A 51,764-nucleotide genomic window follows, 5' to 3' on the forward strand; every position below is an offset into this window, starting at 1 on the left:
AAGTCCCTTGGTTCAATTTAGGTTTCTTCTATGTGGACATAAGTGCATGTTTATTCTGGCGCTCTTTTGTCGGTAAGCATATCTGTTATGGTATTGTTGTTGTGCCGCTCCGGTAGTGTTTGTGAATTTGTAGTTTTGAGGGGTGGGTGGGGGACTGAGAAAAGGTTCAAGGCTTTGAGCTGGTAAAATAGCAATTAATAAGTTGGAACAATTGAGCTGTTGTGAATAATGAATCAATCCCTTAGGCCTTAATTAATTGGGACTTCCTCTCAGTGATCTTAACTAACAAAAAAGAATGTCAATAGAAGTTTGATACAACAACAACGTTAATATACTAAATCAAACACTGTAGAAGAAATAATCTTGAGACAAATGGTGAAATCACCTCTATTTAATGCAAATTATTACTTTCTTTCTGGATCTATGAAAATTGTTATGATGGGTGAGACATACCATGTCATAATTGTGAGTAGGGGTGTTTGCGGGTTGGTTTGAATCGGTTGTTGATAAAATCAAAATCAAATCAATTTAATTAATTTTAAAATTATTAAAATCAAATCAAATCAATTAAAATATACATTCATAGGTTTGGTTGTTATCGGTTTCGGTTTGATTTAGTTCGGTTATTTGGTTATTAATCATACACAAAAAGAAAAGACAATAATTCATTCAAAAAAATTGTCTTTGTGCCATTTTGAATCTAATAATTTTTATATTTAAACTTTAATTATGTTTAACGTCCTGCTTAAATTGTTAGTTAATCCAATGTACTAAACAACATAAATTTACTGAATAATGCATAAGCTAATGATATGGTTGTACAATTAAAGGACATATCATACCTTGTTATTTTAAATTAGTGTGCTGCATTTTTTACATAAAAAAATGTTCATAAAAAATAATATATTATGTATATATAATTATAAAAATATATGTATATAATTTATCGGTTTGATTCAGTTATTTCTTTGGTTGTTTTGAACAAAACTAAAACCAAACCAAATATTATCAATTTTAAAAAATGTAAAACCAAATCAAACCAAATCAATAAAAAAATGATTTATTTGATTGGTTTGATTTGGTTTTTCGATTTGGATCATTTTTTACCCTAACCGTGAACACCCCTAATTGTGAGGGAGTTTTTTAATAGATAAAAATATATTTGTGGCCCATACCTTTATAACTTTCCTTTTTCTCTCCTCACACCTCCACCTCCATTTTTCATTTATTGTTTGTTTGGTTTGACTTATTTTAAGCAGCTTTTATGCTGAAAATAATTTATAAGGTAAAAAAAAATAAGTTGGGGTAGCCCAACTTATTTTTTTGCTTATAAGCTGAAAGCATTAGATAAGTTGAGTCAAATAGACTTAATTATTTTTTGGGCTTATTTTAAGCATAAAATGGTTTTAAATTGACCAGTCAAACACTCAAAGAAACTAAAAACAACTTATAAGCAACTTATAAACCAATCCAAACGGACTCTTAATCCTACACAGAGTACATTATTTTTTAAAATTTATTTAAATATACTTTATTGCACAATATAACACAGCAAGATCAAGGCACACTGCGCAAAAGTAATGTCTGAAAATTGGTATTCCCTTCTTATTTTTCTCACTTTAACATTCCTTCTCCAATTCTACTCTTATGTTACTTCATGTTTTTAAATCAAAAATTAAATAAATTAATGTTAATTCAAATTGCTATGTATTTAAAAAAAGTTAAATTAAAACATCTGTTCTTAACATTATAAAAATTCAATTATACTATTTTTAGGATAAACATTAACAATCATTTAAAATTCTTTGTCAATTAACAAACTTAAAATATAATTGATCATTTTCTCCATTTTATTGTAACAATTAATTCTTCTTAAAAGTATAAAAAGGATCTGTAAAGTTGTAAAAAATTTTCTTAAGAAGTAAATTATTAAAACGCCTACATATATACATACCCTCTCCGTCATGAATTTATATAATTTTTTTTTTGTTCTCGAAACTCAAGCTATAAAATATCTTTTTCATAAATAAATTCTCTCACTAAATTATAATTTTTCTCATGTTAATACAGTTATAAATATATATATATATATATTTATAGCTTGAATTTAAAAAAATAAAAAAATATCATATAAATTGACGGAGAGTGTAAATGCTTGTGGATTTTGGGTTTTATGAAAATAGTGTCAAAACTTGTGTAATTATTCTTCAGGCATGGCTTCGAAGCTCGTTCTGAACCGACTGAGATCTCTCTGTAGAGTCTCTCAACTCAGCGACGTTCGTTTTGATAAACTAACAGACCGGAATTCCATCTTCTCCACGTTACAAAATCATGTAAAATGGCGATCTTATTCGGAAGCTTCTCAGCCAACGCCGATAAATCATCCTCCATCCCTTAATACTTCTAATACAACTTCAAGTTCTCTCAATGAATTTGAACTTGCTAAATTCTCCGCCATTGCCGAAACCTGGTATTTAATTATTTTTTTTCAAATGTTCCGCAATTATTTTTCTTCTATTCTTTTCGCACTGTATTGGAATGAATTGGCTCAAATGGAGTGGAAATGTATATTGAGAATTCATATAACCACCCGAAACTAGTTTGAAATTGAGGTTTAATTACTATCTAGTGTTTTTGTCTTGTCTTGGATTTGAACACGAGAGCTCTCACTTTATTGACCACTAATCCACATACTTGGGTTTCTCGCATATTTTTTAATATTTGCATTTAAATTTTAAAATATTGAGTGTAGTGTTGAGGATTAGTCAAATAGACTCTTGATAAGCAAAAAGTGTCACATATTGGGATTGGAATTGCAATTTTGTATCTTTTTTCATTCAATTTGCTTTCCACTTTGATATACTGAATTCAATTTTGCGCGTGTGCTAAATCAGGTGGGATGCAGAAGGACCCTTCAAGCCATTACATCTGATGAACCCTACAAGACTTGCTTTTATTAGGTCTACTCTTTGTCGGCATTTCAGGTAATTTTCACCAATTGAATAATATTGGGCTTGTTATGTCTGAAATGATTAGATTGCATACAAAGATTTTTCTCCTTTTTCAATTAGTACGTGTCGGCGTTTTCTATTTTAGGACCAATGTTTGATACGTATATAATAATGTTGAAGTTGGAGGGGTTATGTTGCTTGTGTTAAAGAAGGATTTAGCTAGATTTGTTGTTCATCTTCTTCTTTTCGCAAACTATACTTATCTTTGCTTTTGTATGAATGGAGGGATTTTATGCTTTATATGATCATTCTTTTGGCCTTTTGCTGGTCTGAGATTAAAGGGGTTGTAAGGAAAGGAATTAATAGTACCTAATGGCTTACGGAGAAAAAAAAAGGGAAAGCATATGTAATATTAAAAGGAGATAGGAATAGCACTATTGGATAGAGAAGGTAATTTGATAAGCCATATGAGAGTATAACTGGGAAATCTAACATATGTTATATTTATGTTTTCCTTAAATTTCTGTGCTTTCCCAATTTAAATTTCCTTTTGCCCTTCCAATGGTCTTTTCGTTTTTCATGGAGAAACACTTTCGAGGAGAATTTTTGGATCTTTCCAAATTGGTGTCGTGGCTAACACTCACTTTCTTCACAAGGCAGGGTTAAGGTGTGTGTACACACCACCCTCCTCAACCCTACTTGTGGGATTACACTGGGTATGTTGTTGTTGTTGTTGTTGCTAATACTCACTGTTCAGTTCACTGGTGGAGGGGCCAAGATTTAGTGTTTATCCTAGCCTCCAATTCTATAATATAAAGCAGTTTCCATGGCTTAACTATATATGAAAAATGAACTCTATAGCTTAACTATTCTTACTAAAATATCACAGTATATATTAGCAACCTTCTTTTGATATTGGGGGTAATTAGTGAGATGTCCCTTGAGGTTTATGTTATTCATGCTGAGTTCCTTTATGGTTCATTGTTGCAATGGCCTCCCTTATTTGCAATTCGTGTGTAACCAACCTCTCCACTGACTACTGCCTGTCAAATAGCATGATTAACAAAGGTGATGCCTATTTTTCCATTTTACCTCTGATGTATTTCCTGACTCGTGCTATTTTCTAGAAAAAAACAGTACAATTTTTTTATCTTAAAATTAAAAAAGAGGACGAATTTATGGCTACCTTTGGGTCTACTTGGAAACTCACTGAAGTGCATCAGATTTATACAATAAGCATTTAATAATTTGGATCGAGTGTATCAAGTTCCTAGTCTTGTGTGCTCAAACTCAGAGTGGATTACCCTAATTTAAGATGGTTCATTGTTATTCATGAAGTGCAATAAGTACATCTTAACCATGATCAAAAAAATAATTACATCTTAACACTGCTGTAGTTCCACATTTTCTTACTCTTTTTTTTTTTATAACCAAGAAATCCCCAAAGGCTAGCGGTGCATGGTTCAGAATTTGGTGAATAATCGACTCACACCTAGACCCATGACATGTGTCTAAACCACACCTCACTTGTTGCTCTTATCACTTGACCAAAGCCCTAGGGTCTCCATCTTTTTTTAACTCTTCTTGTATCTATGGAGGCTAAACCTTTTTCATTGTATCAGGAAAGATCCAAATTGCACTAGACCTTTTGAAGGACTGAAGTTTGTTGACGTTGGTTGTGGAGGCGGAATTTTATCTGAGGTATACATTTGTCAAGCTTAATACTCATTGGAGTTCACTTTTACCTTTGCATATGGCTGATCACTTTTCTTCTGTGATTCCCATTATTAGCCTACTATTTTCATGAGTACTGTTATTAGCCTGGTTGAGACTTAGACAATGGCTATGTCGCTCAATGAAGTGAATGTTTATTTAAGCATGCTGCAAAATATACACACATATCTCATTTTTACTCTTAATTCAGCCTTTGGCTCGAATGGGAGCTACTGTCACGGGAGTTGACGCTGTAGACAAAAATATTAAGATTGCTCGCCTTCATGCGGTATGTTTTACTTAAATGTTTCCATGATGCACCATTAAGCTGCTGTTTTTAGTCTTGTCTGGTTAATGTACAGTTTCTTTAAGGATCTTTCCATACCTGAGATATCATGAGTATGATATAAAAATTTACAAGTCTATATTGATTCTGAGTTTTTTGTATTTTCTTACCTTGTGTGACAATCTATTTTGCTCGGTCAATTTATAGTTCATCTGAAGGCCACAAAGATTGGGATGGAAGAAAGGGTTTTAAATTTAGAAAGGCTTTGAGCTGATCACCTGAATGTTTGTTGCCAAATGACAACTAGTGCAAGAAAAAATCCATCATAAAATATTGTTTTCGAAAACATCAGGATATGGACTGTCATCTGATGTTTATTCATCTGGGTCAAATCCTACTTAGAGGTCCTGTAGAGATAAAAAAAAACTGTTGAAGAAACAAGATCTTTCTTCTGATCCTTCTAGGCAATCGGTAGTTAATAAATGGTTAAAGCTTAGGCATTATTGGGTGGAGATGAACCAATAAATTTGGTTTTATTGCGACCAATCCCTCGTGCTTCCAGGATAAAAATCCTGTTGTAAGTTTGACCAGCAGATAAAGTTCATTACTACACATTAGAGGGTCCACAGATTGGCAACTTACCCCTGCAGTAAAGTTAGCACTAGACATTCCGATCGAGATGTGTAGATCCTATCATGTTTTAAAGATAATGGCACAGCTCTTTTTGCCTCTTACACTAATGGCACAGTTCTTTTTGCCTCTTACACTGTATGAGTCCCTTCCTTCTTGCATAAAATGGGAACAAACTAGATAATTCCTTTATATATTTGTTTCCCTGCACTCATATATACTCTGATGTTCTGGAGCTTTACCTACAAAAGTTGCACTAAGGCGTTTCCATGATTGATGTGTTTATACCAAAAGGGTACAAAGGTTCGATCATATTCAAAAGATTGTATTTAAGATGCAGAAATACCAAATTTTAGTCCATGTGGTTATGTTGTATTGGTATTCGATATAATATATGTAGGATATTGACTCTTGGTATTTGTAGTGAACCAATATGATTGAGTTCCTGTATAATATTTGTGGTTTTCCTTTCAACGTCCAAGCAAAACTCTTGGCACTGTGGTAAAATCTTTCAACGATCACTGCGGGTCTTTATGCAACAAACAGAAGTTTTTGAAATTAAATACCAAAGCATATTCTCTAAAATCCTGTTGATGAAGCAGTAATTGAAGCAATTTCGTAGGACTAATTTACTTCCATTTATATACAATGGTAAGATTAGCAAATATTGACTCAACAATATGTTTGTTGTTTGTTAATCTATAAATACTATCTTAAATTCTACTATAGTTTCATGGCGTGTGAAACTATTCATGGTTTCTGGTATTAAATTCTGATAAAATTGATGTTGCATTATTTTGAAGTTGTATGTTCTTATGCTTCTTCCAGTACCTTTTGGTCAATTCAGCCATGTAGAGAATCATGTAGATAATTTACGATATTGTTTTTGAATGTTTTAGTTTTTCCTAGGCCGAACACATAGATAGGCCCTTGAACTTGGTTGGTTTTTCCTCTTAGGCACCTCAACTGTGCTGCCTTCCTATTGAACTCCTGAACCATACATAATTTTTACCTTTTAAACATTAATTCCGACATTCAATAAAACGTTTTATCACGTTTGAAGAGCGCGTGAAAAGTATTTAAAGGAGCTGATGTGGAATCCATTTTGGGATGTAAGGGGCTGATGTGGAATCCATTAAATTTGTTATCACATTTGAAGAGCACGTGAAAAGGAAGACCGTTACATCCCAAAATTGATTCTACATCAACTCCTTTAAATCCTTTTCACGCGCTCTTCAAATGTGATAAGACGTTTTATGCAATGTCGGCAATGAATGTTTAAAAGGTACAAATTATGTATGGTTCAGGGGTTCAATAGGAAGACAACATAGTTGAGCTGTCTGAGAGGAAAAACCAACCAAGTTCAAGGGCCTATCTATGTGTTCAGCCTTTTTCCTATAATCCTTTTTCTCTTCATGTCATACCAATACAGGTATGACGGTCAAACTGGTCCCATGCTATATAGTGGATGCTTATGACTGCTAATATTTCTTTCAGGATTTGGATCCACAGACTTCTTCAATTGAATATCAGTGCACAACAGCTGGTACATGCCATACTTGGTTGATGAGAATTTAAGTCCAACTATTGGTGACTTTCATCTGCATGTTGATTTTTTATCACAGTATACAATGTCGAGCATTATCTAAAAAGGATCATCCATAGCTAGTTTAGCTGCCAGAATTTTGTTGGTGCATTCTTTAGTAAGGAATAGGAAAACGAGTCCATATTATGAACCATGCCAATGAACAAGTGCTGCTTTTATCATGCTTGACTTATCAATGGAAATGAGTTTTTGTCATCTTAACGAAGACTCACTTTCTTGCCTAAATTGTTGAAGTGAAGGCTGACTAAATTGTTGTATGTTTTTGTCTTCACCATTTGCAAATTTTGTAGTAGCCAATTTAAGCTGCACTAGTATAAATTAGTGCCATTTAGCTGTGTGAACCATAACAGAGACTCCTAAGGTAGTTCATGGTCAATAATCATTATTGGTTGAGTAGGACCAGAACAAAATACTTGGAGTGCAAGTTTTGTGATATGACACATGAAGTTGGCGTAGAAGTGATGCTTGATACACATGCCATCCCCAAGAGCCGAACCTTCAAGTATCTTGGATCTTTACTCCAAGAAAATGGGTGGGGTGGGTGGTGGTGGTCGATGACTGATGTTATTGGTGTGGGGTTGATGAAAAGGCTCACCACCGAAGTCTTGTGTGATAAAAATGTATCACCAACACTTAAGTGTAAGTTCTACAGAGTGGTGGTTAGGACGACTATGTTGTATGGGGTGGAGTGTTGGCTAATTAAGAACTTCCATGTTTAGAAAATGAGAGTTGCTGAAATGAGGATACTGACATGGATGTGTGATTATATTAGGGGAGTAGGAGAGATAAAATTAGGAATAAAGATATCTGGGACAAGATGGGAGTAGACTCTATGATGGACAAGAAAAAGGAAGTGGGACTAAGATGGTTCGGGCATGTGAAAAGGTGATGCACAAACACTAGTGAGGAGGTTGGCAACAATGGGGTTATGGAGAGGTAGAGGTAGGCCAAAGAAGTATCGGGGAGAGATGATTAGACATGACATGACACATTTACAGTTTATCGAGAACGTGATCTGAAATAAGAGGATATGGAGGTCACGAATTATGGTAGAGTGTTAGTAGATAGTTGAGCTTTGTCTTGCTTTTAAGAGGGACAAGCTTGGTGGTAGTTTGCAGCGCCATACTTGTTTTCTCCTCTTATACCCTTATTATCAACATTCTTCTCATAGTTTCTTGTCCCTCGATTTCTGTTACCACCTATTGTTTCTTGTGCTTTGATTATCACATTGTTTTTGTTGTTATTGTTCCTTTTTTTTCTTCCTTTAGTTCTGTATTCTCTTTCGCAAACTGCTTTGATATGCTTTACCAGAACCGAGGGTCTATTGAAAACAACTTATCTACCTCCATGAGGTAGGGGTATGATCTTGGTACGCTCTACCCTCCCCAGACCCTACCTCCCACCTGTGAGATTATATTGAGTATGCTATTGTTGTTGTTGAATTTCATCCTCCAATAGATGAATGAGGAGCAGAATTGATGTCATATGCTTGTTTATTGGATTTTTCTTAATCACTATAGTGTCTAGGTCAGCTTTCGTGCACTTCAACTAATTCCACGAGACCTGCTACTCCCATCAGTACAACTATCAGTTAACTCTGTCCACCAGGGTTTGGATAGATCGAAAGAAACCACCTAGTGTTTTTGCCTTCACTGGATTTGACCTGAGACCTCAGGATTCTTAACCCATTTCATTGATCATTAGTCACATCCATGGGTGCATATCCTTGATTACTGTATTATCTCATGTCTACGCTTTACTCTTCATGAATGCTTTCTTAAGTGTAAGGTAAAAAAGTGCTAAACAGATCAAGGAAGAACATAAATTAGTAAGAACTCATAAAGCAGTAGAACAACTTCAATTGAAAACATATTGAATTTTCAATCATTGGCACGGTATTTGGACTTATTCAGTGTGTGAGCTTAGTTAAGGAAAAGATGTGTGATATGACTATTTTTTGTGGTGAACTTAATTGCTTCTGTGCCCGTGCTTTAAATTCCAACTTTTTCTTTGTAGTTATGTTTGCTTTCCTGGAGAAAAATAACAATATCCATCTAATTTTATAGTAGAAAAAGGAATTGACTTTGCCTAATTAAGTTCCAGACCAGCTACTTAAAATGTTCAAGGAAGTCGTGAATAAAGCTCAAATGTTGTAGTTATATGGTGATTACTCTATGTCACAAGGACAGGGAGTTATTAATGATTTGATGCTTGTTTATGTTGCTAGTTTTTAACTATGTTGTATAACAACCTCAGCTATTGACATATCTGTTGAAATTGAAGAAATAAGATTTTGCTTTTTTTATTTAAAAATCCCATTTATAGTTGAATCTCAAAGATTATTCTTTAAGTATGACCCTATTGAATGTTATGTTGACAGAAAGCCTGGTTGAAGAACAGAGACAATTTGATGCTGTGCTTGCGCTAGAGGTATGCCTTAATAAGTAGTTGACTAACTTTGTTCTAAGATTTATCAACTTCTACAGTACAATCCAACTCCTTAGTAAGTAATTGGCTAAACTTTGTTCTAAGATTTATTAGCATCTACAGTACAATCCAACTGTTATAGTATATTGTACTTCCATCATCTGCACCTTTTGCTTTGAAAGCTTTCACTATTTATTTAGAGTTTACATAGTCCATTGTGTAAAAGTCTTGGTCTTTTAAGAAGTTCTACTCTTTTAGAGCTTTGTTGCACTTTGCTCAACAACAACAACAACACACCCAGTGAAATCCCACAAGTGGGGTTTGGGGAGGGTAGGATGTACGCAGACCTTACCACTACCTCATGGAGGTAGAGAGGCTGTTTCCGAAAGACCCTTGGCTTTGTTGCACTTTGCTCAAATCTTATAATTGGCACCCAAAGGTGTGGCCTAGCGGTCAATGGAGTGGGTGAAAACCTTGGAGAGCAGGGGTTAAAATTCCAATAAAGACAATAATGTAGGTGATTTCTTTTTATTTGCTGAAGCCTTTGTGGGCAGAGTTATCTGGTTTCTACACTGGTGAATGGTAGCAGCTAGCAGATACCCGGTGGAATAGCCACCCTTAAAGAAGTCTAATAATTGGAGGCTTTTAAAGCTCACACAGGTCTGTCCCGCAGGCATACTGACACAGATGGAAGGATGTATGTGATTTGATACTCATGCTATAGTTGAGTATTAGTAGTTGAGATCGATATAACAGGCCTGTGATAAATATTTATATAGACGCTTCAAGCCCGAGTTATAGGAGCAACCATCGTAAGAAGGAAAAGCCAACCAGGAAGCGACACAATCCAGATTTTAAAAAGAATATTTGTATTCACATCAACATATACAACTAAAAGGAAATCTAGTATACATTTATTTTTTGGGTGTGGTGGGGATATAGGGACTAGTTTAAATTGCTTGCAACTCCTTGATTTTTGTTCTTTATTAAAATCTGTTCGCATGATCGTTATTCTGCATTTCTATAGTTTGGTTGGTTATATTGATTTTTATTTAAGCTGATGAACAATCTTATACTGGAGTACTATAGATATAACCTCTTAATGATTGAACGTGAATCATATGCGACAAAGCAATGGATGTAATGTAATATCTGCGACAAATTTTGAATGCTGGTTCTTAAAAATCCGTCTATGTTATCTGTTATTCTACATTTTTACAGTTGAGTTGGTTCTGTTGTTTCTTATTTAAGTAGATGAACATGCATATACTAAAGCAGTTTAGAAGTAACCTCTTAAATACTTGGGTATGATTAATATGTACAACTAATGGATGTTATGTACATGAGCAAGGAATTCGGATTGGTGAAGTGAAAATGTAACAAGTGGTGCATTATTGAAGGATTTTAACTTCCCCTCTTTCGAGGACCCAACTCTGATCTGATCTTTTCTAGTATATGTATATCTAATTCTGCCTACTTTTGTAGGTGATTGAGCATGTAGCTGATCCTGCTGGATTCTGCAAATCGCTATCCGCATTGACCATTCCTGGTGGTGCTACAGTGATATCAACAATTAATCGTTCAATGAGAGCATATGCAACAGCAATTGTTGTAGCAGAGTATCTCCTACATTGGGTATATATATTTAGTAGATTCTACTAAATTCTATTGGTAATTTTTGGTCGATGTCTGCACTTATGTGGGTTTATTTTCTTGCAAACTTAAATGGCCTCATATATATGTATATATGATATTTGTGCATTTGCTAGTTCACTTTGAATATATTGAGGAAGGTGCATGAAAGGTTTTTCTGGATAGTTCGATGTATTATTATTCTCTTGCCTCAAATTGAACTTCCAATTTATGTTGAGCATTTTAGTGTTCTTGATTTATCACGAGTGTAAATGTCAAAAATTTTGCGTAGCATGTTATGTCCTGGATTTAAGATGATAGTATTGCAATTACGTTTGGGGACTGGTTTGCTCTATTTGCTAGCATTCATCTCACTGATATATACTATCATTATCTGTGCATGACAGTAGCCATGTTAAACGACAATTTTCTCCTGATTATATGTAAGAAAGGGAATATGGTGTTCCTGTCAGCCATGCTTCTTATGTCTGTGTGTGTCTGCTTCTTGCATTTCTTTTTGGAGAGTTGAGAAGAAGCTAATGGTTGCACAAACTGCAAATTGCGGGCTTATCTAAACATGTTCTAACGTTATAGCTGGACTTTACAGCTTCCGAAAGGTACACATCAATGGTCAAGCTTTCTAACCCCAGAAGAACTAGTCCTCATTCTTCGGCGTGCTTCTATAACTGTAAGTGGATTACATGCGTTTCTGTTTTTCAGCTCTATCATTATCAAGCCAATATCTATCTGTTTTCGCCATTTGAAATGGTAATCTTTCTGCATTTCATAGGTGCAAGAGATGGCTGGATTTGTGTACAACCCTTTGACGGGTCGTTGGTCCTTGTCTGATGACATCAGTGTTAATTTCATCGCTTTTGGAACAAAACTAGTCAATAAGGACAAAACTCTAGATTAAGTTGCAATAAAGATAACAATTTTATTCTGCTGTTATCTCTTAAACCAATCTGTAATTGTATGTAATTCTCTTTTTCAATTTTGTTGGAGGGTGAATGCAATTTCCCATATGTTCTGACATTTTCATTTTTTTCTCTTCATGGGTAAATGAAAATATAATTGAAAAATTATTATTATTGCCAGCTGAGTCTCTAGTTTTGAATATGAAAAGTGAGTTTTAACTCGAGCGAGTATTGTTGGGAAAACTTGAAATTACTGACAAGAATGAATATTGGTAGTTCGAACTTTCCAAATCTGTTCACAATCAAACATATATATTAAAACTATAGATATATTCTCGAAATTTGGCTTTAACAAGTCAAAATTCAAACACGCACGTCGAATTCAAGCATATATATCGATACTTACATATATTCTTGAAGTTTGGCCTTAGCGAATTAAAATTCAAACACGTACATCGAAAGTTTTGCGTTGTCAAAACTAAACTTGCGACCTGTAGGTTAAAAGTAGGTTTGTTCAAAATCGATAATATAAATTGAAAAAAAGTTATTGATTTATTAATAATGAATTATTGATTTTTCAGTTAATGATTTTGGCTTATCGAATTTTAATGGTTTGATTTTTTTCTTAAGGGTTAACCAATAACCCCATAGTATTAATAAATTATATTCCATTCAATATATAAAGTCGTTGTGAGATTTCACTGGGTTGTTGTTGTTGTCAATATATAAAGTCGTTCTTGACTTAGAATTTAGTCTCACATTTTTATTTCTGGTTGTTTCAAACTCTCGGTTATTCTACAATGTGTCAGTGTTTGTTTTTGAGCAAGATGCAATCTTTCAACGTATGTGTATGATTCATTTGGTTTGTCACCCTATTTATAAGTGATCTTCAATGATTTTTTTTTGTGTTAAATCAATAACATTCACCAACTAATTAATTAATAACCGATAAATCAATATCTTAATAATTCTATAATAATTTAACATATCTACAAATTAATCATTAATAAATCAAATTGATAAACTACCAACCAGGTTCATTTGCACAAATAAATAGTAGTAGAAAGTTTGATTTAAATTAGTAAATTGAGACACGACTTTCAAAATGGATATGTGTGCACTAGCGCCAAATTACACCGAATTGCTCTACGAAAATTAAAACGCCAAGTAATGGATATAACTTAACTTGTTGGAGCTACATCAAGCACTACACGTGCTTAGAAAATGAACTTCCACATAACAAGATTTCCAATTTTTTTGTTCATAATATAAAGGGATACATAGAATGTGCATTTGCAGGATCACAAATAACTGAATCGAGAGAATTTAGTAGTAATAACAATAATAATGGAGTGCGGAAAATCTTCAGCTGTTGCTCGAAATCGGTTATCGGTAATAACAGCTCATCTCGCCGCCGATTCCTCCTCCTCCCCCTCCCCAGTTCTGGAAACTTCCACTGTATCCGCATCGTCCGCTGCCGTGTCGCCACCGCCTAATCTGAAAGGCGCCTTGAAAATTATCGATGAGAGGACCGGTAAGAAGTACCAGGTTCCGGTTACCGAGGAAGGCACTATTAAAGCCACCGATTTTAAGAAAGTAAGTAAGCCTCTATTTTTTCCGAATTTTACAGCTTGTTGGATGCTGATTACCTATTGTCAAGTTTTTCGGTTATGATGACTCTGCTCTAAAGCAGAGTTCTATTCTGGCAATTCAATGTTTTAGAAAATTCATGAAATTATGTCTATTTTTTCGTAATACATCGCTATCATATTTTATTTTATTTTGAACCGAACTTGGGACTGGTTATGCGAAGCTCACATAAGTGAGAGTTATTGAAAACAACAAAGTGGTTTCAAATCTTACAAAAACAATATTGCTAAGTGTTGGAACAATGAAAAATTAAGCCACAGAACCAGTGATTGCCGAGTTACTAATGATAAGAAAAATAAGTCAAAATCTGTTGGAACTTGATGATGAGAACTTTACACATTTCACAAAAGATCACATCTAAATCAATAGTCAAGGATGAATACTAATCTGGATCCATTATATTGTGGAGATAATTTGTTGAAGATCTTCTCTGGCTTGATAACTAGTTGTAAGACCACAACGTTTATATTCTGACATCTCTTCTAAAGAGGCATAATTGAAGAGTTGCTTCCTTAGAAGAGGCACCTTTTCACCTATAAGGCCCATCAATTATAACTGAAAAATAAAAATGATTTATGCATAAATAAATAACATGAAAAACATATTCATAACTAAATCCATCAATGATCATAAAATTAGCAAAACTAACAACATAAATCAAGTATGGATGCATGGCATGTAAATTGATCAAGTCAGGTTGATTTTCAACTGGTCCTACTTTATAACTTAAATAGTTCAAAATTACTTTCTTGTACTTTGTGCAAACTACATTAGGAAGTCAATATTTTTATTTTCGGAGTTCTCATTAAACGTATAAATTCATAATACTTAAGACTGTACCGAGAATAAACTTAAACATGTGTGTCCCTACAATTTTAAGACAAGGAATTTCACTACCAATGTGTGTGGTTGTTCACTTATTCTGTGAAAAAATTTCTTGTGATACGAGGATCATGTGTCTCCTCTATCATCCTTATGTTTTATTGGAAGTATCTTACATCTGATATAATTGTTAATTTGTTATGTAGATTACTACTGGATACAATGATAAGGGTCTCAAGCTTTATGATCCGGGCTATCTCAACACAGCACCCGTTCGTTCATCCATATGTTACATAGATGGTGATGCGGGGATTCTCAGGTATCGAGGTTACCCAATTGAAGAGTTGGCCGAGCGAAGTTCCTTCTTAGAAGTGGCTTATCTTTTGAGTAAGTGTTAATAATAAAATTTACACAATCAGATTCTTAAGCCTCACTTCTAATGCATAATCAGATTTCTTGAACTCCTTTTCGTTAATTTCAGTAGTGTTGATAATAAAATATACAGAAATCAGATTCTTAAGCCTCACTTCTAATGCATAATCAGATTTCTTGAACTCCTTTTTGTAAATTTCAGTCATTGTTCTTGTTATCTTTAGAAGTGTTTGTTGCTCCAAGGTTCTGCTTCATAAGCTGGTTTATGTTGCTCCACGGTTTTGCTTCATAAGCTGGTTTATATTTTTATCAATTGCGTTACTTGAATTATGCAGTGTACGGTAATTTACCATCTGAGAACCAATTAGCAGACTGGGACTTTGCAGTTTCACAACATTCAGCAGTTCCTCAAGGAGTTTTGGTACGATCATATCTTAATCTTCCAAGAAAGCTTTAATTTGTGTGCTAGGATATTGATTTTGTCTTTCTCTCAAACGCTATCCATTATCTTAGAAAGACAGGTGACAACCTCTTTGTTTTACATTTCTTACTTATTTTAAAAGTGTTGCCTCTTGGAGCATGAAACTCCTGAAAAACCAAGGGCATATACCTATTAGGCATGTTTGTCTATTCGCCCCATCCCGTAGCTTGCTGGTCTCTGGAATTGCTGTTCCAGACGAGTCAAGTGGCTAATATAGATTTCTTGAGACTTTTGTCCGTCTGAACTTAGCTTTAGGTAGCTTGCTTATTTTTCTATGCATGAACCTGCAATGTGAGCATTCAGTGCCTTCACATGTATAAAAGGAGAGCCCAGAGTGTTGGGACTTGGGAGAGGAAAAACTTAGTTCCACCAAATTGCCCTAAGAAGATCATACTTCATCAGATACTATATTACACTTCTGAGATATATTTTTGCCAGATGTTCAGATCTGGTGATATAAGACCACAGTCTCATGTATTTCCTAGAGATTGCATAATCATTTCGATATAAATGCTTTTGAGTGTAGAGTAGCTGTGATAATGGTGTGATCTTGTTTTGCAGGATATCATACAGTCGATGCCTCATGATGCTCACCCGATGGGTGTTCTTATTAGTGCTATGAGCACTCTTTCTATCTTTCATCCTGATGCCAATCCAGCTCTTAGGGTAAGCAAAATTTTGAAGTTCCCCACTTTTTTACCCTCTTTTCCCTCTCTGTTGTGATGATACTGTATTACAATTTACACTGACACATTCTGCATATATCTGGGGGCAATATATTTGCTTGAGCGAAATCTTTTTTTTGCATTACATGTATTCATTGCATTGGATGTTCTTGTTAGTGCTATGAGTGCTCTTTCTATATTTCATCCTGATGCCAATCCAGGTCTTAGGGTAAGCAAAACTTTTGAAGTTCCCAGCTTTTGTACCCTCCTTTTCCGCTTTATTGTGATGTTTTATTTCACCGGCACATTCTCCATATACGTGAATCTGCAGGCAATATATTGCTTTTGCAAAATCTGTTTTTGCTTTACATATGTTCATTGCATTGGATGTTCCTTTAGTTCATTTTGATTTGTTAGGATAACTTTTATTGTTTTTTGTTCGAATGTTTAGGTAAAAAGAAGATGAAGCCATATCCTGTAAACCAAAGCTCATATTCCATATGGTAGTTTACGTTGCTCCTTCTTGACTCCACTTGACCGTCCTTTCTTAATGAAGGTTGCTCCTTCTTGACTCCACTTGACCGTCCTTTCTTAATGATTTTGATTTGTTAGGATAACTTTTATTGGTTTTTGTTCGAATGTTTAGGTAAAAAGAAGATGAAGCCATATCCTGTAAACCAAAGCTCATATTCCATATGGTAGTTTACGTTGCTCCTTCTTGACTCCACTTGACCGTCCTTTCTTAATGAAGGTTGCTCCTTCTTGACTCCACTTGACCGTCCTTTCTTAATGAAGGTTTTACTGTTCGGTAAAGACAGTAAAAGTTTCCTTTTGACAAAGTTGATCTCTTTAGTGATCTCTTTTGGTCCTTCCTCTTGTTTGGCCGACACCTAAGCTTCTTTATAAGTAAGAGACTAGAACATAGTTTTTTTTTCTGTCCAACTCTTATCTGTAGCTTTAATTGCCTCTGCCCCCTTCTTAGGGGTCCATCTTATGGAACAAAGGGTGGAGCGGACAGGGTGTTGAGATTTCTTTTTAATCCTGAATTTGTCGTTGAAGGGCTTTGATTCTCATTTATGGTGGAGGAAGACAAATTGAATTAGTGCTACAAATACTGGGACATCACTCAACTAAGGGGGCGATGGAGAACAAGTTGACTCTTGTTCAGCACTTTGCTCTAATTTTGCCGCACGAGTTGGGACTTTTCTTGAAGTAGAGTCTATAGATAAATACGGTTTAGCGCTTCGTCTTGCTTGGCGACAATTGATAGCTAGACATCAGTCATTGGAATTACAATTGCTTTCTTACAACTGGGACTGTGCATCCTCTATATGACAGTTTGCCACAAATTCAGCTTCGCAACCCAGAGGATGGTTTGCCAAAGTTGGTCTAAGCAGTAAATTGGATCATAGTAGCACAACTTTTCCCGATAAACATGAGCTTTGGGGGTACTCCGTGGCCTATACGCCCTCAAATTCAGGAACAAGTCCTACTCCGCTAACAATTTTACATGCTTTGTTAAGTAAGAAGCATCAGAATATTGTAATTGCAACAAGTTGATTTTGATAAATTTAGAAAGCCATTGAAATCACAACAAGCACATTTACCTAGTGTTGCCTTACTCTACTGTTATGACTAGGGAACCGGACTTTCATCCCTACCAAATAGAAGAATAAGAGTGTGTTAAGCAAATGATGTAAAGCTCTAAAAGATCCCTAATTTTTGAGATATCAACTAACTAAGGTTCGGCCTTTTTTATGTAGGAGTGGGAAGTCTAATACAGACAAATATAAGAATAAAAAATATTATCTTACCTGATTCATCATTCTAAACATAACAAAGCCCTATCCCGTTTAGAAATAGTAAATCCTATTGAGGACACAATTTTATCCTAGCAAAAATGAATACATGACACACTTTATTCGAATTAGGCTCTACTAACATGTGAAGGATCCTAACAATATATCTAGTGAAATTTTAAAAGTGGGAATCCAACAAAACATAAGACAATATGTTGTTGGCATGTGACAACATGTGGAAGTAGTAGGTGGATGAGCTACTTGTAGGCAACTTGCAAGTAGGTGGATAGGCAGGTGGATAAGTTTCTTATAAAGCATTTTGCAAGTAGATGGATAAATACTTGTTTTGTAAGCAGGTGGGTAAACTACTTACAGACATTTGTAGGCATTTTTTAAGTAGATAGATAAGCAACTTGTGGGGAGATGGTAGTCAAACTTAACTAGGAAGATTTATGGTGAACTTTGACCGATAATATGTATAAGTGATAATTTTGTGGAGGTGGAGGTAAATGGTGATTTCTTGCACGTGTCATCGGGCATCAATGACTGTACAATGTTTGAAGGTGTTGACGGCGAGTTTGCATATTCTTTCTCCATCCATGAGTCAACTCTATGTTTGGTGTGGGGTTTAGGAAGGTTGATAGCAGGCTTTGTTGTTTTTTCTCTTGCTCTTTGAATAATTTTTGAAAAATTTCTCTTGCTTCGACAGGAAATCTACCATGATGTTATCTTTTTCCTTGCGGTGTTTTACTTGGAATTTGTAAGGAGAGAACCATTGCGCCCATCAAAGAATATGTGGATTCGGTGTGATTTTTGAATTTATCTGGATAGTTTTTAAGAAAGCTTTCATATCCATTTCGATCAGAATTCTGAATTCTGTGTGAATCAGGAAGAGGTCAAACTTCTTAAGTCCATTCTTTACAGCAAAATCTCCTTGAACGTGGAATGATAGTATTGTTTTGCACATTTGGACTTCCTGCTGGCATATTCACATATTTTCCATCGGTCATCTCCTTCTTCGAAAAGGACATACTCCAATAGTCATTGTTGGCATTAGTCTGCAATGCAATATTCATTTTGTATAAAGGAATATGGAGTGTCTTTGACTTCTTGCTTTTTTTGAGTTTTTGAATTGCATCATCCTAATCCTTTCCCCAAACTGGAGCATTCTTTTTGAGCATCTTCGTAGGTGGAGAAATATATGTAGAGACATCAGGAATGAAATTTCTAACATAATTAATCACGTCGAGAAATTGCTTGAGTTGTTTAACTGTGAAGTTAGTATCAGGAAAGTTGACCAACTCTTGGCAGATGTGTGGCCCTGGATTCTATGCTTTATGAACACAATGCATCTCCAGAAAGTCAGTTTCATCTTTAACAAGAATCATCTTTTTTGTCAAGAGCACATTACCATATTTCTTCACTAAGTAACGGAATTGGTGAAGAAGGTTGAAGTGCTCCTTTAAAGTATGTCTGGAACAGTAATATGCCATCAATATAAATCAGTGATGTGTGGAGAATGTGTTGAAAAATCCTGATCATGTCTTCTCAGAAGAGAGAGGGTGCAGGTTTGAGCCCAAACGCCATAACTTTTCATTAGTAATGGTGATTAGGTATGTAAAGACACGTTTTGGCTCTTTCTTCTAGGTGTATACCCAATTTTCAAAAGCCTGATTCAAGATTAAATTTGAAAAGGAAGTTGTTTTGGCTAGGTGTGAGAATAAGGTCAAACTTATTCGGGATGGGAAGTTTATCATCTAGAGGGAAATGATTAAGGGGTTGGTAATTGATGACTAATTGGAGTTTGTTCTTGTTTTTCCCGCTCGTTTATTAACATAAAAAGCTTCACAAGCCTATTGGGAATTAGATGGCTCAATTAGTCCAACATTCCTTTCTGGCAACGGTGAAGATGCTTTGAGTCCATGCCTGAGTGGCTTGCCCACGTTCATGCCTGAGTGGCTTGTCTTCGTGGGCTTGATTATTTCATTCTTCTTGAATGGGAGTTTGATGAAGAATTCCTCATTTTTTCATAAAAACGTTATTTTTTTTCATGAACTCGTTGGGAGGTTCTGCACATGATTACTCTATCAACTGATGTTCAACTTTATTGACCTGTTCTTCTTCAGTGATTGGGAATAGCCTTGTGATTGTGTTGTGTGGTTTGAACTTGTCTCTGAAGGCTATACCTTGTGTTTTTACCATAAGTCGATTCTTTAGCTATTTGTAAATATCAAACTCAATTATGAGGTTTGTTCCATGGGCATTGAAACCCCAATTTGAGGTACATGTTATTTATTGTTTTTTGGTTTGGGAGATTTCATTTTTGGATAGAGGGTGAGGCTGACCAATTTTGGGGTTGATAAATTTGGGATGCTAGTGGCCCAAGGAGAGGCCTCTTAATTGGGTTTGATATTTACAAACAACTCAAGGATCGACTTAGGGTAAAAACACAAGGTATAGTCTTCAGAGACAAGTTCAAGCTATATACCACAATCACAAGGCTATTCTCATTGAACACCAGCTAATAGAAGAGGCATGCGCAAAATCTCACAAAGAGTTTATGAAAAAACACAACAAACCTTTATGGCTAAATGAGGAATTCTTCGTCGAATTTCCATTCAAACTCCCATTCAAGATGAATGAAAATATCAACCCCACGAAGGCGAGTCACTTAGGCATGAACCTAGAGCTGAAGTGCCTAGAGCATTTTCAACTTGTCAAGAACGAATGTGAAGAACTTTAGAGTTTGGACTAATCGAACCATCTAACACCCAATGGGCTTGTGAAGAATTTTATGTTAACAAACAAGAGGTGAACTCTAATTAGTCATCAATTTTCAATCCCTTAACTATTTCCCAATAGATGTAAATTTTCCACTCTGAATAAGCTGACCTTATTCTTTCACCTAGCCAAAGTCACTTTTCAAATTTAATTTTGAATCAGGGTTTTGATAATTAGGTACACACCTAGAAGAAAGAGCTAAAATGGGTTTTTGCATACCTAAGCACCTTTACCTTTACCGATGGAAAGTCATGGTAGATTTCTTCTCAAGGCAAGAGGAATTTTCCAAAAGATTATCAACAGTGAAGACAAGAAACAAATGAAGCATGCTATCAATTTTTTTTAGACCGCACACCAGACGTGGAGCTGACGGGCGGATAGAGGAAGGATACACAAGACTGCCATCAACATCTTCAAACACTATGCAGTCTAATGATGCCTGATGACATGTGCTAGAAATTACCATTTACCTCCACCTCCACAAAATCTTCCTTGTCAAGTTTGCACACCCATCCTACAAGCTGCTTATTCACCTACTTACAAAATGCATACAAGTAGTTTATCCACCTGCTTGTAGAACAACAAGAAGTAGCTTATCCACCTGCTTGCAACATGCTTACAAAGAGTTTATCTACCTGCTTGCAAGTTGCGTACAAGCTCCTCACCCACCTACTTGCACATGTTGTGACATGCCAATAACATATTTAGTTTTACGTGTTTTTTATTTTGTTAGGCTCCTTCACATGTTAGTGGGACTCTGTTTGAATAAAGTGTGTCATGTATTTCATTTTTATTAGGATAGAATTGTGCACTCGGATAGGGCTTTACTATTTTTAGAATGGTGGGATAGGTAGGATAATGTTTTTTATTTTTAGGTTTGTTTGTATTAAGCTTCCTACTTCTATAAAAAGGAGGTCAAGCCATAGTTAGTAAATATCTTAGAAATTAGGGATCTTTTATCTTAGAGCTTGTATATCTTTTAGTGTGATGAATAAAATGATCTTTGCCTGAACACAAAGAAGGGATGGAAAGTCTGGTCCCATAGTCGGAGTAGTGGGGTAAAGAACCACTACTAGGACTCGTGTCGGAGGAGTTTTGAGCGTGAGCTAACACTCATACAGCGGCAAGGACCTGGTTCACGGTTGAAAGCAGCAATTCTTCCATTCGATATCCTTTTCCTTCTGCGGCGGAATGCCGATTCCCCAGCTCCTGAATAGGTGCTGCAAATCTTAATGTATTGAACGACTATATTGAGGAGTAAGGAAAGGGCTTCCATGACAATGAGGTCATTCTTGCATGGGCTTGGGCAATTTTTTCCTTTTTCTCGGGCCGACTTCATACATTCTTTTACTTACAGAAATTTCCCAGTCCACGCCCAATCAGAGTAGTCAGTGTCATTAGAAGGAAGAACCGCCATAAAAAGCTCTCGGGGTTGGAGGTCTAATTAGGGGTGTTCATGGTTCGGTTTGGGTCGGTTATTGATTAAAACCATAACCAAACCAATTTAATTGGTTATTAAATGTCTAAAACCATAACCAAACCAAGTAAAATAATAACCACGAGTTTGGTTATTGTCGGTTTGGTTCGGTTTGATTCGGTTATTCGGTTATTCGGTTTATGACTAGCCGAGATAATTCAAATATTCTCTCTCTACATTCTTCAAATTCTTATCAAGCTCTTTTTTCCTCACGACCCACAGAGGTTCAAAACAGAAAAGGAAACAACTTAAACATTCAGGAAAAAAAGAAAACAACTTAAAATCAATTTAAAATTTGAAAAACTCCTTACAAACCTTCTCAAAATTTGACAATCTTATACTTGTGGTTGAGGAGTTGAGGTTGCTCTTGAGCCTTCACTGTTAGTCTATGACTGTGAGTCTGTGACTTTGTGAGAAACCAACGTGAGAGGAACAAAAATGTAAAAGGAAAACAGATACTAGGGTTTTAAAGTTTTAACTTTTACTTTATGTTGTTGTCTGCTGCTCAAGTGCTTAGTGCTTATTAGAAATTTAGGATTTAGAATTGGGCTTGAGAGTTGGGCTAATGGGCTTGGATTGTTGGACTTGGACCGCTGTTTAGTGTTTATTAGAATTTATAATTGGGCTTGAGAGTTGAGTTTGGATTGTTGGGCCTTAAAAATAAGTATATTAATATTAAATTAATAATTAAAAGGTATAAAATATCTTTAATTATTTATGAAAAACTAATATTATACATATAAATAAATATAAATTTTAAGTATATAATTATCGGTTTGGTTCGGTTATTTATTCGGTTATTTTTTTCTATAACCATAACCAAACCAAATATTATCGGTTATTCAAATTTAAAACCAAACCAAACCAAACCAAACTTAATGTCGGTTTTTTTATTCGATTTGGTTAAATTTTCGGTTTGGTTTTGGTTTTAACCAAAACTGTGAACAGCCCTAGGTCTAATAGTAGTCACATTAGTTTGCTTCTTGTGATTTCAATGGTGTTGTCTCGTGCCCCTCTTCCTCTGCTACTCTAAACATGTGTGTTTATGTTGATGCAGGGCCAAGATATATACAATTCAAAACAAGTGAGGGATAAACAAATAGTTCGCATCCTTGGAAAGGTTATTTCTATTTGCTTTTTCCTTAACTTTGTCTTGGTTGCTTAAATCATGAACTCATGTTCCTTTAAAATGTGTACGACCTTGGCTGCTGTTTACATTATTGCACTTATCCATCCTGTTAACTTGATTTTGGCAGGCACCTGTAATTGCTGCAGCTGCTTACTTGGGGATGGCTGGAAGGCCACCTGTTCTTCCATCCAACAACCTTTCTTATGCAGAGAACTTCTTGTACATGCTAGATTCATTGTACGTTCTATTTCTTAACTTTGCTCTATCCAATATCAAGCTCCAGCTGGAAAGAAAATTTAAGTGATGCCTAAATTGGATAAAAGCAATTAGTGTTCCTTCTTTACCCAGTGAGACAGAATGACTGTAGTGGTCCGTGGCATTCTTGTTTATTAATGATGTAAGATCTAAGCTGGCAAGTTAACAATTTGTTCTATGAACATGCAGAGGTAATAGGTCTTACAAACCCAACCCTCGACTTGCTCGTGTAGTGGACGTTCTCTTCATTTTACATGCGGAGCATGAAATGAATTGCTCAACAGCAGCTGCTCGTCATCTTGCATCAAGGTAGGCATTTTCGCTCTATCAAAAAGCTTAAGCATTTAGCCTACTGATAACCTCCAATGTTTCTGCAGCGGTGTTGATGTGTACACAGCTATAGCTGGAGCGGTTGGTGCTTTGTATGGCCCCCTTCATGGGGGTGCAAATGAGGTACAACTTTGATGTACTAAAATGATGAATTTCCTTTACATGAGCTTTCAAATATAACGAGCATTCTCCGTCACCAAGCACTTGCTGGTTCTAGGACCATACCATGCTGTTTTTAAATGGTTTATAGGCCGTGCTCAGGATGCTCAGCGAGATTGCAAGTATTGACAATATTCCTGAGTTCATTGAGGGCGTGAAAAACAGGTGCATCATTTTCTGGTAGCAATCATAAAGAAAATTGTCTTATTCATATTTAACCATTTCTACTTCTTTTTGCTTTTCCTTTCCTCTAGGAAGCGTAAGATGTCTGGTTTTGGGCACCGTGTCTACAAAAATTATGATCCTAGAGCAAAAGTGATTAAGAAGCTAGCAGAAGAAGTATTTTCTATTGTTGGCCAGGATCCTTTAATTGAGGTGAGCTTTACTCGTCTTCGTGTGGATATCATGCTTTCAAAAGTTCAATCCACTATTTCATACTCCCTCTGTCCCAATTTATATGACACCTTTCGGATTTCAAAATTCACACAAGTCTATCTTTGGCCGTAATTTTTTTATTTATCTTCTAAATGTTTTAAATTATAAATTATTGGTACTTAGTACTATTTATGTAGTTTTGATTTCTGATTTCTGTTATTATTTATTACTTTCTATGCTTTGATTACTCTATTTTATCTGTGACGCTTTCATTATTTATTTATTCGTTATTTGTTATTTGTATTTATTTGTTATCTATTCGTTATTTGTTTGTTGTTTTTCTCATAAAGCTTTTAATTTTCTATTCTTATCTAACATTTTTTTATGCGTTTATGCTTTTACTGAGCCGAGGGTCTCCAGGAAACAACCGTCCTACCTTGATAGGAGTAAGGTCTGCGTACATTCTATCCTCCCCAGACCTCATGTTGTGGGATTTCACTGGGTGGTTGTTGTTGTTGTTGTTGTTGTACTATTTATGTAGTTTTGAAATATTTAAATTTTATTTCAAAAAACATGAAGATTTCATGTCCAAATTCATGGTCAAACTTAAATTGTTTGACTCTCGAAATCCGAACTATCCCATATAAATTGGGATTGGGACAGAGGGGGAGTACATCTTATACATAGATTCTCCAATATTATCTTCAGGTTGCTGTTGCTCTGGAAAAAGCCGCTCTCTCAGATGCGTACTTTGTAGAAAGGAAGTTGTACCCGAATGTCGATTTCTACTCTGGTTTAATCTACAGGTAAGCGTACTTCACATGAATCTTTATATAACTAAGTCTAGACTGTAATAAATTGTTGTGTAACAGGGCAATAGAATTTCCCACGGAGTTCTTTCCGGTTTTATTTGCAATCCCTCGCATGGCTGGCTACTTAGCACATTGGCGCGAGTCCCTGGACGATCCTGATACCAAGATAATGAGACCAGCACAGGTTAACTTAACTTGGTCCCTTTTGCCTGTATAATTGATCCAGTTAATTCTGTTTTGATGATGTTAATTCGCTTTGATCAGGTGTATACTGGTATATGGTTGCGTCCTTATACACCCCTCAAAGATCGACCACCTTCAACCGAGACAGATGAGTTCGGTCAGGTATCAGTCTCCAACGCCACCAGGCGAAGGTTAGCTGGTTCAGGTGACTAGAGTTGTTCATACTTTTAGACGTTACATAAGAATAATTTTGTAGAAAAATAAAATTTCAAGCTCTTGTTTAGCTTTGTCCATTATAGTATTAAGTCAAATATAGAATACATTACAGGGATGATAAGATGGCCTTTATTTTTATCAACGTTTAGAAAGTTATAATGACGCAAATAGTTAGGTGAAATGAGATTGTTAATTTCTAGGGCTTCTAATGTAATTGTACCAGCGATAAAAAAAATTCAACTTGTATATGTATTTATATGTAACGTATTGTTATTGGATAAATAATGTTCATATTATAATGTATAATTATGTATTAGAGATATGTATATATTTATATATATTGTTTATATAATATTTACATATTATACTCTATTTGTACACACTCATAAACACACACATTCATTCCATGGTGATGAAACAAGTGGTTCTAGTCACCCACACGGGTAAATTTCCAACGATATATTTCAGCCCTTTCCAACTGGAACACAGAGGGTTGAATGGCTATTTTGATAATAAATGATAATTGAGTTATTTTGGATAAAAAAATTTGAATTTATAAAATTTTGTTTAATTGTTATGCCTTACATTAAAGGCTCGAAAGTCAAAGTTCGAAATTTTTTCCAAACCAGTTAATCTGATATTGAACAAACAGATTCAATTCAATCCGAGTTTTTTTGGATTGAATCTTTAGTTTTCTCGATCTGAAAATTTAAAAATTCAAATCAAAATTTTCATATCCGATCAGCCTAAATGCTTACCCCTATCCATAAGTAGTGTAGCATTTCCCTTCCCTTTTTCCTCTCCGGCTCTTGCTACGTAATTAAAAAAAATAATTGTTCTCTTATTCAATATCGTGAGCTTTTATTCTTCCAAGATAGTTGCCAAAGACATATATGTGTATAAATATAATATATCATTGTTTCAAATTTAACCAATCGATATATCGTTGAAGAATAAGGTCGGAAACAAACTAGGAATGTTTTTGGAAAGTGCGTCAAGTAATTTGGGAAGTGCGCGTGTGTGTATATATATATATGTATAGTAATTTAATTCAACGAGCTAGTTTATTAAAGTTGATGTGTATAAGTAAAAAAGATTTGGCTTGGTTTCAAGCTGTAGAATCAATGCTGAATCACTATTTGGTAGGGCTACTAGGGTTTGGGTCTCTCTTTAGGCGGGGCATCAAGTACATGTCTCTTTACCGATTAACTAATTTTTAAACACTGGAGTAGATCCTAAAGAAATACCACTTCCTCATGAATTTATCTTGAATCGAGATGCAATAAATTAATCTACGCAATGGGTGTTTATAAATATGAACAAATATTTCCAAAAAATGTTGTCTGTATTTTATCATGTGATCATGTGCTTAATTGTAACAAGATCATAATTCAAGTATTTAAGTAAAATTTATTAACAAATTTAACGAATTTTTGATGTATTCAACCTACTCCATTTATTTCACCTGTCAACAATAAAGTTTGCACTCTTTAAAAAATAATAAATATACTTTTTATTATGATACTCATATTAGTTGATAAATAGCTTTAATGAATTTAAAAAATAATTTAAAATGAGTAATTAATGTCACGAATAAATAGAAAAAATAAATTAATTTTCTCTTAATACATTAAAATGGACAGATTAAAGTGAAAATTTAATATAATGTGCAAAAATAAAAGTGAAAAGGGGATGTGTGCCCGTTGCACCAGATCATTAGGGGAAGCGCCCTTTTACATCTGTATAGTTTTCCCTTTAGTTATATACAGTTTTTAGTTTTGTTTGTTGAATGTGCGAACTAATTCTCATCTCGAAAGTTGAAAAGAAAAATTATTTATATATAAAGTATGTAACTTTTTTAATGGTATGAGACTTTTTAAAAAATCGTACGAGCTTGACTCAAAGTAGATAATATCACAACATGTAAGAATGTCGTACATGCTATTTTGGCCAAATAATTGGTATCAAAAAGCCAATAATTTGGTGAAACGAGTGTGGATTACGTAAAGGTGTGGCTGTAAAGTATTTGCTCATCGTCTATTGGGTCAGTGCAGTTACATAACAAAGTAGCAATGGACTTTCTTGACCATAAATACTCAGATAATAATGTGACTGGCATATAATTAAATAACTTCAAATTAGCACATAAATGGTGATGTATTCGAAGAGAGATTGTTGAATGTGCGAACTAATTCTCGCATCGAAAACTAAAACGAAAAAGCCATAAATACTCGGAGGATGATGTAAGTAGCACATGATCAATCTCCAAATTAGCCCATATATGATGATGGAGGGAAATCATTACATCGAAAACTGGAGACAAAAAAAGAGCCTATCTTAATGGTTTGAGGCCCTTTGCAGAAATCGTGTGAGTTTAACCCAAAGCAGACAATATCATACTAGTGCACCACATAAGGGTATCTTGCAGGCTATTTGGCCCAACACTGCTTTCAACTAAGGCCACGAGAAGACTAGACCGAAATATAAAAATCCAGTGGTTTGTTTACCAAAACGAATACTGAACACCCACCCTAGCAACAAATCCAAGAACACTATCTGCGGAATCATTGATTTAGAATAATGTAAAGTATGATATACCAAGCACGCCAAACGTTTTATGAAAATTACAGAGTTGCGCTTTCAGGCGTTTCATGAAAATTACAGTATTGCGCTTTCATGTAGCAGAAAACACACTACTCAAATTTTCTTTCAACAGCCAACTTTGATATATAAAATGCCAGCCTAAGATCTATCCCACCGGCTTGTAAATTTCGATCTTGAGGACGAAGCCATAGGAGAGGAACCACGCCTAGCTGCGGTGTCAGGCTCATATCCTCTACCTCTTTCTTGAGAAGAAACTAAACCACCTGGTTTCTTAATAGAAGAAACTTGGCTGGGAGGCTCATATCCTCTACCTCTTTCTTGAAAAGAAACTAAACCACCTGGTTTCTTAATAGAAGAAACTTGGCTGGGAATAATTGGAAAAGAAAAAAAGAGAAGAAGATTAGAGAAGAATAAATTGGATTATGGTCTAGTATAAACAACAAGTATGACTTTACCTATGATTTCTTTGCACAGTCTTATTCTTCATAGCAACCAAATTCTTCACTTCTCGACTGTAAGAAACAGCAGAAGAGAGAGTGATCTACATGAATATAGAGGCTATTTCAAAGAAACAAATAAAATAGCACAAATAACACAAAATAATACACAGATAGCAGCTGAAGGTAGAGACAGTTGAGGACAGGTTTAAGAACACAAGCGCAAACACTGGGAAAGACCATCCAGTATAGAGTGGGGAAGAGAGAACTTGCATGAATAAAATAACGTTGAAGCCATGTAATTGTTCTATTGGACGCTAAACTTACCTGTTGACAAACTCTATTTTTGCCTTCTTCATCAAGGGACTCCTTGTGTTGCCAAAATTGCTACCAAGTCCACTACCTACAAGTTACCTCTTTATTCAGGAACAAATAGAGAAGTAACCTTATCACTGTAAGGTGTTCCTTATGACAAAATACCATGCATTCTAAATTAACATAACATATTAGTTAGAAAATAGATAAAGTATCTACAGAAAACATGAAGCCTACCGTAAAAGCTTCTTTTATTGCTAGAAGGCGGAACCTTTGTGCAGACTCGAACTTGTCGGCTTTGCCGTTCTACACACAAATAACAAAGATTCAATCTCGATAGTTCGACTACATGCCAATAAAATGGTAACTCACAACATATCTCCATTAAATGAGAATTAAACAAGCTTCAAAAACTAGATAACGTTAAGCATGATCACAATGTCCCAACAACATACCCAATGTAATCCACAGGTGGGGTCTGGGGAAGGTAGTGTAAGCAGACCTTATCCCTACCTTGGAAGGTAGAGAGGTTCTAATAGAGCCTCAGCTCAAGAAAAAATATAAGTACAACCTATCACCATAAAAGACCAAACTCAAATTTCTGAGCAGGATTTGTTTGGAACTCCCTAGCTGATACTGCATTCTGTAATACACTCTTGCAAGTCCCAACATATAGTCCTTTAAGAGGTAATTGGAAAATTTCCTATTGTTGTTAAAGGCAGCAGCCTAACTAGTCTAGATCAGCATCTGAATCTATGACAGCTTATTATGGCCTCAACTAAAACTAGAGGATGGTACCACTTACTGGGAATACAAATTAAAGAACAAAGAAACAGAAGGAAAGCACATACTGGCATTTTCATTTTGGTACAATTCCTTGATTCTTTCGAATGACCTTTGTTGAGTTTCCTCCACTTCCTTTGACTTTGCCTGCAAGTAAATTGATATACCCTTTTGTAATGTTGAATGATTTGATAACCACAATAAGAGGAAGATATTATCCAATACTAAACATATATCATAATAAGGGAGTAAAAAGTATAGAATGGGAGAACAAAATATGATATGATAAATCACCTCATATAACTGTTTCCATTTAAATGTTACTTTCCTTTGCTTCATTCTCTCGACCACCTGATTGATGCTCTTGTCACCAAATTCAATCTGGTAAAACCTCTTCCAAAGTCTATCAGTCACTTGACTGAGATCTCTTCCCTGAAAGAAGAATTTGAGTATTAAAAATGGACTTTATATGTAACACTGCAAGAGGATAACCTAATCATGGAGTTCCTTACTTCTGTCGAATTCTCCACATGTATTAATTGTTCAAGAGAACAGTGAGGCAAAACGCGCTCCAGTAGATGAATGTCTGTTTCACCAACATCCCCAAGGTATCTAACATTATCTACAGCTGTCTGAACACATAAATCTACCAGTGAAGGAACCTTACACCTCATTCTTACACGTCTTTTATGTCTCGTTACGTGCTCCAATCTATTCTGGCCAGCTCACACCTTCATATGAAAAAGTTAATCAGCGGAAGAAAGAAAATCCAGAACGTAAATCCAAACTTAGAAGCATTTAGTAGATTCAATACTAAACCAGATAAACAACAGCTTCCTGCTGTCTATCAGCAAACCTTCTATATCTTTCCTGTTGAATTCCAAGAAAATACTTCTTGCATAGATACAGTTGAGTTTCTTGTTTTCACATTATCATTTTTGAACATTTACAATTGATGCCTATGTATGTCCTATCATATCACCATATATCATATATTATACTCAAAGTGGGGAGCTTCTACCTTCAACGTTGGATTACCATTTTTTCCCTCCACTAAATCAAAATCTGATAAAATAATAAATATTTTAATTACTTAATGGTAGAATTTGGAGTCCAACATGTAACCACCCAACCCGCTAGTGATATAGTCCACTTTGGGCCTAGGCCCGCACGGCTTTAAAACACGTCACTAGGGTGTAGGATTTGCTTACTTATATATCCAACATCTCTCTTGTGTTTTGCCGATGTAGGACTTATTATCCTAAGCCGAGGTGTCACACATCAGCTCCACTTGAATTCTTTATAAGTTATGGCATTACAAATTTCCTTACCTTTAGATGAAGTCCAAAAGTCATTTGATTTAACTTTTATTTCCTTGCTTTTCTCCTTTCATTCATTCCATCCATTCACCATATTTAAAGCCCACAACTCTCCATATTAAATAAAAAATGAAACTGCCCATTTGTTTTTCCTGAGCAAATCCCAAATGGCAACAATTTAATTAAAGCATTAATAACTTATTTAAAGCATATAACTTAATTTGTCAAGCAACAATGAATATAAAAGGTGACTCGGTTAAGGACAGTACAATAAATAATACTGAATTTTTAATTGAAGTGATGTATGCTCTTCTGATAGTATATTAGGATGTTCAAAGGCCTTACTCCATAACTATCCAAAAATGCCATATCCTCTAAATTATTTGTTCCTTATACACCTACAGAAAAATTCCAAGAATGCAGGGTTTAATTTCTTGTGATTTTTGTTTTAATTTAAAACAAATCTCAGTCATAATCATATAATGAGTTTAGGTGTCTTTTGGTGATTAGTCTTTCCATTTGCAACGAAGAGGAAGAATTTAAGTAAAGGGAAGAGAAAGGTATGTCATTCGTGTAGAAGTAGTATAGCAATTGTGTTCTGATCAAGTGCGAGTCGTAAGAAATGAATTTTATTTATTTTAAATTGTCTTAAAGAAAGGTTTGATCTTTTATTTTCTTTGACTTCAAATGAAAATTGATTTACAAATTTCTAATAAAAATAACAAAAAGATACTTTCCTATTGACTTAAGAGGCCGTTAGAAATAGCTCGATTAGGTTTGTACCCAGGGGCGGACTCACGTATAGAGTATCGGGTGCTCAAGCACCCATTGACCCCGACGAAAACATGGTATATGTATATAGGAAATATTGGAAAATTGATATAATCTATTGGCGAGCACCCATAAACCAAAAGGTCTAATGGGTGCTTTGGTTTTGAAGCTGAAGTTTGAGTGGTCCGATGCCCTCTAGTGAGGGTTCGAATCTTAGTGATTGCAGCATTTTTTTACATTTTTACTCTTCTTTTTATACTTTTTCCATGCTATTTGCTTGTTTTTTCTTTATTGTTTTTCCACTTTTCTATTTTTAGTGTTTTATTTACTAACTATACTACAAAAATATTACTAAGCTCCTAGAAAGAAACACTTTTTTTGTCTAACAACTTTATGTTAAAGGAAGTGAGCATCCATGACCTTCAAATCCTGGATCATTGTACCAAATGCAACTATCAGTTTCCTCTTCTTTTCATCACTCTCCTATCATGTGCAATGCTTCAATTCAGTGTCAGACTACATTTTATTTTAAGGCTTGTACATCTATCTAATTATGATCAATAGTCTAGAATGTCTGTCACTTTCAACACAATTTTCACTTCCAATTTATTTTTATTGTGGTATGGTATATAACCATTAGAGTTGCAATAGTGACAGTGGTGTCATAAACATGAACATTGAATTGTTTTTGTTTTATTAGTCAGATTTCATATTGGCTTATTTCAAGCTCAATTCTCAAGTTGTTAAACAAAGTACCACATTCATGAAATCTCTACTTTACTTATGTTGTGATAACATATTTCAATAATCTTATGTGAATTATGCTAAGTCTTATACTAAATCACTAGAAATACACGTGCTAGGCACGTGTCTGAGAACTAGTTGCTTAATACATAATTCCATACAAGTCCAAACTTCAGCAACTATCAATAATGTAATAACACTTCGAAAAGCTCCGACTGTACAGTCGTATTGCTTTAAGAAAATATAAGTAGTGAATAAAATTTCAGAAATTTATAATTCATGGATTATGCATAACATTGATTAGGTCAACAAAAGCCGGACAGAAAATTATAAATCAAATTACAATTAAAAATCAAATCCATTGGATCGTTGAATTTCACAAAACTGTAGGCATTGGCAATGAAAAAAAAACGGGAATTAAACATAAGAAATTCACAGATATGAAATTATGGACCGGATGATCGAAATTATAACCGGAAACAGAAACAAAAGGAGAATTGAACCTCACCGGCACGTGATCGGAGCTGGAATCCGCCCGACGGACTCCTATAATCGAATATCTGAAAAAAATAATCTGAACTTAACGGAGAAGGAAGAAAGGAACTTTGAACTCCGATACAATTTACAATCTGCTAGGCATCGAAGGATTCATCGAAACACAGAAGAAAAAAAAAATTGATCGACTGATGGAAGGAGACAAAGACGGCGAACAGAGGTTTGCTATATCCCCAAAAAATAGTATCGAAAGTGTTTCAGCGCGTGCTTGTACGCGCAGTGGAAGGCAGGTAAACAACTGGGCCTTCAAAATTTGGATTAGAATCTAAAGGCCCAATTCAGAAAGTAGTCTCCTTTTGGGCTTTGAAAAGAAAGAAGGGATAATTAGAAGGAAAAATTACCTATATACGTTACTTTATTTACCATATCTTCAAATATTTTCTACCATTCAAAATATTTCAAAAATCCCTTCTTTTACAACCAAAGTTGATTTTTCCAGATACATAATTGCTACTCTCTTTTATCCAAATTAATGTATTTGTATACCACAGGATGTATCCGGATGGACTATTTTTTGGAATTAATGTATCCGAATTAATTTTTCCGGATACATAATTGCTACTTTCTTTATCCGAATTAATGTATCCGGATACCACATGATGTATTCAGATGGACTATTTTTTGAATTAATGTATCAGAATTTATGTATCTGGATGGGACAAATTTTAAGAGATTTTTGTAAATTGGTAAAGGGCAGGGATAAAATGCAATTTTCTCCTTACAATATGTAATTTATATAAGATATACTAATTACAATAGATGGTCATTCGGTCCATTTAATTATTAAAAAAATGGCCATTCGGTGTATATTCATGTATACTCAGTGTATATTTCATGTATAGAATATATCATAATGTATATTCAGTGTATAACTCATATATAAGTAATCTATATTGTATAGTTAGTGTATACTTTCTATGACTTTTGCAAGCTATATTGTATAGTTATTGTATATTTTTTATGATTTTTAGCTATTTTTTATGTAAATAAAATATGACTATATTTGTTATAAACTAATTAACTTATTGCATATATTTGAACTTGTCCCAACAAGAAAGGATAGTTTTAAATATATACAAGTAATTAGTTTACGATAAATATAGCCATATTTTTATTTATATAAAAATTAGTCAAAAGTTATAGAAAGTATTCACTGACTATATTATGATACACTCAAAAGTTGAATATAACTTACTTATACGTGAGCTATACACTGACTATACGTTATAATACATTCAAAAATCTGAATATAACTTAACTATATGTGGAGTATATACTGACTATTTATCAAACTAATTTTTTTTGAATATTTATTAGGCTAATTAAAGAAGAAGGAAAAGAATGAGAAATAGTAAAAGGGAAGATTGATTATGAAGGAGGAGGTGATTCTGGAAGCAAAATCGATTTTATTGCAAGTAATTTTACTTCTTTTTATTTAACTCCCCACCAACTCAAAATCTCCTCTAAACAATTTCAAATTTTTAGATATGAAATCATCTTGATGTTTAGAGTCTTTTGATATATAATTCGCTAAAAATGATCATGTTTGTGGTACATCAAAATTTTAAATCAAGCTTTTGAAACTTTAATGGTTGATTGATCAGGTAAGAAGAAGGAAGGAAAACTAAAAGAAACAAAGAGAAAAAGGAAGGAGGAGGAGGAGGAATAGGAAGAAGAAGCATTAATGGCTAAAGTGAAAGGAAGAATAAGAAGGGTATATGGTTGAATGGTCAGTTTGGCCATTTCTTCTACATAATATAGCAGAGAGGCTCTTTTGTATAATTAACCCAAGAACGAAAAGGAAAAAATAGACCAAATGTCCATTGGATCAAAATTTCTTACTCAAAATAACCAAATTATTATTAACTACATATAATGGCCATTCGATCACTTCTAATTCAAGCACGCGCGTATTATTAACTACATATAATGGCCATTCGACCACTTCTAATTCAAGCACGCGCGCATTGCTTTTTCGCTACTGCTTTTTCTTTCTGCTTTGTCTTTTCTTCCAATCATTAATAGCTTATTCCTTCTTTTTTTTCTCCTCTTCCTCCTCCTTGTTCTTCCTTATTTCTTTGCTTCTTTCCTCCCTTCCTCCCTCCCTCTTGCTTCATCTTCTTCTTCCATTTTTAAAGCTTGTTCAAAGCTCAATCTTAAAAATCGACGTGCCGTGAATCGTTTAGAGTGAATTTATATCAAAAGGCTCGAAACATTAAGAGGATTTCATATCTAAATTTTGAAACTGTTTAAAACAAATTTTTGTTGGTTGAGATTGAAAATCTCAACGATGTATATAGTTCTCTTAAATACAACCATTTTGTTGAAAATAATTTTTATTGCCGGTACATATTGATAAGTAACCCCCAAAAAAAGTCTCATTGTTTGATAATAGGGACTTTGTGTTGGAAAATTAATTCAAAATTGGACTATGAAACCGAAATAGTTTAGGATTTGATATTTTCTCTTAGCTTATTTAACTCATGTCTGACTCGGATTTGTAATCAACAGTATATAGAAATAAGTTTTCTAGTTCCTCGTTAAAGTATGTTTGATATTATTAGAGGTGTTTCAAATAAAAGATCTCACACTATTAATATAAGTTAAAAATGGATATCAAAGTTATGATTTTGGTGGTGAAATCAGTACTCCTCCTTTGCTTGGCTTAAAATCTTTAAGATATCTTGATTTGAGCTCAAACAATCTTGGAGGACTTCAAATTCCGACTTTCAACATGTGGATCTTTTAATTATTTCTTCCCCTCGTAAATAGTGAATATTTATTTGCATTAGATGATTAAGTACACTACATTTATATATCATATAAATTTACTATAATTAAGTGATTTAATTAAATGAGAATACATGTTAATTAGTTATGATTAAGTGTCAAAAATTAATGTGCAAACACATATGATATATTTATTGTTTTGGTGTAAACACCCATGCGAATAACTATGACAAAAATTTGTGTGAAAACACACATGCTTTGATTATTAAAAACACATTGAAGGGGAAGAAATCACTAGTTTCCCCAAGTTGTCTTTTCCTATTTTTTTCCCCATCTTTTGACTACAAAGTGGGACACCTATTGTAAAAAGTTTCTACCTTCTGTTTTTGAAAAAAAATTACGCGGTTCCAGTAACTCAAGGATTAGGACATTTTGGCACTGTGAAAGTGATTGGGAGAAATGCTATCGAGAAAATATTTATGTCACGTAGCTTATATTTTGAGTTTGTTACTTAATTACCAAAAAAAAAGAGTTTGTTACTCGTTTTAGCCCATATTTGTATATAAACACTTTTTATACAAGATTGATATATTATGTATAATATTTTCTCCAGATATAATGTTATATATGTAATATTATATATTGTGTTATGTGGTGTAACATTTTATACTGGGCCGTATATTTTTGAAAATTTTAACTTTTTTTGGTTTTCTGCCTTCTTTATTCCTCCTTTTTTTTTTGCCGTCCAATGATATTTTTAATATGATATGATATTATTCATTTTGGATTAAATTCATATGATCTTTTTTCCCAAGAAGCGTCACACCAATAAAAGTACTCTTATATCTTAAATGAAAATATAACATTTTCATTATGTAGTGTTAAGCTAAAATAACTCAAATATATTCTTAATAAAATATAACTTTCTTTTCGACTATCAGTATAAAAATTTGTTTACACACCTAACAACTTCTCATGTCATATTCAAACTCTGGCACTCCAACTTGGCAGTAAGACCACCTCGTATTTCCACTAAATGGAAGTGTCATTATCTTAATGATTTTCTTGTCCTTACTTTCTTCACTATAAATCCATTTGGTGCAAAGCTCCTCAAGAAAAAAACATGATAAACCAAACATGCTACTTAGTATGAATATACTTCATCTAACTCAATTTTTCATGTTTTTTCTGTTGGTCACATTTCTTTACACTAAAAATATCAACTTCATTTCTTGTCACAGTAATCTTAATGTGAGTTGTATAAAAACAGAGAAGGAAGCTCTGCTCAATTTCAAGAAAGGTCTTATCGATCCTTCGAGTAGGCTTTCTTCTTGGATTGGAGAAGAATGTTGCAAATGGAATGGCATTGTGTGTCACAAAAAAACAAGAAATGTGATCAAGATCAAGCTACGTAACACTTTTATTCATGTTGATGATGGATATGAAAATTATGAACTTGGTGGTGAAATTAGTCCTTCTTTGCTTGATTTAAAGTCATTATGGTATCTTGATTTGAGTTCAAACAACTTTGGAGGGAATCGAATTCCAAAGTTCTTTGGATCTTTTAGAAAATTGAGATACCTTAATTTGTCAAGTGCTGGTTTTGGTGGACCTATTCCTCCTCACATTGGAAATCTTTCAAGATTGCATTTTCTTGATCTTAGTAGTTACTCAATTAATGAGCCATTTGCTAACAACTTGAAATGGCTCACTGGACTTCAATCTTTGAAGTACCTTAATTTAGGCAGTGTGGATTTGTCTAAGGTGAAAAACCATTGGTTTCAGTCTGTTGACATGATTCCTTCCCTTCTGGAGTTGCATTTGCCACAATGCACTCTTTCAAATCTTCCGTTGTCTTTTGAGTTCTTCAATCTCTCTTCACTCTTAGTCCTTGATCTCTCGAACAATGGGTTCATCTCATTATTCCCATCTTGGTTATCTAAGCTTGGAAAACTTGCTTATCTTAATTTGAACTCGAATTATCTTCGAGGTGCTATTCCAATTGAACTAGCAAACATGACTTCACTCCAGACACTTGACTTATCGGAGAATTTTTTCCTGGAGGGTCAGTTGCATGAGAAAATGGGCAATCTGTTCAACTTGCGAGAACTGGATCTTTCTTTTAACAATTTCACAGGCGATATAACCAAATTCATAGATGGTCTTTCTAGATGCAACCACAGCAGGCTAGAGAGGATGAACTTGGGATATAATGCTGGATTAGGTGGAATTCTTCCAGATTCTATTGGATTCTTGAAAAACCTCAAGAATATTGAACTATGGAAGAATTCATTTGTTGGTACAATCCCTGATTCGATTGGGAATTTGTCATCATTGGAGGATTTGATCTTTGCATGGAACCAAATGAGTGGACAAATTCCAGTCACTATAGGGAAACTTTCAAAGTTGGTTGTCCTAGACCTTTTTGAAAATAATTGGTGGGGTGTCATCACAGAAGCTCACTTCACAAACCTGACTAGTTTGAAGGAATTGTATGTATCCTCAAACTCATTACCTCCTAGTCCTCCTTTGGTTGCAAACATTAACACCAAGTGGATTCCTCCTTTTAGTCTCCAGTACCTCAAGTTCAGGTCATGCAGATTTGGTCCTAAATTTCCTATTTGGATCAGACATCTTACTGAATTGCAAACTTTAACGTTCAGGCGTGCTGGATTTTCAGATACTATCCCTGATTGGTTGTGGGACTTGAACTGGGAACTTGAAGAACTGGATTTTGGTTATAATCAACTTAGGGGCAGAGTGCCAACTACTCTAAAATTTAAGCCTGAGTCCACTGTCTATTTGATGTCTAACCTTTTTGAGGGTCCAATTCCACCTTGGTCCTCAAATGTAGCCTCGATAAGCCTGAGTAACAATTCATTTTCAGGACCTGTTCCTTTTGATATTGGCTATAGATATCCAGATTTGACAGACTTGGATCTTTCCCAAAACTCTCTCAATGGAACCATTCCCTTGTCCATTAGCAAAATCACCAACTTGGTAACTTTGATTCTCTCGAACAATCATCTTACCGGAGAAATCCCTGATTTTTGGGACGAAGTACCAATTTTGTACACATTAGACCTTTCAAACAACAGTTTTATTGGCCGCGTCCCAAGCACCTTAAGTACCCTTAATTCCCTCAGATTCTTAATGCTAAGTAACAATCATCTTTCTGGAGAGTTCCCTCTTGGTTTCCAAAATTTTTCTTCCATGATCACTCTTGATCTTGGGAACAACCAATTTTCAGGAGAACTTCCTTCCTGGATAGGAGAAAAGATGCCAGTGTTGTTGGCCTTGAGCTTTCGATCGAACATGTTCAAAGGAGAGATTCCAAGTGAATTCTGCAACATGAAATCACTTCATTTTATAGATGTTGGTTCCAACAATCTCTCGGGAAATATCCCGTCTTGTTTTGGGAATCTGAAGGGCATGACTTGGGATCCTGAATCTCAACGTTACGAAGGTCAATTGAACTTATTTTCCAAGGGGAGAGATCTCTTATACAAGGATAATCTTTATCTTGTGAATGGTATAATCCTTTCAGGCAACCATTTGACTGGTGATATACCAGAAGAATTGACAAATCTTTCCAGGATGAATACCCTGAATTTGTCCATGAATCATTTGAGTGGAAAGATACCTGAAGAAATTGAGAAGTTGAGACAATTGGAAACTCTTGATCTCTCTAGGAATGAGATCCATGGTACCATCCCAACAGGCATGGCCAGCTTAACATTACTGACTCACTTGAATCTCTCGCACAATCACTTGTCAGGTAGAGTTCCCACAGCTAACCAATTTAACACCTTTAATGACCCTTCGATTTACACGGGCAATCCTGATCTCTGTGGAAATCCATTGCAAAACAAATGCAAGGATGAAACAGAAGAAGAACCTGATCTTCATCAGGATCCTCTTTATCATTCTTCTCCTAGTGAATTTGGAGAAATGGGGTTCTTTGTCAGTATAGGGGTAGGATTTGTTGTGGGATTCTGGGGAGTATGCGCAACTCTAATAATAAAAAGTTCATGGAGGCATGCCTATTTTCAGTCAGTTGGTTATTTGGGAGATAAGTTGTTTGTCATTTTCATTCTGCCTTTGGCTAGTTGGAGGAGATCCAGAAGCTAGGAAATTTAAGTATGCATATCTAATACCACTAATAACCAATGTTTATTATGTACCAATTATGAATATGTGCAATATAATGTGTTTAAGTTTTATTGTTTCTTAATCATTACCCCTCTGTTCTTTCTAAATGATCAATGCTAAGATGAATCAAAGAAATCGTGTAGTGAAGTCTTCTTCATTACCAAATTCTCTAATTAAAACTGAATATCTTCCTGATTTTTTTTAAAAAAAGTTAAAACTGAATTGTCATTTTTGAATAGGTCATATTATGAACTTGACTTTGAATCAAATTATGAAAAGGAAAAATAAAGAAGGAATTGATAGAACTATGCAACAGTGAGGTTGGCTTGGAAAATAAACAAATGAAGTATACTATAAAAGGAGGACCAGTTAGCAGTTTTGCAAAAGAATAAACTTAATCTTCATTAAACATTTGAATGTTCATATATACACTTGCTTGTGTTAACATTTTGGTTAACTGTTAGATACATTAGTCTCTACTCTTTGAAGAATGCCAATGTCTTCCGCATTTCCAGTTGAGATAGTGGAATCAGTAAGCGTACCATCAGTTTGGCTTTGAGTCTGCCAGAAGTGACTTCTCATCGATCTGAATCCTGAACCGCTTGTTGACATCCCTGGATCAGAAAGGACATCTTGAACAAGAGTTTGGCCTTGGAGCATGCTTACCACTTGAGACATTATTGGTCTAAGTGTTGGAGATGCATTAGTGCATAAAAGAGCAACATTCAGTAACACAATTGCTTCTTGTGTTGAGTAGTCAGAACCCAAGTCCGGATCAACCAATTCCAATATACTCCCTCGCTCTTGCAAAACATAAGCCTAATCAAAACAGAAGATGAAAAACAGTTAATGTATTAAAAAAGTATAGCATGTTCATTTGCTAAAGCCATTTTTAAAGTACCTTGGCTCTAAATGTACAAGTCGATGCAGGGTAAGATTAATAAGATGCTATTAGTATTACTCAGAATGTTGATAAAATGTTCTCTGTTTGAGATGAAACTAGAAGGGGAAGTGGTTTAAGGATGATGGAATCCCAGATATTTGGTCGAAAATAGGGAGAAGTATAAAAATTCCCGCTTTTGGGACTACATTGGTTTGTTGTTGTTGTTGTAGAGAGATTTATAAAAGTTACCCAATCAAGAAGATAAACACAATCTTCCGTTGGCCTATAATTTGTATTGCTTTTCCCACTAATAATCTCCAATGCAACAACTCCATAGCTGTAAATATCTGCTTTACTAGTTAAGTAGCCTCGCATCGCATATTCTGGAGCCATGTAACCCCTGTATAACCAAATAACCAAAGAAGTTCCAACATATCAGATCTTGGTTTCCTCATCATTAATACAGTTACTTACTAATTACAGAGAATTCTGACATAAGCAATCTTCACATTTCTTAAAAGTTGAAGTAGCAATAAAATATTTTCTTGAAGTTCACCTATAGCTCTTATGAATTGCAAAATGGAAAATTATGCCTGAAGTGAGGCGTTGAGGCACTAATAATTAGCAAACCAAGGAATTAAAAATATAGTAGGGAAAGAGAGGTGGATTTACACATTGATGAATAAAGTTATATATTACTGCTCTACAAAGGCTGTTTAATATCTAGAAAAAGTTATATTTCTTTGGGCAGGTTAATAAGTTCTTGGCTTGCTTTACTTTTTGGCAGATTATACCTACAAATTTGCTTTCTGATGAGAACAGTACCACGAGTGTTTCAAGATTAATGAGGATTAAATGTTAAGCCATTTTCTATGAATCATATCAACCAAATGTTGTTGCTAATGGGATCGAAAAAAGAGGAACTAGTTTCATAATACTTACACAGTTCCTGCAATCCTGGTACTAATGTGAGTAGTATCATCCTCGTGTAGTTTTGCCAATCCAAAATCAGATATTTTAGGATTGAAGTCCCTGTCAAGCAAAATATTACTGGTCTTGATGTCTCTGTGGACTATCTTCAAGCTCGACTCCTCGTGGAGGTATGCTAAACCTCTTGCAATTCCTAGGCAAATTTGTTTTCGTGTAGACCAGTCTAATTTCATTTTGCCAATTGGGCCTTTGCCTATTGTAAGAGAAAGACAAACGAAAAGAAAAAGAAGAAAATACCAGCTCAGTCAGATAAACAGTGTCAAGTGCATAAGCAGCAGATATATTTTGGTTGATCATAGTTAGGAAGTATTTACCAAAAAGAGCACGAGATACACAGTTATTTTCCAGGTACTCGTAGACAAGCAATAATTGGTTTCCTTGAATGCAACATCCATAAAGCTTTACAAGATTTGGATGTTGTACTGCAGAGATCATCCCTATTTCATTCAAAAATTCTCGAGTTCCTTGTTTTGACTTTGCAGAAAGTTGCTTCACTGCAATTACTGTTCCATCAGATAATAGACCCTGTGTACAGAAGTCATGATTCAAAACTCTATTCAGACGCGTGCAGCTTATGGTCAGCAAGTAAGATTATAATAGATTAAATCCTATGTCGCGAAGATAAGAAATTTGCATCTTAGTTGATGGAAAAAGATCAGTAAATTAATCCACTTCTCATGCCTATAGAAATACATATGGTAATAGAGCATTTCCTGTGCAGTCTCCTCATTACACGCAAATATTAACACATCCTTTAAAGGTTTGTAGAATTTAAGATTTTAGTCTTTCATTTTCTCTTCTAAGAGGCATCTACACTATGTCATTATGATCCTTCTCATGTTAGTATAATGATATTTATAGTTATGTGTTTGATTTAAAATAGACGAGGAAAAGATGATTACCTTATAAACTGAACCGAAACCACCTTCCCCTATCTTGTTTGCTGGGTCAAAATTATTTGTCGCGGCTTTAATCTGTCTGAGAGTAAATAGTCCAGCTTGTAGATCCAGTCCTTTAAGTTCTGTTCAAGAGGAAAAGTATCTCAGCGGAAGCTAATGTCTATAACACTATGTTTCTACAAAGTTCATATAAGCTTTGGTCAAGTGCTTCAGACCATTAATGATTTTGAAAGCCTAAAATGAATAAATGGCAGATGAGATGAACAAGCGAGTCAATAAAACGTAAAGCATAATTTCGAGTATTTAAGCTGATATAATTTGGTATGAACTGAAATAATGGATATAAAGTAATTGTGTAGCTTAGACATTTAACTTGAGAAGATTATTGCTAACTCATAGGTCAAATAAAATGGCTGAAAGGGATATTATGGTAAAACTTTCAAAAGTAAAATACTTGTAGTTGTTACCTCTATCAGTAGACACGTTTTCGCCCAGACAACCTCCCTTATACAAGATACCAATAACCAGAAGGACAAGAAATACTGATCCAGCTATCATGCCGGCCAATATGCCAACATGAATTTTACTCTTTTGAGCTGCAGGCAGAAGAGCAGGCAGACGAGCAGGCAGAGGAGGGGGAAAATCTGCATGGAAAGGAAAAAAATAATATGACATCTCAAGACTTGTGATGATTTTAGCAAAGCTTCAATGACTTGCATATGCAATTTGAAACATTTTCCGTTTGAAGTCTTAGTGTAAGTCTTGATGCTGCCACTACCAGACAAGATTAAGGAACTGAATCTCCCCACAGTATTCAAAATGCATCATGAAAATTAAGGGTATATGAAGTTTTTAGGTTCTGATACTTAAACCTCCTGAAATAATACGTTGACAGCGGTTTTAGATGCATAATGACTCAGTAGGAATAGAATTTATAACGTCAAGATGGTCACACAAAAACTTTTTAAGCCTTGGTATGTAGAGTCATTTGGTCTCGAAAAGATTTTTTTAGTACTAGTACATCAGAATAATGTCCTATGTTCCCTATGGCATTCATTAAAGAAGATTTGAGCATACAACTGTGAGCAAGACAGATATAAACTTGAAGAAAGTAAAGGGAACATACTATTAACAACTGATATAGCTGAAATTAGAGGACCATAAACCCCTCTAACTGGAATTCCTGTAGTCCCCCTTCCTGCCCAGTAAAAATGGATCTTCAGTGTGTTGCTTGTCACATTTACAGTGAACGTCTTCACAATGGGCTTACCAGGCCCACCAGCCTCTTTTGCAATGTTAAAATCCTTCAACACCAGATTTTCCTGTCTCAAGAAGAAAGAATAAATACACACTGGTGGCAGCAAACATGAAACTCACATACATTTCACCTTCCCCCAGAGCATGAAATTTACCTGCAAGTAGACATCAAATATACGCTCTCCAAGGCTGTAGAATGAAGTATCATTTGTGAATATTATCTCCGCAAAATGGAGCTTGACAGTGTAGCTTCCATTCATTAGACATTGTCCATAATATGTGAGGGAGAGGGGAGATATACGTGCAGCAGTGTACAATTCCAGTTCAGGGTCCTTGACGTTTTGCAGGGCAGAGACATTGGTATCGATATAGACATCAGACTCAACATCGTTGTCCATAAAATTTCCTGTGCTGCTAAACGCCCAGTTATGTCTTGAATAATACATAGAAGCACCTCTGGGTTCTAAATCAGCTTCATAAGTTGTATGTTTTGTACCATTCTTGATGGTTACCTCTTTGCCTCCACAATTAATGTGCATAGAATATTGTTCTGCAAACCAGCAAACAAGGGCACTCTTAACAAGAATTCAGCAGAAAATCACTATGAACAGATCAGAAGACAGCATTCTGTCCCAAACTGATAAATCATATTATTTGTTGTCACTAGGGGTCGTAAAGATATGACACTTGGGCCTAATTCAACCCCAAAAGCTAGTTCATGAAGAGAGGATTAGCCAAGTCCATATAAGCAAACTACCAGTTCATTCCCCAACCAATGTGGGACTCTAACCCACTCTGACACCGCCCTTTCAAACCCAGGCCCAACTGGAGCATGGACCAGGAGCCCAAAGGTGGATGGACCTGGCTCTGATACCATGTAAAGATATGACACATGAGCCTAACTCAACCCCAAACACTAGCTCATGAGGGGAGATTGAAAGTCCATATAAGCAAACCACCAGTTCATTCCCCAACCAATGTGGGACTCTAACCCACTCTAACAGGGGTGAGACTACGTACACACCACCCTCCTCATATGCCACTTGTGGGATTACTCTGGGTATGCTGTTGTTGTTTTATATTTTCTGCCACTAGCTGACCTCACACTACAAGTGGACCTTTTTATGTGACAGGAGACAGATTTTGTTGCGCTATCAATTACAGAAATGGACACATAAAAGTTTACTTACGCCGATCTCTTGGCTCAGAACAAGGGAAATTCTGCTTCAGGCAAGGATGGATTTTGTTTCTGCAACACAGAAAACAAAAGAAAAAGTTGTTAGAGTGCTACAGAAGTTTTCTATTGTATGTCAGAGTTCACTCTCAGTTATAGATAAACTCAAGGAACAATAGTTTCCTCTGTAAGATCAGAACAACAGATAAATTTATTGTAGGCATATTGGTCTTACGATTCTTGTCCCAATACAGAATAGCTCTCCACCAAGTTTCTGAAAAAATTGTTTTGTTGTTAGAAAATTATCACAAACAAATAAGTCAGATGAAGAAAACAATTTTATTAGACAACTTACTGATTTCCACGTGGACATTCAAAAGGTGAGGTTTGCCATGTAAAATTGTTATCAGAAACATCTCTGTGAAGCAAAATAGACAACAAAATTAGACTAGAAGTTTAGCAAGTCCATAATACTAATAAATTTTTGAAGCTTAGAGATGATCTTTTACATTTGTTTAGTTCCTTTCACCATTCTTTTTTTGGCACAAATAGGTTACTCAATATCGAATACATTCTAAAAGAATGCAGTCAGAAAAAATTTAACAGCAATCAAGATTTTGTAAATTTATACTCCATCCGTCTCAATTGATGTGATGTTGGTTGAGTTGGCATGGAGCTCAAGAAATAAAGAAATACTTTTGAAATTTGTAGTCTAAAACAAGTCATAGATGTTTTGCGACTATAAATCATCTCATTAGGGATAAAATGAGCATTTTAAAGTTAAAATTGTTGCTTAATATAGAAATGTATCATTCTTTTTGGACTGACTAAAAAAGGGAGAACGAATTAAGTTGTAAAAACACATACACATTCTTGTTTCTGTTTAAAATCCACCCAGGAACAAGTCCAGTAAGTTTGTTTCCGGTCAAATATCTGCAAAGTACCAAAAGAATAAGAGAAAAGAAAAAACAAGGAAGCCTATTATTGATAAGCATCTGGCTATAAAGAAATAAAGATATCTGAAGAATATCCACTTACATAAAATCTACTTTGGATAGGTGTACAAAAGTTGATGGAATATCACCAGACAGGCTGTTAAAACTAAGGTCCCTAAATTCACAAAGCAAATAATAGTAAGTTCCATGGCAAAACAAATTTCAGCTAAAAAAGATTCAGAATTGTAAAGAAGTGTACATAGCATGAAAACAGATAAACATCTTTCTTACTACTAATCAAAAGATGTTCTAACTACTAATCAAAAGATGTTATTGCAGTAAAAGTTAAAAGAAGGCCATAGTCGTTATTTTGTGCACCTCATTAGATCCTTAGTTAGATTTATTAGTCAGACTTATTGTGATACTTCTTCATTTCAAGTGTATAATAATCAACAGAAAAGTAGTCAGCGTGAATAACAACTTACTTACTCCGTTCCAATTTATGTAGCACATTTTCCTTTTTAATCTGTCAAAAAATAATGTCTCCTTTCTTTCTGTTTACCCTTGATGAAATGATTTATAGCCAAACAAATGTCGTTAGACCCCAGATTTCAAAATTCTTCCTTTCTTTCTTAAACTATGTGCCAAGTCAACGATGTCATATAAATTGGGACGGGGTAGTAAAAGTTAGACATTTATATTTTGCTGGAGTTGTTATACAGAGAAACAAAGAAGATAACATAGTATGCTACCCCAGATTACTTCCTGGAAAATAACATCTTTGGTTGCTTTTATCAATTTTGACTAATCACAACATGTTCTTCCATACATAAAAATATAGTGAGGTTCAGGGCACTGTTCAAAGCTACATTTGCTGTTGAATCCCACAGTGAAGCAATAGCAAACTGCCAATAGTTACAGCCAGAAATAACCCCCTCCCCCCAAAGAAAAGGTATCAACATGCAGGAAAACTGAACAAAAAAAAAAAGTGATTGAATTTTTTTCAATCTTACAGTGTCTTCAATTTCTTCATTTCCCCAATATATTCAGGCAGTTCTCCATGAATTAAGCACTTCCTTAGTATTCTGCATTGCACGAGAGGAATTCAGAATCTTTGATCGGAAATTGTTTCCAAAGTTGAAATGAAATGTCCTTCAAGCAGTCCAATTAAGGAGAAAAAGTAAAGAAACTCACAGTATTTTTATGGATTCTAGGTTATCTAATGGTGGAAAACCAGATTGTCCTCTTTTTAGATCACTGATCCTTCTGAAATTCATGAAAGAAAAAAAGAATAAATTAGTTTACTCTCAAAGCAACCACAAATGAAATCAAAAAGGAGTTTCACATTGGCTTACAAATCAATTAAACTTGTCAGGGAAGATATAGCGGAAGGAATGGGACCCTCAAAAGAACAGCCTTGTATATGCCTGCAAAAATTACAGTAACATTGGAGGTTCATGAGATCAGAGCAATAACTGAAAATATGCAGGAAAATTTGGGGTATTAACTTCTAATATATCCAGGCTAAGGCTGGTACAATAGATCCTTATGGTCCAGCCCTTTTTCCAGATCTCGCTCATAGCAGGAGCTTAGTACATCGCGCTTCCCCCCCCCCCCCCCCTTTTTTTTTTTAAGCTAGAAACTAGACTTCATCAAGCCTGCAAAGTAAAGAAAAAAGAAAGCTTACAGTTTTTCAATTTTTGTCCAGCTGCTGATAAATTTTGGTATCTTTCCAGTAAAATTGTTGTCGCTTATCCTCCTAATATATCACCAAAAAGATAATGAATTAGTTGTTGAATTTGATTGTAAAGAAAGGAATAGCAAACCAAAAATCGTAAAAATAAAATGTCAACTTAAGATCCCCAAGGACAATGTAGCAGAATCAGTGGAAGAAATGGACAGTAAGGAATAGAAGCTAGTTCAATAACCACAGTCAAAGAGAACCTCAAGAAGGAGAAAGTTAATTATGTGATCATCCATCACAATTCACAAGGGACAGAAAGAATGACCGAATGAGAAAGAGTTTAAACTGTGAACTCACAGATCAGTTAAGTTGGTTAGCTTGGCTAATGTGGCTGGCAAAGCTCCGGTTAATTCATTTGACGACAGCACACTGAGAATTAAGGCACAGAAGCATTAATACAACGTGAAACGAATAAAGATTTCCAGAAAAAAATTAAAATAGGAAAAATAGAATTACAGTTTTTCCATATGAACCATGTTGCCGATTTCTGGAGGAATTGTTCCTGAAAATTTGTTTCCTTCAATGCTCCTGTATTGACATCCATAGAAGAGGTATTTTAATTCTCATGGAATCGAATTCAGTCTTGTCAGAGCAGCAGCTAGCTTCTGAAATAAATTGCCTTAGGAAAGAAACTTGAAAAAAATGCGCACAGACATGACATCCCCTATTATTTGTGATGTCTTCTTTACTTCTGCTTTCTCCTTTTAAATGATATGTGTTACTTGAGCCAAGGGTCTTTCGAAAACAACCTCTCTACCTCCACAAAATAAAGGTAAGGTTTGCGTACACTCTACCCTCCTCAGAACCCACCTGTGGAATTTCACTTGGTCTATTGTCGTTGCACACATACAAGACAAATAGGGATCTTTTTGCTACACCTTCGTAATATGATTCTCACTTCAATACCAATTTAAAGTAGAATATGTTCAATCAATGAATCACCATGGTAAATGACTTAACATTTTACCAGGTTACCAATTAGTGTTTATCATATAGATTTTTTCTTGTAATTACTTATAAAGTCAGCAAATAGAACTTAAACTCAATTATGTAATACTATATGCAGTCAGTAAATAAAACTTAAACTCAATGGTAAAACAGATTAAATGCAAGTATACAACACTGGAAATGACTAGCAGGCATCAGAAGAGATTTGATCTTACAGGTTCCTAAGTGTAGTAATTCTGGTGAGAACTTTTGGAAATGGACCAGACAAGTGGTTTCCCATGACAGAGCTGCATTTAAATAACAAGTGTTTTCATGTCAAATAGCTTATTCTAAACCAGACGAGAAAAAGTAAGCACTAATGAAGAATAGTTTAGGTGAGAAATAGTATGTACAGTTCAAGCAAGCGCAGTGACGCCCATTGAAACGGGATTGAACCATTGAGATAATTGCGACTGAGGTCCCTGCATAATCATCATTTACTAATTGGATTAGCACAAATTCTAAGTTTTCAAATAGTAATATCAGGTGTTTCAGTCTATTGAGTGAATAATGTTGTAACAAGGACTTACAAGTGCTTAAGATGGCGAAGTTGCGCGAATTCTGGTGGCATATTTGCTGAAATATTCTGTGCCTTCAAAGCTCTGTGGCATATTTAGTGTTAGCTTTTGACTACTACATTCCATTACATGCAAGTTAAACATAAACAGGAAGTATACAATGTCGGTTTGTTTGGTTGTTTTAAGAAAGAGTCTAACTCAATACACTAACCGTCTGAAAAGATAATTACTTTTTCAGATAACTAGAAACTAATTACAGGTAATATACATGATAAATTGAATTAGTAACCTGAATTATAAGACATGTAACAGCAAGTATTTTTTTAAACAATCTTGTGGAATTTTTTTGAAAGTCAAATAAGTTTTTGAGTTTTGAAAAACTTTACAAAAAATAATGTTATGCTCAAGGGTCCACAGACACCTCATTACAGCTGGGCTGCCATATAAGAAGTTGACTCAATTTTCAGTCAACTCATAGAATTAAGTGTTACTTAAAGTGAACACATTTAATTTCCTATTCACAAAAGGTGTGCTACTAATCACTATAGTACACACACTAATCAGTTCAAAGTCTCAACCTTTCAAACTAAAAAAAAAAAGTTTTAATCTTTTCTCTTGCAAAGAAACTACTTAAAACTGCAAATTCAATTGTTGCTGTCTAAAAACAAATTATCTTCGCCTCTATGTTACTCGGACTCTTTAAAAATGTGATCAGAACAAATTCTCCAAAAGAAGTGCAGGAGGAGTGGAACAGATGCGACGACATTTTTCGAGAGTCCAAAAAACATAGCTTCAATTCAAATAGGGAATTACAGATTAAAACATACATGGAGATAATATGGCAGGTGGAATTGTTGTTAAAAGAGCAATCACAAGCAACAGAGCTCTCAAACCCTTTAACAGTAATAGGAGTACTCCAATTTCCTTCTCCACTACAAGGATCTTTATTAAAATCCCAATCTCTTTTCCCAAACTTTTTTGCAATCTCTTTCAATGCTTTCACTGCACATCAAGAAATGAACATATCTGTAATTGAAAAAACTAAGCAACACACTTCAATGAACAGAAAGCTGCAAACTTTTTCTGATATTTTCCAAGAAAATGAGCATATGGGTAATTTGTACTCCCTTCAATCTGTTTGTCATCTTTTTGACTTGACAAAGAATTTTAAAAAGTAACAAAATGCTTTTTAATTAGTGATCAAACATATCACGTGAAAAATTAAAATTAAAAAGTTATTAAAAAAAAAAACATTCTCTATAAACAGATCGAAGAGGAAATTAGGACAAATAAATTGAGACGAAGGGAGTAAAAACTAAACAGAAGAGTTCAATGAACAGAAAGTTTCAAACTTTTTCTGCTATTTTCCAAGAAACTGAACATTTGGGTAACTGAAAAAACTAAACAGCAGACTTCAATGAACAGAAAGCTCCAAACTTTTTCTGATATTTTCCAATAAAATGACCACATGGGTAATTGAAAGAACTAAAGCAGCAGACTTCAATGAACAGAAAGCTTCAAACTTTTTCTTATATTTTCCAAGAAAACAAAGTGGGGATATGTAAAAATTGAAAAAGATTATTATTATTATGGGGTTACCTTCTTCTTGGGGTAGCTTAGATTTTGAAGTGGCTGCTAAAACTGTGAAGAAAACAAGAAAAAGAGAGAAGAACAGATATTGAAGAAGCAGAATCTTCATAATGCTCATTTTAGTTTCTAAAAAAACAGTGCAAAAATCCTTCAGTGTTTCAGCTCTTCAGTCACTCCCTTGTTGGCATTTTTTTTATTAGCAAGAGAAAAGAGAAAATGGAAGATTGGGTTGTATTTCATTATGGAATCTTTTATTTATAGGATTGATGTGCTGAATGCTGCATTTTTTAAATTTTTTTGTAAGGGATAAGAAAATATTTTGAACAAAGGGGATTGGATGGTAGTGACAACTACACTGTTTTCTTGGATCTAATAATTTTTTTCTTTCTCACTTGTGATGTTTTTAATATTTTAATCAAATTCTTAAAGACACTTACCTAAAATTTGTGCACTTATAGTAAAAGATGACAGAGTCCGTTTGGATTGACTTATTTTAAGTAATTTTAAATTAAAATAGCTTTTAAGCATTTTAAGAGTGTTTGAATAAGTTTAAAAAATGCTTATAAGCACTCAGGTTTAAGCTAAAATGCTAAAAATAAATCAAAACCCATTAATTGAATTTTTTAACTTTTGACTTTTGACTTATAAGTCAACAATGAAAAGCCAATCCAAACATGCTAATACTAATGAAAACTCAGTTCACTAACAA

The 51,764-nt window shown here is 34.7% G+C and overlaps 5 protein-coding genes across 9 annotated transcripts; 3 read left to right on the top strand and 2 right to left on the bottom strand.

Annotated features, from left to right (window-relative positions):
- Nucleotides 1–2,146: 2,146 nt before the first annotated feature.
- On the top strand, nucleotides 2,147–12,268 carry LOC129893049 (ubiquinone biosynthesis O-methyltransferase, mitochondrial). The gene is made up of 9 exons (XM_055968541.1): nucleotides 2,147–2,470; nucleotides 2,895–2,984; nucleotides 4,574–4,652; nucleotides 4,876–4,953; nucleotides 7,078–7,126; nucleotides 9,567–9,616; nucleotides 11,099–11,248; nucleotides 11,853–11,933; nucleotides 12,036–12,268. The coding sequence occupies exons 1-9, from the start codon at nucleotides 2,214–2,216 to the stop codon at nucleotides 12,159–12,161; spliced, it is 960 nt and encodes a 319-aa protein (XP_055824516.1). The 5' UTR covers nucleotides 2,147–2,213; the 3' UTR covers nucleotides 12,162–12,268.
- A 1,118-nt stretch (nucleotides 12,269–13,386) lies between these two features.
- Nucleotides 13,387–25,974, top strand: LOC129893225 (citrate synthase 3, peroxisomal-like). Of its 2 annotated transcripts, XM_055968725.1 has the most exons (13): nucleotides 13,387–13,758; nucleotides 14,841–15,021; nucleotides 15,342–15,427; nucleotides 16,049–16,153; nucleotides 23,267–23,329; nucleotides 23,466–23,575; nucleotides 23,783–23,902; nucleotides 23,971–24,046; nucleotides 24,174–24,247; nucleotides 24,337–24,457; nucleotides 25,166–25,263; nucleotides 25,330–25,453; nucleotides 25,534–25,974. In XM_055968725.1, the coding sequence occupies exons 1-13, from the start codon at nucleotides 13,510–13,512 to the stop codon at nucleotides 25,663–25,665; spliced, it is 1,539 nt and encodes a 512-aa protein (XP_055824700.1). In that variant the 5' UTR covers nucleotides 13,387–13,509; the 3' UTR covers nucleotides 25,666–25,974. The 2 variants fall into 2 exon arrangements, with proteins under 2 accessions (XP_055824700.1, XP_055824701.1); XM_055968726.1 differs by lacking the exon at nucleotides 16,049–16,153.
- Nucleotides 25,975–28,239: 2,265 nt separating this feature from the next.
- LOC129892964 (uncharacterized) lies at nucleotides 28,240–33,380 on the bottom strand. 4 transcript variants are annotated; one of them, XM_055968466.1, is made up of 9 exons: nucleotides 33,150–33,380; nucleotides 31,139–31,278; nucleotides 30,320–30,538; nucleotides 30,102–30,239; nucleotides 29,876–29,954; nucleotides 29,262–29,330; nucleotides 29,037–29,112; nucleotides 28,728–28,784; nucleotides 28,240–28,636 (listed from the first exon to the last, which is right to left on the bottom strand). In XM_055968466.1, the coding sequence occupies exons 3-9, from the start codon at nucleotides 30,479–30,481 to the stop codon at nucleotides 28,411–28,413; spliced, it is 807 nt and encodes a 268-aa protein (XP_055824441.1). In that variant the 5' UTR covers nucleotides 30,482–30,538; nucleotides 31,139–31,278; nucleotides 33,150–33,380; the 3' UTR covers nucleotides 28,240–28,410. The 4 variants fall into 4 exon arrangements, with proteins under 4 accessions (XP_055824441.1, XP_055824442.1, XP_055824443.1 ...); XM_055968467.1 differs by lacking the exon at nucleotides 31,139–31,278 and having other exon boundaries at nucleotides 33,145–33,380; XM_055968468.1 differs by lacking the exon at nucleotides 31,139–31,278 and having other exon boundaries at nucleotides 28,240–28,561; nucleotides 33,150–33,379.
- LOC129891849 (receptor-like protein EIX2) lies at nucleotides 33,328–40,057 on the top strand. Its single transcript, XM_055967329.1, has 2 exons — nucleotides 33,328–33,422; nucleotides 37,168–40,057. Exons 1-2 carry the CDS (start codon nucleotides 33,328–33,330, stop codon nucleotides 40,055–40,057), a joined length of 2,985 nt encoding a protein of 994 aa, XP_055823304.1.
- Nucleotides 40,058–40,454: 397 nt separating this feature from the next.
- Nucleotides 40,455–51,326, bottom strand: LOC129891930 (probable LRR receptor-like serine/threonine-protein kinase At1g07650). The gene is made up of 24 exons (XM_055967420.1): nucleotides 51,065–51,326; nucleotides 50,293–50,467; nucleotides 49,478–49,549; nucleotides 49,301–49,369; nucleotides 49,124–49,195; nucleotides 48,417–48,488; nucleotides 48,258–48,329; nucleotides 47,904–47,975; nucleotides 47,572–47,643; nucleotides 47,411–47,482; nucleotides 47,230–47,301; nucleotides 46,320–46,391; nucleotides 46,149–46,214; nucleotides 45,637–45,699; nucleotides 45,517–45,555; nucleotides 45,298–45,356; nucleotides 44,263–44,657; nucleotides 43,977–44,172; nucleotides 43,318–43,494; nucleotides 42,854–42,972; nucleotides 42,266–42,476; nucleotides 41,904–42,144; nucleotides 41,211–41,361; nucleotides 40,455–40,897 (listed from the first exon to the last, which is right to left on the bottom strand). The coding sequence occupies exons 1-24, from the start codon at nucleotides 51,171–51,173 to the stop codon at nucleotides 40,532–40,534; spliced, it is 3,084 nt and encodes a 1,027-aa protein (XP_055823395.1). The 5' UTR covers nucleotides 51,174–51,326; the 3' UTR covers nucleotides 40,455–40,531.
- Between the last annotated feature and the right edge of the window lie 438 nt (nucleotides 51,327–51,764).

Source organism: Solanum dulcamara, chromosome 6 (assembly GCF_947179165.1).
Source record: "Solanum dulcamara chromosome 6, daSolDulc1.2, whole genome shotgun sequence".
Lineage (NCBI taxonomy): Eukaryota > Viridiplantae > Streptophyta > Magnoliopsida > Solanales > Solanaceae > Solanum > Solanum dulcamara.

Coding starts and splice junctions, on each gene's coding strand:
- LOC129893049 (XM_055968541.1), top strand. CDS start 2,214: ATGGCTTCGAAGCTCGTTCTGAACCGACTGAGATCTCTCTGTAGAGTC. Junction 4,653..4,875: donor GAGGCGGAATTTTATCTGAG/GTATACATTTGT, acceptor CTCTTAATTCAG/CCTTTGGCTCGAATGGGAGC. Junction 4,954..7,077: donor AGATTGCTCGCCTTCATGCG/GTATGTTTTACT, acceptor TATTTCTTTCAG/GATTTGGATCCACAGACTTC.
- LOC129893225 (XM_055968725.1), top strand. CDS start 13,510: ATGGAGTGCGGAAAATCTTCAGCTGTTGCTCGAAATCGGTTATCGGTA. Junction 24,047..24,173: donor TTCATGGGGGTGCAAATGAG/GTACAACTTTGA, acceptor AATGGTTTATAG/GCCGTGCTCAGGATGCTCAG. Junction 25,454..25,533: donor AGATAATGAGACCAGCACAG/GTTAACTTAACT, acceptor CGCTTTGATCAG/GTGTATACTGGTATATGGTT.
- LOC129892964 (XM_055968466.1), bottom strand. CDS start 30,481: ATGAGGTGTAAGGTTCCTTCACTGGTAGATTTATGTGTTCAGACAGCT. Junction 29,955..30,101: donor AATGGAAACAGTTATATGAG/GTGATTTATCAT, acceptor ATTTACTTGCAG/GCAAAGTCAAAGGAAGTGGA. Junction 28,785..29,036: donor AAAATAGAGTTTGTCAACAG/GTAAGTTTAGCG, acceptor TGTTTCTTACAG/TCGAGAAGTGAAGAATTTGG.
- LOC129891849 (XM_055967329.1), top strand. CDS start 33,328: ATGGAAGGAGACAAAGACGGCGAACAGAGGTTTGCTATATCCCCAAAA. Junction 33,423..37,167: donor GCTTGTACGCGCAGTGGAAG/GCAGGTAAACAA, acceptor TTCTTGTCACAG/TAATCTTAATGTGAGTTGTA.
- LOC129891930 (XM_055967420.1), bottom strand. CDS start 51,173: ATGAGCATTATGAAGATTCTGCTTCTTCAATATCTGTTCTTCTCTCTT. Junction 45,700..46,148: donor TTAAACAGAAACAAGAATGT/GTATGTGTTTTT, acceptor TTTGCTTCACAG/AGATGTTTCTGATAACAATT. Junction 41,362..41,903: donor ACCAGGATTGCAGGAACTGT/GTAAGTATTATG, acceptor TTGGTTATACAG/GGGTTACATGGCTCCAGAAT.